This window comes from Brachionichthys hirsutus, chromosome 14, assembly GCF_040956055.1.
Source record: "Brachionichthys hirsutus isolate HB-005 chromosome 14, CSIRO-AGI_Bhir_v1, whole genome shotgun sequence".
Lineage (NCBI taxonomy): Eukaryota > Metazoa > Chordata > Actinopteri > Lophiiformes > Brachionichthyidae > Brachionichthys > Brachionichthys hirsutus.
The window spans coordinates 4594179-4666267 of NC_090910.1; the positions used below are offsets into that span (position 1 = coordinate 4594179).

At 44.0% G+C, this 72089-nt stretch overlaps 1 protein-coding gene across 1 annotated transcript; it reads left to right on the forward strand.

The window, feature by feature from the left end:
• Positions 1-2217: 2217 nt before the first annotated feature.
• Positions 2218-51874, forward strand: LOC137904152 (matrix metalloproteinase-16-like). Its single transcript, XM_068748315.1, has 11 exons — positions 2218-2343; positions 13424-13572; positions 14794-14808; positions 15065-15187; positions 19597-19901; positions 35512-35673; positions 38728-38945; positions 45092-45230; positions 48967-49117; positions 49321-49436; positions 51540-51874. Exons 1-11 carry the CDS (start codon positions 2218-2220, stop codon positions 51872-51874), a joined length of 1839 nt encoding a protein of 612 aa, XP_068604416.1.
• Positions 51875-72089: the final 20215 nt, after the last annotated feature.

Genomic DNA, 72089 nt, shown 5'->3' on the forward strand with positions numbered 1-72089 from the left:
GCAACACAGAGACAGACAACCAGCCACACACACACTCACACTCACACCTATGGACAATTTAGTGTCACCAATCAGCCTAGGCTGCATGTCTTTGGAGGTGGGAGGAAGCCGGAGAACCCGGAGAGAACCCACGCAGACGCGGGGAGAACATGCAAACTCCTCACAGAATGGCCACAAGCCGGGAACGAACCCGCGACCATCTTGCTGTGAGGCAACAGTCCTTACCACTGCGCCACCGCGCCGCCATTTTGTGCATTTTGTCTGAGCTATTGATAGTGCTAACTTTCTTAGCTACGGAGTTGCACAGCGGTGGCTATCAATCGCTGCCAGATCAATCTGTACGAAGGAAAGATTTCAGGAAGAGTAAGTTGGTGCTGAATTTATTATAGATTTACGAAAAGCTTCTGATAATTATTCACAATGTTCCCTTATTTAAATGCTGCATATTTTATTTTTTCCTACATCACTGACCGGGATGCCAGCACATATTTATTTATGCAACAGGTTGCACATTTTAATGTAAATGCTTTGTGGTCTTGCAACATGATAGCAGTTTAGCCTGTATGTTAATGACATTGTTGCATACACACATGCAGTAACAGCTGTTAGCAGCTGAGATGCTAACTAGCTGCTGTGGAAAGTGGAAAGACTCCTGTCTTATAAAATCAGTAAGCAAAGAGGAAGTCTTTATCCAAAGTCATCGCACATTTTCTTAATATAGTGTCAAGAGTGAAACACATGACCGTCTGTGCATTTAGATTATATTCTAAAAAATAAATATATAAAAAAATGTAGTCCATGACTGTAATCAGGCTGATGTTTCTCAGTAAAAAACTTTAAATTGAGTTTTTTTCCTGAGTGTGATCTGTGAGAATTCCATAGAGGAGGGCGATGAGGTGTGTGTGCAAATTGAAACATCATCAATGAGTTAATGGCGTGGCTCAAACACACACACACATACACACACACACACACACACACACACATCTCTTGGAGTTATTCTAAATCATCACTCCGCCTCATTAGATCACAGTCTCTATCATCTGGAGAGATTAGAGGAAGGGTTCTGCATTGGGTATAGTTTTATTATGGGAGTGAAATACTTCACTTGTAATGTATGAGGCACAAAATCACAAGAGTATATGCTTTACACATGAAAGATTGGCTGATGAAAGGCTTTTGAAAGCGTGACTTTGAAACCTTCAGTACAATAATGACTCTCCATGGCAACCGGAATGACAGATGATGGCATCATCACTGACTGGAAACAATGCTGAGCGTCAGGAGACATCTTTGTGCCTTGGACTTACACTGGGAATATGAACTACCCTGTGAGCCTATCATCGCCCTCTAGTGGCCTTGGAAATGTTATGAAATGAATAGAGCAGATCCTGTGACACCTCCACACACAGATATAACTATGGTACACCATGTAATTGTAATGTAATAGGTATAGTAAATATCAGATATCAGTATATGTACTGTCATTGTACTCATTTTATACAAATAACCTTTATAGTGAATCCATATTTCATTCAAAGTTAATTCTAACATCTGCCCCAAAATAAGATTTAATCATTCTACTCTACAAGTAGTTCTTTATCTGATGGTATATGAGCTACACACGCACTATTTATTCATTCATTATTATTATTATTTTTTACCAGAATTAGTTTAGTTGAATCTAAACCTGGTATTTTTATTTTATTTTATTATTATTAACGCATTAAAGGAGGTTAAGATTGCCTCATATGAGAACTGTCGGGACGATAATTTGAATCCGGTGTGGGGGACGGAGGATGGGGGGAACGGGGGGAACGGGGGGGGCGCGCTCGGCCCGTGCCAGTCTGCGCACGCGCACTCGGTGGGAACCGCGATTGAAAACGGGCAGCTATGCCGCGCGGTGCTGAAAACGAGCCGGACCTCCTCTCGGAACAACCGCGGGCGCGCCGGAGGACTCGACCGGGGACCGCGACGCCGGGACGCTGCTGACAGGTGCAGACAGCGAGTCTGTCCCCGGGGACAACGACGGTCCTGCTCCCGGAGCCGCGGTGAAAGCGGCGGCGCGGGCGTTCCGGAGACATCGCCGCTCCTCTTCGTCCGCGCAGAGACCCCGACGCATCAGCAGCGATGTTGCTGCTCCACGTCTAGTCCCCCCCCGCGTTGTCCCGACTGTAAACACAAAGTGTCCCCAGACGCCCCGCAGCGAGCTCCACTATGGTTCTACTGGCCGCCCGCAGCAGGACGTGTCTGAGCAGCTGCTTCGCGGGGACGCTGTGCGCGCAGTTGTTGCTCTGGATTTTATGCGCCGTGAGCGGAGAGGATCAACCTTTCAGCGTCGAGGTAAGAAGTGGAACCAGCAACCGGGCCTTCCCTTCCCTTCCCTTCCAGGGTCTCTGCGCGTCTGTGGCGCGTCTATGGCGCGTCTATGGCGCGTCTGTGGTGCGTCTGCGTCGGTGCGTCAGGAACAACAGAGCCTTTGTGAGGCGTCCAGCTGGGGTCACAGTTACATCCTCTATATTCTGTGTTAGACATCTTAATCCGATTTCTGGACTGCATTCTGATCTGGAATAATTAAAACGGGAATGCTTTTATGATTTAAGAGTAAATGGGACTAGTTGGATCAGAGTAATGCTGCTGTACATAAACATGCAATAAATACCAAGTCAGCAGAAATGCTCATTCAGTGGCTTCTCTTGAGTTTAGGAATCCCTCTTCTTTTTTGGGGGGGGGGGGGGACAAAGGAGCATTTATTCTAATCCGATATCTCGACTTAATGGTTTGTCAAAAGCGTTCAAGCTGCAAGCCCCGTGGAAATAAACCGTACCACTCAATCAGCCTCTAAAAAATATTTATACTTTTCTCGTTTCCTTTGAAGATTCGGTACGACTCACACGAGTCTTCCTCCCATGGGAGTGACATATCTTATTTTACGAAGGCCACATCTGTCTTTTTTACATCCTCTTTTATTTCCAGAGCAAATCACTCGTCTGCCAAAGTTGAAAGCGCAAAGTGTTACATCGCAAACCTCTTGCTTTCTCTCACACTTGACTGCAAACACACACACACACACACACACACACACACACACACCCTGGCATATCCGCTAACAATCATATTAATATCCTACATCCACACGGTGCCTGAGCTTGGCACCGTCGCACGGTTCTCCCTGGAAGGGCTGCGAGGCGGGGAGCACATTCGGTCCAGATGTTGCAGGTTATTCAGTTAGCGCGTCCCGGCTCACGTGACGCGACGAGGATTGTAAAAACGTTTGTTCCCTGTGCTCGGGTGACACCGGTTCCCTCCGTAGAGTCCGAGACAAAAACTGCACCTCCGCTGTCAAATCTCTTGCGTGTCACTAAACCGTGTTCGGCGGTTGTAAACACCAGCGAATGTAGATTAAGACTTTTCATCCTCACGCTTGTCGTCCATCCTCTCGTCTGAATACACTTCTTGTACTTAAAGTCTTGCTCTCAGTCAGTCTTGGAGTGGGAGCAGAACGAACGTAACGACTGGTGTTTGCTGTTCCTCCGGGGAAGGTGCTGAGATGCTGCTCGTTATTGTTATTGAACCCTCTTCACTTTTGGTTCCTCCCTCCCGAACAAGCGTTTGATCCGCTTCGCGAACATGGAATCGGCTATTTCTATCACTGGCTGCGTTTACATGGACAAAATGTCTTTAATCCGATCAGAGTTCGGAGTGTAATTGTGATCGGATGCACTGTGTTCATGGACCCTAAAAATATTGATCCCATTAGGACTTGCGTGTTCATGCTCCGCACTTTCGGAAATAGTCGAAGAAGAAGCCGCAGCGACTTCCGTTTGTAAACAAAACATGGCTCCGCCCTTTTCTGCTTGAAATGTTCCCGTTATTTTGCACCTTTTCCCCGTTTGCGGTGTTAGTTTCCTCCTTTAACGTCTCCGGTAACGTGTTTGTCTCAGATATAGACCAGTACTAGCTTCCGGGAATAGCAGCAGCGCGTTTACCTGACGTCACAGACATGCGCAGTAAGGACGGCTTGTTCCGAAACATCGGAATAAGTGTTTTCATGCGCCCTGATCGGATCATCAATCAGCGTAAACCACCCCTCTCTATCGGGATAGAATCTTGATCGGATTGAGCTTGATTGGGTCGGACTAATCCGATTTGGGTGTGCACACGGAGCATTTTTATTCCGATCAGGCTTTTAATCCGATTAAACGTGTCCATGTAGACGCAGCTAGTGTTAAAATGCATGCTGGATCTAAACGCCACGCCGCATTGTCCTGTAGATCAGCGGTGAGGAATGAGAACCGTGAAACGGAACGATTTCATCAGCCTTACATCTCATTTGCACGCCTTGCAGTGTGAGCGTGTTGCGTTTTTGTGTGTGATCTTTGCACTGAGACGGTATCTAGTGCAGTTTACTGTATATATATATATATATATATATAAGCTGTTTGTGTGTGCTACGTCGCTAGATCAGCTGTAGATGTGATGTGATCTCTGCGACTCATGGATACCATCAAGACCTTTATAATCATCAGATGCCCCCCCCCCCCCCCCCCCCCTTTAAGTGCCGTGTCACGCTTCACACGCTGATTCCAGTTAGGCGCCATTAGACAGCTGGCAGCAGGGTGACTGATGCCGCTCTTTGTGTTTCATGTTATAAACGCTTCATGTTTTGGAAGGAATGTGTTAAACTGGTTCCAGCGGAGCCGCTTATTGGGTTTGTTCTGGCTGTGTGTACCAACGGGCCACAGAGGGCAGTGATGATGATGAGGAAGGAGGAGAGGGCATTGCTTCTACGGTAACAGGTGTGATTTGAGGCAAGCTGAATTGTTTTCTGGAAACTTCCTCCTGTTGGATTGCATCTTTCCTGGCTTTGATTTCGCAGCCGCGGCTGCTGTGTTGCCAGTTTCCTCCTTTGTTGCAGTTCCTTTGTCCCGACGACTCTCGCAGGAAGGTGACGAAGCAAATAGTCCCGACTTTCTCACGTCTCTCGGGTCTCGCGTCCAGCGTGTGGTTGTTCTTCCAAAAAGCGCCTCGGCTTCTTGTTTATCCAATTGTCTTGCCTGACGAAGCAATTTCCCCTGCAGATTAGAAGATGCATTAACAACGGCCCAGCCGCCAGCTAATCGAATTTCATTTTCTGTTTCAACCCATTTTGATTTTAAAATGAAAAAAGCAGCCAGTGAAGTCATTTTGACTCGCCCGTTTGCTTTTGATTGGATTGGCTCATTCCTAAAATCCAGGCACATTTTATGTCCCCTTAAAAATAGCAAATATTGCAGTGATGCATGAAGAATCAATGTTTTTTAGAACCGTCTCTGTCCCACAATTATCAGCTGTCATAAATCCACAGCTTTTTGTCTCCCTTCTTTCATACTGTGGCGATTTGGGATATTTCTGAGCTGCTTTTTCTTTCCTGGAACACGATAACAACCACCGCGGGACGGCCGGAACCTCTGGAGCGTCCCGTTACTTTGGCGACTCGGCATTTCACAAGGAGACATCAGCTGTATCACGTCCCTCTGAGCTAAATGCTTTAGTCGCCATCCTCACCCGAGACAAACCAACGGCACGTTCTCAGAGGGCTAGACCCTCCCTGTGTTCCTCGTCAGAGCGCATCTTGTCTCTGACGGATGGAGCTGCCAGGGAACGGGACTCACGCAGTGAGGGAGGACATGAGAGTGGCTGGTGTCGGGGAGGACGATGCAAAGGACAGGGTGAAGTGGAGAGCATTTGCTGTGGCGACCCCTCACGGGACAAGCCAGAAGAGGAAGAAGAAGCAATCATGTGAAGGAAACATATTTATTCCCTTTATTGATAGCTGATTATGCTAAATATGAAACTACAATGAATTGGTTTCGACCCAGGAAGCCGTTGTTCCTGTTGCTCCATTGAAAGCTTAGAAATATATTGACACCAACTTAAGTCCGATTTATTAACAATTTATATGATTCATGTGATCAGTGACGAGTTGTGACCTGCGCTCTATATTTACTACCATGCTGCTTATTCTTCCTCTTGCTCTTTCTCTCTCTCTCTCTCTCTCTCTGTGATCTAACCAAACCACACTCTGTCCACTTACACACATCACACGTTGCCTTATGCCTAAAGAACACTTGGCCCATGATGCACAGCGTAGCGACGTAGCGGGCTAATAAGCTACAGTTGTTTCCCCCGGCCTTGTTGCTGCAAACTACCCAGTGCTGCTGCAGAGACCGTCCTGTCCAACGTAAACTACCCAGTGCTGCTGCAGAGACCGTCCTGTCCGACGTAAACTACCCAGTGCTGCTGCAGAAACCGTCCTGTCCTACGGAAACTACCCAGTGCTGCTGCAGAGACCGTCCTGTCCTACGGAAACTACCCAGTGCTGCTGCAGAGACCGTCCTGTCCTACGCAAACTACCCAGTGCTGCTGCAGAGACCGTCCTGTCCTACGGAAACTACCCAGTGCTGCTGCAGAGACCGTCCTGTCCTACGCAAACTACCCAGTGCTGCTGCAGAGACCGTCCTGTCTGACGTAAACTACCCAGTGCTGCTGCAGAGACCGTCCTGTCCTACGGAAACTACCCAGTGCTGCTGCAGAGACCGTCCTGTCCTACGCAAACTACCCAGTGCTGCTGCAGAGACCGTCCTGTCTGACGTAAACTACCCAGTGCTGCTGCAGAAACCGGCCTGTCCGACGCAAACTACCCAGTGCTGCTGCAGAGACCGTCCTGTCCGACGCAAACTACCCAGTGCTGCTGCAGAGGCCGTCCTGTCCGACGCAAACTACCCAGTGCTGCTGCAGAAACCTTCCTGTCCGAAGTAAACTACCCAGTGCTGTCCTGGCGACGAAGTAAGAAAAGCAGATTTCGTTTGGCTTCTCGGTTTAAGTGGACCTGAATACAACCAGAAGCAATGTCACGTTGCTCTTTTATGTGATAAGCATTTGCTGGCGTCGGCGGTCTACTCTGCCTTTCTCAGATTCACCTGGCAGTGCACTTTGTACTTTGTTGTGCCAATGAGCTTATTTTCACTTCTCATATCATCTACTTAACTGCATAATTGTCCCTATTTCAATTTGACAAGTTCCTACTTTACTGTGTTTAACATCCACGAGTTGTATCCTTGTTTTTTAAATAATTTCTTTTAGGCTCAATATTGTAAAAAACTTTATTCTTTATTCATGCCCTCGGCTCCAATATACAGTGTTTTATGCATGCATGAGCTCACCCTCTGTATCCGAGTGCTTGCAGGTCATATTCACTGTATGAGTGTATTTATATTTGTGCACGTTGCCCTCATTTCCCACTGAGCAATCTCATGCAATTGCAAGTACACGGTCACGTAGTCACACGCAGCTTCCTTGACGTCATTTGGCTTTTAGTGGGACAGCAGCTATCGGCCACTGGGGTGTCTGTGTCAGCCTGTTCACCCAATCCTGGAGGGAGTACACAATGCCTCCGCTGACCTAAATGATTCATAATCACACACACACACACACACTCATGATGTGCCCGCACGGCCACTCGTTATGCTTTTGATCCAGGTCTTTGTTTCTCTAAACTTTGGTCACAGTTGACTGAGCGGTTCAATCTTTTTAACGTGACTTGGACGTTGTCAGCAGGGCATCACATGTAAGGCTGCCATTTACGCTGTTGACAGAAACGTTTGTGTGTGTTTAGTTTCATCCCACAAACTGTCGCAGTTGGTTTTTGTGCGTGGCGTAATCGGCATCAAAGTGTCGGAATCCGTGGTTCCCGTTTGCCCTCAAATTAACATCGGTAGAACTCTTCATATGATCATGAGTCAGATCGTTCTGCAACGATTCAGCTCTGACACGTCGTAATCCAGACGTATTCATGTGACCTTTTGTCCCAAAAGGGCCACCGTCTTGCAGAACGTGGCACATGTTTTGAGCGTGTGTGTGTGGAGGGGCGAGCGGCTTGATGAGAAGCAATGCTGTGCTATAATCGCACGGCTTTGGGGTCATGAGGGGGAATTGATACGCTCTCTCTATCTTGTTCAGATTCTAGCAGGGCAGTTTAATTCTGTTTGTGTGTGTGGAATTGCGGTTACTATAGTGTGGGCAGGAAGGCTGGAGTTGCCTTGGCAACCCCGGCACAAATTGCCAAAGGTTCACTGTGAATAATTCAGGGCGGTCAAAGATGGCCGGATCATGTTCAAGCACAAATATTAGGTATGGCGAGATTGCGTCTTCAGCTACGGTCTCGGTGCGACTTGGTTGGCCTGATTATTGAGGCGACGAACCTTCGGCCTTTCCTTCCGATCTATTTATTTATTTGTTTTATCTTAGCAGGGAGCTAATTGTATTTCCCTCAGGATCTTTGGGTGTGAACCCGTCTCTGATTAGATGTGTGGATTGAAAACGACGAGGGCTGTGAGCCAAATAGGAAGGCGCCGGCAGCAGAGGGAACTTGTTGCCGTCTCTAGCATAGTATTTTACATTTTTCAGAAGTCGCTTGTCATTTGTAGAAATTGTGCCAAGTGGCATATTTCTCATTTTTTGACATGGGTCCTCTAAATGATGGACAAATATCTGGACACGATGCAGAAAGTTATTGTTTGACACAGGAAATGTGATTTATTAGACTTCAGTGAATCAAATCAAAGTGAATCAAAGGATGAATAGTATTTTTTTTTAATGAGAACAATAACTTTATAATACTGACCTTTGACCCCAACAAAGTTCTCCTACTGTCATGAAATTATTAGCATTTCCTTCAATGTAAAAAAAACAACCTCCTTCAGCATCTAACTAAAGCTAAACGTCCACGCTAACAGCTTGCTATGAGCAGAGAGCGCACGTTGTCTGCCGCTGTACACGCATGGGAATAAACTCCTGTCGGCTGATTGGTCGGCACCGCAGCTGACCAGGCAGCCATAGCGGAGCGATTCCGTCACAGTAAAGGTTGGCCTTTTAAACGGCGCCCGTCGGCTAATTGGCGCTACTTCAGCAGGTGGCGGGCCGAGCCGGCTCGCTGAGAGCTGGTCTGGGGATGTCGGTGCTTCGGGTTCACCTCGGGTTCACCTTGGGTCAGTACTTGTGTGAAGCAGCTGGAAGGCGACGGGCCGCCTGACACATCTCGATCAGTCGCCGTTGGTAGCCTGAGCTGTACCTTCGGTCTACATCTTTTTTTTTAAGTCAGGGAGGCCGGATTGTTGCATCAGAAACATGAGCGAAATCTGCTTCACAGCGGAGCGCAATAAAATAAATCTGCAATGATGTATTCCAGGCGTTTCATCAGGTGGACTTCTTATCGTTACACTTTAAATCAACCTGCCTCCGGATTCCTGTTGCCCTCATCATAGCTCTCGACTCTTTCATCCTTTTCCTACAAGCACATGAGACAACTTTCTTTCCCCCCCATAATGCGTTCACATTTGCTTTGATCTACATAGCGATCTGGATCCATGTTCAGATGAATGCGCGGATAGCTCAGGAATGCTAATCTGACTGCTACGGCAGCGTTGTCTCGTGTCTCTGTACGTTGTGGGTCTTTGTGTTCACGTATCTATGTGTGTGCTTTTTCTTTCCCAACTGTCTGGAAGCTACGCTGACACTGTTTGTGCTCACTGCATCCGTATTGCTTTGCAATAAGCAATTTGAATTTTAAAGGAGGTCTGCGCCTGCTGGTTGTTTCCGACGCTACGCTAAATGTCCTGGCGACGGCTTCATGTTTAGTTAACACTACAGAGTCAACCTTTTCTTGCTTATAATCGCTGTAATAACCAGTTTCTCCCTCTGGTTTCCCACCCAATCGTTTATTCTGTAGCTTTAATGGGCGGAACAAAGGTTCCCAGTCATCTGACGTGTAATGTGTTTGTGTCTTGGTCCCGGCGCCGTGTAACTCTATATTTATGAGTGTGATTGCTCTAATGTATCATTTCCTGCTTTGATCTGGAGAACTGCACATTCACCTAAATTTCTCCTCATTAACAATTCATGGGGGCGGGGTTAATATCAGGTTACAATCTGACGTTCTTGTCAAAATAAAAAGGGTGCCCAGATCAAATCGATGCTGCCTGCATTCATGGCCGCTGATATTCAACCTCTGGCTTCGCAGCGCTGCTGTTTACGAGCTCTGGTTAGATGAAAGCACACTTTACCATTCATTGTCCAATTCATTCCAACAACGGAGTCCGGAATGGCAGCTCTACTGAACAACACCCCCACGTCTGCTCGCAAGCGGCTTGTTATCCCTTTACAGGGAGGAATAAAGGAGGCCGTTGAGCCAGGGCCTCCCGCTCGAAGGACTGGCCGAACACCGCGAGCCATAGATCACAAAGAGAAGGCTTGAATCAATTAGAGGAGGAGGGGGAAGTAAAAACAGATGAGGACAGATAGCGGAGGGACAGAAAGAAGTCAAAGGGTTTGATGCCGAGTCAGCAGTACATGTTTAGGGTCTTCTCTCCTCTCTAGGATGGGCTCCTGCACCCAGCTGTGTGTTGTATCGTAGGCAGTAATATATATATATATATACTATGCTGTTATAGGTAGTCCTGTGTTTTATTACTACATCCAGTCGTCTAGCATTTAAGTAAGGCCTCGACATACGAGTGATTTGTGTTACGAGCTCGGTCCAGGAACGAAGTACGTCAATGTTCACGTTGGCTCATCAGCAGCAGCATCTCAAAGAGGCTTTGAACTGATTTATTAGCTGACTTCAAAGTGCTAATAAGATGATGTGAACGGTTGATGAAGTCGTTTTTGTTCATTTTGCCGAGTGTTAATAGCGCTGAATATAATCTGTTACAAAAAGAGAAGAGACGATTACATTAATTCTAGTGCAGGAGAGACTTACTCCTAAAAGTGTCTGGAATCAGCCAAAATGAAAAGTAAAACTGTGAATTATCCCGTTTCAGCGATATCCTCATGAGTATCTCAGCTTGTGATTGGACAATACAAATACAAACAGACTCCATTGGAAACTTTGAGTTAAAAGATGAACACAGGTGAGGCGTCTGGTTGTATAATGTAGGACGTTTTCGTACATTCTACCAGGCAGGTTTAAAAAGTCTCCTATTAATGTAGCATAATACAAAGTTGCAGTACTCTTACCATCATGTCCAGTAAAATTGACTCGGAATATTCTAGAGCTCACAGTGTTCAGACTGTTGGTCTAAATATGAAGTGGTACACAGCTAAGCTCTATACTTTTTTAGTGCAGTGTGTGTGTGTGTGTGTTTTCTTCCCCGTTCTTATGCCCATAAATCAACAGGGTATTCATTCAGCCAGCGGCTGCAGGACAGCGCCAGGCCCCGAGAGGAGAAGCGAGGGAGTTGATTACAGGACAAGAAAAGGGAAAGTAGACATTAGGATGAAAAGGGACAGCCGTCACATGTCGGAGGAGATGTGGGAAAGGGAAGAAGGGAGCGGGCTCTTTGTATGGTGGGTGCTGTAAAGATGCGTTTTATGCAGTCTTCCTTAAAACTCGCACTTGAAAGTCTCTCTCGCCTGCTGCGGGATTTTAATGCGCGCTGTGTTACAAAGATTTTATTGAAGTTTTGCCTCTCCTTTGAGGTTCAGACAGTTCTCCAGCAAGGCTCGTCTTAAGATCGAGAGGAAATGAAAGAACCGGGGACCAAATCAGTCATGCTTTCAGAATCTGTCGTGTTTCAGAGCCGCGTGATTTAAAGATGAGAAATCCTGATTGTGTGTTTGTGTTTGCATGCGTGGCTGTGCTGTAGTACCTTGACTTTTCTGCTCATGGCTGAGCGCTCTGTCAGTGTCATCATCATCATGGGGCAAGTCTGCGTGCATTGCTTCTTATGGGCATCCCTTTCATAAATCTGTATGTTTACGTGACGGCGTGTCAGATTTCAGCGCTGTAGTTGTAGATTTGAGACGCTGAATGGAAATGTCACTCATGCACCTCCCTCCCCAGAGGTGAGTGTGAGCCTGACGCACAGCAAGATATTGTCACTGACCCACTGAGTAAGAAAGAGGATAGGTAGAAATAATAGAGCAGGAAAGAGATCTATCCGGCCAGAGTGCTCTTGCATATATATATTAGAACTAAAATAAATACAAATACAATGAAATTGTGATATTATTTCTATGGTGACTTCGTTGGATAGGACATTGAAAAAAAGGAGTGTGTCAACTTAAGATGGAGTAACAAAAAATGAGGAAGAAAGTTCATGCAAAAAAGTATAGAATTGTGAGAATAAGTAAATCTCTTTGAAAAAAAAAAACCTGTCTGTTACAAAACATAGGAAATTAATGGAAGTTATGTTTTTTTTTTTAATGGGTTCCCCCAATTTAACTGTGTTATCTGAATAATTGTGCGAAAATAAGTACTCACTCATCCAAGTCAAATCATTACCGTTTAAATATCTGAAACTGCAACAGTTAGAACTCTCCTCGCTGTTTAATGAGTTTAATTCTTGGTCTGTTTCTTTATCCTCAGAAGCAGGCTGCTATATAAATAAAGCAACTTTGCAAAAAAAAAAAAAAGTGCAAAAGTGCAGAATGTAAAATGGCTTGAGGCACAGGTGCAGCCTGAGAGGTCACTGTGTTTCTCTACACTTCAAACAATACAGTCAATCTCTTTTGGCTTTCTTGGTTGCTTGACTTTGCTCAGCCAACTGTAACATTTCTATGATGGGACTGAGAATGAAGAGCGGGGCTAGGGCCCTCCAAAAATCCCCCTGGAAGCCGAGCCAACCCTCCTCCCCGCCTGCAGCCGGCGGTCCAAAGGTCCGAGCTGCGATTTCCCTCCGGCAGGTTCAGGAACGCCGACAGCTCCGTGACTCCGAAGCCTTTCCCTGACACGCCAGACGACACGATAGTGGATGACGTCCTGTTCTTATGGCCTCTGTGCTATTGGACAAACTGTTTTTGGCACTTCACAGGCAGGTCTGTTGACCTAAGTATAGGTCAACAGATTGGTAGAAATATCTGTTTGTGTCTTTTCTGGGCTTAGAGAATAGTAAAAGTGACTCTCTTTGTCAAAAAAAAGGCTAACAAGATAACTCAAAAGGTTCTGAACAGATCTGGATGACATTTTTAGGATATGTTTGGAATGTTAACGGGAACAGATGATTACATTTTGGTGGCGATCCAGAAGAGAACCTGGATTATGGATCAGTTTGGATGTTTTCGGTAACATTGCAGTCAATTGCGCTTCAAAATCTGTTCCTCAATATCTCGGTTGATCATTGACCGATGTTTATGAAATTTGACACGGTGATGTAGGGCTGGGTCCTCGACCTTACCACCGAATTTCATCTGGATCTGATCCAGACAGACCTTAGGGAAAAAACTATAACATTTTAACATTGAAAACCCCGTTTACGGATTCAATCTGTTACAAATACACAGAAACTCCGATTCACCTTTAGGTCTGCGCTCTCTGAGAATGACATATTGTCCCCCCCCCTCTCTCTCTCTCTCTTTCTTTCTCTTTGCACGCTCTTGTTCACAGGCATGGCTCCAACGGTATGGATACCTCCCTTCTGCAGACCCCAGAATGTCAGTCCTACGTTCCGCTCGGGTAATGCAGTCGGCTATCGCTGCCATGCAGCGCCGCTACGGCATCAATGTCACCGGGACCCTGGACAGCAGCACCATAGAGTGAGTCACACACACACACACACACGTTACAATACGTTGAGACCTGAGCCTTGTTAACGATGAAAGTCATGTGACAACAAAGAAGCATGAATGCTAAATTCAGAAGGGTAACCTTTATGCCATTATTCTGCATGGCTAAATCAGCATGTTAACGCTAATATTAATGAAAGCTGTAGAAGTGTCGTTCGCAGCTCCTTTGCCAAATGACCGATTGCTGGATTTCATTAGCGTGAACAATTATTGCTTTTCCAGAACCAATCTCCTGCCATGTCTCCTCCTAGATTAATGCTATTTCAACCTGAAGGCAGAGACGGAGCTTTTAAAATCTAATTCGTTCCCTGTTTTGCTTTTAGAAGGCAAAGAAAGTAATTTTGACTGACACTCACTTACCCTGACGAGGATTAAGTGGGGCATTTGATCAAAGAGCTTTTTACAGAGAGTACACCTCAGTTGTCAAATGAAAGGCTTGCAAGCATGCCAAAGTCTAAATCCTCAGTGGAAGAGGAGGAAGAAAGGGGATGGGGAGTTGCTCGTGCCTTCAGCGGGGAAAGAGCTAGTATTCTGTCTGATTGCTGACACACCGAAGGCTGACAAAACCTTTTAAGAGGTACATTCACATTATATTTTTAGGCTTGTAGCACTGCATTATTGAATAACGGCGCATTTTGTAACAAAATTCTTGAACGCAATATGCAATAAAGTTTGCCGCATTTTGTAATAAGTTGTTACATATTGCACCGGTTATTACAAAATGCAGATGTTGAACTTTTTTTTTTTATGAAGAAAATGTAATAATTTGGTGCATTATGTAATAAACCACCAAAATGACATTGATGCTGCAATAACACAAATGGATGTGAAATAAAGTTTTTTCTATTTTAGAAACCAAACACAAAAATATAAGATTGTTCTCACAACAGTATGCTGCTAAGATTTTACCCAGTTTTAACCTTTGAGCCTTAACCAGCCATCTTTAAAACTACATAACACCAAAAGCCGTGCTCACTGACATTTGCCCGCTCCGACACTGAAATACCATCCATGCTAGAAATGGCAATGCGCTCAAATCGACCACTGAACTGTAACGTGGCGACGTGGATGCCGGCGCTGTGAATGCGCTTTCAGCGCCTCAGCCACTGGGTGAAGTGAGTGAAATGTGATCAGCTAACAGTGTGCCTTTTTTTTTCTCCTCTCCACCGCTGCTTCTCGTTGTCGATGTAGCGATAACACGATAAGGTGAGGCGTCTTTTGTGTGTAATGTGAACATGAAGCCCTGTGGCACTGTGGCGACGATGCGGAGTTGCATGAGCTGTGTTTTGATTTTGAACAAAATTAACGATGACAAAGTGCGTCTAGTTCTCATCTCGTTGTCTCCGGCGATGCTTCTTTCTGCTAAAATGTCATTAGCCTACTTGGGGAAGTCTTTCCTGCTGAGCTACAATAGTCAGTGAACTCTGAACGTTGATGGCGGCCTCCGCTGCTCTTCCTCCAGGTGGATGAAGAAGCCCAGGTGTGGAGTTCCTGATCAAATTGGAGGTGCAACCAAATTCAATGTCAGGAAACGGCGGTACGCTCTTACGGGACAGAAGTGGCAACACAAGCATATCACATACAGGTAGGTGGTTTTAAATGGACATATCCTTGCTAAATTTAATATAAAGGCAGTGGTGCTTCAAAATAAATCCCACCTCCCCGTAACCACCCCGACAAAAACAGAAAATCCTGCCGCCAACATGCCCATGTTCTGTTCAAGAAGGCTTCTGTCACGTTGTGAAGACATCCAATCAGCAGGATTCAAACAGTGGGGGGAGCCTGCAGCCATGGATTAATAGCTGCCGCCTGCATATACGCACACGGACAGAGGCCCGTTCTCACCAACGCGGCTTTAGGACTTCAACATTGTCCTCAGTCGCTTCATTAAGATGCAGAAACGGGAAAGGAAACGGGCTGCATCACCACTCTAAACTTTTGCTCATTTACACTTGAATGAATGAATGAATGAATGAATGGGCAGTGACGTAACATAATTGGTCAGAACACTTCAAAAACAAAGCGCAGACCAGTGTCCAATTTTAAGACAAACTACTGAATATAGTGCAGTCGGTCAGTAACCTACAGCTGAAGGAGGACCTGTGTTTCATTGATGGCAGTGCAGACCAGATCTATGCCTGTGCACCTTTCTTCCAAAAAAAAGACACTGAAATTGAGTTTGATGTTAGTTTTTCTCAGCACTTTGTTCATCTTTGAAGGCGCAGCTATGAAGAGGAAACTAGCTGACTCGATGAAGAGTGGAGGAGTGGATGGAATGCATTGAGAAGGAGGGGAAATGAAGGGTGGAGGGAGAGTGGACAGTGTTGGAGGAGAAGCAGCTGCAGAGAGAAAGAAGAGAGCAGGAAACCCCCCAGTGGAAAGCAGAAGGTGCTCTCTGACAGATTAGGGTTATGTAATAGGATGGGAGCATTTTGAGATTTGTGTGTGTGTGTGTGTGTGTGTGCTGTATATGGATGTCTGCCTGCCCTCCAGTCAGTCCTCCGATGTGCCTGTAGAGAATTTAACACATTTTATATTATTAAAATACACAATGTCCTCAAACATGCAGCACAGTGTCACAGCAATCTGTTCAATACTATGAAAATGTAGTTAACATGACTGACACTGACGCCCATATCAATGAAGCATTATCATTTTTAGATATCAGTCTCAAATGTACACAAAAATACAATGTTTTAACTCTTTAAATGCAGCACACATAAGATCCCTCGTATTTAATGTGCCACGGAACAACTCCATGGAAAGCAACGATGCGGGAGTCCATGGCTTCCAACGAGACAGAAGAACATCCGAGACTGGAAAGAGTCTTTGGCCTCCGAGAACGCCAAATTGTTGTGCTCTACTGCGAGGGGATCTCCTGGTATGCAGAGGGAGTGCTACTGGTGGAAAATATGCTATTGTGGAGGTCTGCCGCTGATCTCCCGAGACAGCTACAGGAAAACATTAAGATGATTCAGCATGGGAAACTGACAATAGAAGCCCTCTTCCACAAGGAAAGAGGCCTAACCAGCCCATATGTATGTGCTCCATAGGGGAGATGGAACATAAGCATGTGTGATGGGACCCAAAAGATGCCGAACATGTGCTCGGTCGGGGGGGGGGGAGTCGGACAAGACGCCCTGCAGTACTGTAGAGGCAAAAGACTAATGGAACCACCAATGAGCTGACTGCCTCGGAGGCTTCCATCAGGATAGATGCCGCTCCGTGTTTTATCTGATAAAGCTCATGATCAGTGTTCTCGGGGGGGTGGGGGCTCGAAATAATGCTAATAACTACTACTCAAACTTCAAATGGCTAAGACACCAACTGGCTTCAAAATAAATATGCAAACCGCAGTATGTTCAATTTTGTATTTAAATAATGAGTGCCATGCTTCCATCACTGAATCTGAATTTTTCCTGCCATTGACAAGGTTAGAATCATGCAAAGTGCGTGTTTTTTTTTTGTTTAAATCTAATTTAAATCTTTTCACTGTTTGTGCTTTTCACCTTTTTTCTATTCCGTGCGGCTGTAAGATGCACGGTTCAAAAACACTAATGATTAAACAGGACGGAGGCCTTTGGAAAGCATACCAAATACAGTGCTGCCTTAGCATGGGCGGTAGCAGCCACCTATCACATGCAGCGCTAGCTCTGGGGAGGCACTAATTAGCTTTGGCATCCCTGCTGTTCTCGCTGCATGCAGGTACCGTTGCAGCACAAGTTGCTTCCGGAGTCATCATCACCTCACAACATGACTTTTAATATTTAATATGTAATATGGCTTCTGAGCTGGTTGAGATTCTCTTATTTGCCTTTCTTCCCCCCTCCTTCCCCCATCTTATATTTTCTCACTTACCGGTAATACAGGGCTCATAATGTGTGATGGATAATAACATCTTTAAAAATGTTTTTTTTTATCCCTATATGCCTGTACGCAGCAGGAGAATGTATCAGTGGCCAGTCCCTCAGGCGCTTACCCCTTTTTCCATTTTAATCTCGGTGAAAACACTTGTTCCTTTTCGACTGCTGCTCAGCTGGCATTGATATTTCCTCGTGCTCATTGCCTTTGTGGTTTGAATAAATCTATTTGCTCTACATAAGCACTTTAAAACCCTAAATGACCATTGTGTCTATCGGTGCCCTATTTCACACAGAAATTGTTTGCCCACTCGACAACAGTGAGACATTGCACACTTACTGTAACTTGGTGTTTAAGAGCGTTTCAATTATTCAAGAGATAAACACATATTACTCGAGCTTGTTGTCGGGCATCAATGATACACAAGTTAGTTTTCATTTCAAGCCATTATCCGTCACAGTTACTACATTTTTGACAAATTCGATCCCGGTTATAAACATGGCATCAAAGGAAGGCTGCTGCTTTCAGCTCATGGCAGTGTTGATGCAAGAGTTACTATTACTGTCATAATGATCAGTTATTTATTTAAAATGAAATCACACACCAGTTTCATCATTTGAATTTAATGTAGCAGACTGTAACAACGTTGTCTCCTACTATATCCAATATCGGTCACGTCAAGGGTGATGAAATCTGAAATACTCAGTTTTTGTGCAATAATATTGGATAAAATCACCATGTTTTCAGGAGAAAGTCTTGATCAGAGTGTTTCTACTTGTTGTTTTTCCAACCATTTCTTTTCCATTTTGGCTTTCTTTTTCTTTTGTGCTAAAGCTGGGAGCTGTTGTTCAGCACCAATGACAAACAGATTTAAGAAGAATAAAGATTTTTATTTGTTATTGAGATGTTTACCACACACTTCAAACCCTACAACGAGATTTTGTTTACACCCTATACAAGGGACTCCTCAAACAATCACACAATCCCCGTAGCATGCGGAGAGGGGCATAGGGTGAAGGCACCGCCATGATTGACGCATCTGGACTAGTTGTATGCTCAAGGGCACCTCGGCACTGAGGGCCCTCTCCAGCACATTCTGGGCTGGGACGTGGCCCAACCAACTGAGCCACTGCCGCCCCAGTGATTAGTGACTGGTTAGTTAAAAGTTTGCACCTTAGAACTTTACAGCTAAGCTTTAAAGTACGACAGTGCTTTCTTCCTGTCTTGTGAGGGGTCACCACAGCAAATCAGCTTTCTCCACTTCACCCTGTCCTTTGCATCGTCCTCCCCGACACCAGCCACTCTCATGTACTCCCTCTCCACGTCACCCGTTTTCCTCCTCCTCTTCGTCTCTGTCTTCGACCCTCAATAATCCAATTTCCAGCAGCGTCCCGTGGGTTAACAACGCTGCTGGTGGTCGTTGTTAACCCGGGCCTCGACTGATCCGGTGTGACTTTCTTATTTACGTTGATTTGCATGCTCAATTTGGCACATTTTTACGCCGGCTGCCATTCCTGACGCAACTCTCTGACTGGTTTACATTACGTTTTGTGAAAACAAAACCGTTTGCTGAACATGAAACTCTGTCAGCAAGTGGGTCTTTAGAGTGGCTACAGAAAACTAGGTCCTGTTTGGTCGAAGAAATTACAACATTTAAAATGAAAATTGCAGAATATTCGATAGCGCTCTGTATTTCATTACCAGCCTTTATGATTCCTTGAGAAGTCTCTGAAACAGAAACTGGCACAGAACTGTTTTGCGATGCATTTTATTTCCACGTTGAACTTATTGACCCTCAAGTCAAGTCGTCCATCTTTTCATTCACCGCTGAGATGGTGTTAGCTATCTATTGAACCCCGAAAGAGCATCCACATTGTAATCCACCATGACAGTTACTTTGGAAGGAAATAACTGGTGAGAGGTTTTTTTTCTGAATCACAACCATACCGGGGCTGTTAGCAGGCAGTGGGCTGTTGATAATCCTTAATTAGAAAGTGAATTCTAATCAATAAATGTTCCTCCACAAAGCTGGCAAGGAATAGGTCGGCTTGTTTTCTGTGCCTTTGTGTGGACTATCCGCAAAATCGCCGACTCTAAACTACAACTTTTCTGTCTTATGACTCATCTCTGCAGCATAAAGAACGTGACGCCCAAAGTGGGTGCGGAGGAGACCCACGATGCCATTCGGCGAGCCTTTGACGTTTGGCAAAACGTGACGCCGCTTCGCTTTGAGGCTGTTCCCTACAGTGAGCTGGAGAGGACCAAAAAAGATGTAGACATCACCATCATCTTTGCTTCGGGTTTCCACGGCGATAGTTCTCCCTTTGATGGAGAAGGGGGCTTCCTGGCACACGCCTACTTTCCAGGGCCGGGAATCGGCGGTGACACGCACTTCGACTCGGATGAGCCGTGGACGCTGGGCAACCCCAACCATGACGGTAACCGTTCTTTGCTGTCCGTCTTGTACAAAACACAAATTGAAATATTCTCCATTTTTGGAATTGGTTAAATCACTTTGAATGTAGTCTCAAATGAAGTTTCAGTTTCTATATATTGTAATCATTTCATTTCTGTAGATCCACAGACCTTTTTTAGACCGGTTTCTGTATTTTCTGAGGATGAGTGTAGCATCTGCTTCCTTTTCGTTTCCAGAGCACTTCACGTGAGTGCTGGTCCTTTTAGCTTTTACTGAACACTGTATTAGCATCGTGGTTGTGTGTTCTCTGAAAATGACCATTATAATGATGGTAGTTTGCAATGTGTTGGTGAGCTTGTGTTTAGTTTGGTGCCAAAAGCTTCTATCGGAATCATGAAAGCATGGTTTAGAGCGTGATTTAAGATTTCTGGCATACGCTGGCACAGTTTAAGTCCCATCTGTTGTCTGAAACCATTCAAGCCTGCTAGGAAATATCTCCTTTGGTCACATCACTCCTGACTCCCCAATGCAACCTCACCAGGTCTTGATTCGGCTGACTACTTGCCCCCCGGACCCTCGCATGCAAGCCTTTAGAAGGGCCTGTCGTGCTATGGTGTCGGTTTCATGTCAAACAGCTGTTGCTTATCTTAGCTGAGCTTCTTGTGAAAGGAAATAGAGCAAGGGCAAACCGAGCAAGTAGTGACAGATAAATGTGGGCCGGGTTAACATCCTTAACTGGACTCTTGTCACATCCGGGCAACGTCTGTCAATTTTTTTTTTTTTTTTGCTTTTGAATCCCTCATTAAATCCAAGAGGCAGTCCTGCCCCGATGTCCACTGAGACAACTCGATAGGGACTCATGACTGACACCGGACACCATGAGTCCAAATGATGGCAGAGACGACTTGGGAGGGTGGAAAGTAGAACATCTTCAGTAAAACACCTTTGAGAAGGGAAATGTCAGAGTTACGAGGAGGAAGGCAGCAAAGACATAAAAAGAGAAGATGAGAGAGAATTGCGGCGCAAATCTAGATAAATATTAGAAGTTCAAGAACTCACGAGAGACAGATGCAGAGGGAGAGGAGGAAGAGGAAGCAGCGTAGCGAGAAGGAAAGACAACATTTGTAAATGAGAGTCGAGATGAGTGGGAGCTGTTGAGCGCTAAGTGTCTAAAATAGAAGTGAAGAACTCGCGGTAGAAGACTGCATTTGAAATGGGAGCAAAGGGGCTTTTAGCAGACTTACATAATATGTTGCTGAAGGCTATTCTTGATGTTTCTGAGGATGTGCGGTGTGAACTGACAAGAATCGCTCCTGCAGAATAACACAACTGAAAGATTACAGTTAGCTCAACGACTATATCGAACGGTACGTTTCAACGTGCATATTAGCACATGCAGGTTCTCCTCTCATCCTTGATTAAGACAATGGGAAGCAGTTGTCATTGAAGGTCATCTTTTTAATCTCTTCCAATAGACATCAATCTCTTTCCACCTCTCAGTGCTGCTGCTGCCCACACTTCTGTGAAAGCATCCCATAATGCATGCAGTTCTATTATGTACTTTCGAGTTGGCTTTCCTGCTAGATCTGAACGTCCGCTGGCTGCTGACCATGGCGATGGTTTCTCTTAAGTCTTGCATGATGAGGTGAGATGAATTTCTGATGAGTGGTGTTGCTGGACCCAGCTTGTTTTTTTTTTTTTTTGCTGTGGTCTTGAATATATTTAGGTTGTGCAATTCTTTTGCCAAGAAGTACTACACATATCTTTGACTCTGTATTCCAGTCAGTTTTATTGTCTCATCTTGGATTGTTCTTAACACCTCAGGCAAATATGTTTAAATATTGAAAGCTTGAAAACTGCAAGAGAAGTGTAATTATTACTAATGTTACTACAAATAATTAAACGGCATCACTTGAATCGGCGTACTCAGCTTCGCAATATTGTATGACACAATACTTCCTGATATCATATTGATGCTCTGGCTGCTTTTTTTGCTAGATACTTTTAAGATCTTTTTGGTACACATTGCCTTTATCTCTGTAAAACTGAAATGTTGTTGTAATGCTGCTTATTAAATAATTTATCAAATAAAGATGCTAAGCATCTTTTCTTACTGAGCTCTGTAGTGAACACATTTCTGTTATTTTAACAAACAATAACTCTTTTCTCGAACTCCTCCTTTTCGCTGTGTGGCCCTACGAGGGAGCAGGCGGCTTGTCCAGGGTGTAGTACCCCCGCCTCTCGCCCCGTAGACTCCTGGGAAAGGCTGCCGTCATTTAACATCAGAATAACATTCTTTATTTATCATACAGTTTATGAACTGTAAATACACAATGGGTTCTGACCCACTGTGTCCAGTGGTGTTCTATTCATTTACAGTAATAAGGTGTACGTTTATTTATTTATTGTAATTCCAAAGTACAGTAAAACACTGTAAAAATTACAGTACTTAGCATTTGAAGCTACTGAAAATGTACTATTTATATTATACATATTTTTCCATGTATTTATCTCTCAAATGATCCTAATGAAAGGGCGCATGCACGTGTGTAGATGAATGGATGATGCCTTTAATTTAATTTTGAATTCTTAGATGATTCCATATATTTCTAATGTAGTTCGTTTCAAGGGTTTGTAGTCCATCTGTCATCATTCTCCTTTGGCCTCCTGTATCAACAGCTGCCATTGATATACAGATATAATCTAAACTGGCTGGTTTGTATTTAGTCTTTCCTCATCTCTTTCCTTTAGTGCACCTCTTTTCATTGTGCTGAAAACCCCCCGACACGCACTCCTGAAGATGCACGCCTGTCTTGTGCCTCTCATCTTTTAATCCCCTTCACAACGTTGCCAAGAAGGATCAGTTGTCATGTGGGCTGTTACCAGCACCACGCAGTGCATGTTGTTGTTTTGGACGATGATGTCACCGATGCCCACTGGAGGATTAATCCTGTCTGCGTCGAGATAAACACTCACATCCACGTGTGGCACGGGCAGCTTTTATGCTGTTTGAAAAGGATGATCAAGTGAGTCTTTTTCTTTTTAAATCACTAAATGTAGTGTTTTAAGTCGGTCCGTGTGCCGAGCTCTGTCTCACACGCTTGCATTTACAGTGTCGTTGGCGCTTTTGTCTCACACTGCAAGTCAGGCATTTGAGGATGGAGGAAACTTTAGCTCACAGCAGAAAGAGGTTCTTGTTAGGATTGGGTAATGGTATTTTAGAAGAGATTCGGACATACAATGTACAGCATTTGTTTTCTATATGGCGCTTTTAGCATGCAGAGAGACAATAGTGAAGAAAGCAGATACTTGCACCAGCAATCCATTTTTTGTACTTTTAATTACAGATATTTGTTTCCACGTATTTCAAATTCATCTTCTTGCACTAACTCAGTCCACTTTTTTGGACAAGATGTTGTGAAGGGGTGGATCTCGGGCCAAGGAAGAGAGATGTTTTGGGTAGATCTTAGTGTGGATGTAGCTTTAGGGTAGCTGGAGCAGGTGATTCATGTGCCTTATATGTGCGACGTACCAGTACAAAACATGACCTTTCTAATACATAAATATTTGTTTCTAATATTTTAAAGACAGCAATTAATGGAACACATTATTGCTTCGTCTCCTGGCAATCACGTACGAGACAATTAGTTGCCACGGTAGCCACACTGTGGCCGTCGTACTCCATTTATTGTCTTAGCTGCTTATCTTCAGATAGCAACGTCATTTGAGGATCATTTCCCATGAGATGCAGTTCTTGCTCCAAATGGTCATCGTGCTTAGTTGAGATCTGTCTAGTACAACCACATCGTGGTGAATCAAAATGTGTTGCAGGTGCATGTGTGTAAATAAGCGTAACACAGTGAGACGGACTCTGTTCTGCTGTGCAGCTGCAGATATGTTTGTGTCATGACTACAAGATATGAGGAAAGCGTATGAAGCGAACCTCTCGGGCATTCGTGCTCAGTCAGGCCTGCGTTACTCCCCGTGCAACACGGCTGCCTTTGTGGTCACAGTGCTGCTGTGATACAGCAGTAGTGGAGGGGGGAATAATGCACATGCCAAATTGCAGCACCAGAAGCTTTAATGTTTTATGTACATCATGCCCACAAAAAACGTTACAAACACCAGACAGCGATTAGGGATTGGTCCAGAGGTTATGATGAATGCTTTTAAATGAAGACTAGCTGACATCTCTTTCCATGGCCACATGATTCCCTTCCTCTGTTCTGTTCTCTCCCCGAGTGTCACCCATTGGTGCTGCTTTAAAACAATGGGAGTGTCACTCGGGGGAGAGGATTTATTTAAGTGGTGTTTAAATGAGCAATGGCACCGCTTTTCACGTGAGCAAACAGGTGATTCTTGTTCCATCGTAATACGAACTCTGTTTGCGTCAGACGGGTCTGGTTAGTTAACTAGAACACATCTTTAAACTCGCAGTGGGGGGGGGGGGGGGGGGGGGGGGGATAAGTTGTAGTGAGCAAGTACATAGCTGGTGTATGGTGGTAGTTAACAGTGTTACCACCCCCCCCCCAGTAAAGACTGGTTTCACCAAGAGAAGGACCCACATGACATGAGTCAGGTTGGCAGCCAAAGGGTTTATTTAGCAAAGCATTCATTAGTTAAATCACCGACCCATCAAAACCAACTCAGATAACAGAACAAAATAGCTGATGAGCTGCCACCTGGAACATCCCACCACAGGGCACCAACTCTGTACCCAGTTAAACCATTAACAATCTGAACCTTTTCAAAATCAACCCATGAATAACGGACTACCTTACCGATCTGGGGGAGAAAAAAAGCATGACAAAACTAGAAAAGCACTCAGACCTCCAACGAGCAGCTCATTCCCCTCATAATTATATTTACACCGTCCACATGGTGATCTGGATCATCACCAAAAGGTTCTAAAATGTTTTTGGTATCTTTATACATCAAACATGAAAAGTAAAAGTGAATCAGGGCTGATTTCTGAATCTGTAAATTTAGTTTTCAATGTTAACATGTAATGTTTTTTCCCAACATCATTCTGGATCTAATCAGGATGTAATTCGGTGGTGAGATAGAGACCGACGGCTGGAGGAGGGGAGGGAGTTTGGCTCGGCTTCGAGGAGGAGACCTCAGGGATTTGGAGAGGCCTAGCCTCTCTTCATTCTCAGTCCCATAATAGAAATGGAGCACAGATTCCTTCTGTTTCAAACTGATCCACAATCCTAGATCTCTCCTGGATCATCACCAAAAGTTAATTATCTGTTCCTGGTAACATTTCCAACATTTCCTGAACATTTCATCAAGATCAGTTTTTGAGTTACTCTACGAACAGACGGACAGACAGACAAACAAACTCCACATGCAGCTGTAGAGAGAACACGGGACAACGTGTCATCGCAACGAAGGCACCACCTGACCAGGGTTGTTGTTTTATATGAAGCCTTTTGGCTCTCAACGCTGATCAGGCCTTTTCTTTTTGTTTTCCCCTTGGCGCTGTGTAGGACAGTTTATGTATGTCCGTCTTCCTAAGTGTTCCTCGTCTTGTCTTTCCCTGCGGGAAATCACATGTATTGTGTGTGTGTGTGTGTGTGTTTGTGTGTGTGTGGGGGGGGGGGGGGGGGGGGGGGTTAGGATTGCACAGTGATTGCTGCTCGCTTACTCTAACCAGGATGATGCACATTGAGAGACAACAGGGAGGGATTGCCCGGAGATGGGCAATACATGCAACGTGATTCCAACGTCCCCAGGGGAGAAAGCAGAGACAAGTGGACCTGGAGTTCCTAGCAGCTGCCCTACATTCCTAGAGTGCAACGCATTAGATACTGATGGATGAATAGCTGAAATGCGATCAATACGCAGAGGAATAGATCTATGCATGAGAGGACAACCTATAGGTTGTGACGGGAAGCGGCAGAAGTTGAATAGAGACGCAGGGAGGGTAAGACGACGAAATGTCCTTAAATGTTTCAACAAATGTAAGACAGAGACAAAGTACTGGAGGACAGAAAGGAGAGAAGTGTAGAGGGATTTAGTGTGCACACAGGATAAGGCCGAAAAGACAAACACTGGAACTGGAGATCAAGATAAGATTGTCTTTTTTATCAGAGCTCAATGTTCTGAACGGAAGAGCATTCGGGGAATATGTTGTCCCATTTTGACGGTTTTCAATTTTCATTCATCAAAAGTCAAATAAGCAGATGCTCATCAGTTCTTTATTACAAGGTCATCTCTGTGGGGGGAGGGCGCTTTGTTATTCCTCGTAAAAAAAAATGCAAGGCACTCCACACAGGAAAACAATTAAAAAAACAGTCCCCATTTGACATTTACTAACACAGAGAATGATAGAATGGTTCAAACATAAGGACTTAAAACACAAATAGACCCACTCTAGACTTTGGGAGACTTTTAGAGACTGCTGGACCTTCAAGAATCTGCATCCTGTTGTGATGGAAGTGAAGACTATGTAGCATGACCTTAACAGTCAGACTTGCACACAGGAGACTCCAGAGCTTTTTTAGAGCCTTGCCCTTAAAATTAGGGTTTAGAAAAACACACACTCACCATGAAAATAGTGCAAGACTTTATGTTTCCAGGTATTGGGATTTGAATCGGTGGGGCACTCAATAACTTAATTTTGATTGGCTTTGGCATGACATCTTAAGATGGGCTTCACATTGAATAGCTAATTAGTTGGTGTCGATTGGAAGAACGGTTTATCATTGATGTCCGATCATGTATCCCGATAAGCATCTTTCATTTTGGGTGTTCTGACAGGAGGCAATGAAAGGAGCTCCACATTTAGCTTCTGAGATGTGGAAGTTGCAGGAATCGTTCCATGAAGCCACTCCTTTCGAGTCAGGGCATTGTAAAGAAAACCGAAGAGTAGCGGAGAAAATAGGACGTTTTATGACGAGTGGTGCATAAGAGAGGAAAATTGAAGTGATATTATATATATATATATATATATATATATATAGTGAAGTGATATTATATATATATATATATATATATATATAGTGAAGTGATATTATATATATATATATAATATCACTTCACTGTTTATTTTTCTTTTTTGCTCCTCCTGTTTCACACTCGCCAGTTCAGTCCGTTTAGTTGACATGGTCCTTTTTGAACTTTTCAGAACTTGAAAAAACAACAACTGGTAAACCAAAGAAAATCAATCTTGATTGAATTTTTGAGCAACTTTTTATCGACTAAAGTAAGAGAAAGAAATGGTAAAACAGCAAGCTGGAAATCTGATTTCCACAGAGCAATCAACTAAATTGCTCTTTCGTTCTTTTTGTTTTCCAGCTAGGATGCCATGCATCCTATGAGTCCATGAGTTTTGCTTTACCCCAGAAGGTCCAGGCCCCATTAAATCATTTTTTTCACTGAAAAGAAGCATGTCATCTGCATAAAAGATGAATTTCTGACCTAATGTAACACGATTTTCAAATCACAAAGCCATTGAATGAGATATTTTTAATTCAATAATAATTGTCCTCTGTTTCAATTAAGTTTAGCTTCTCAGAAAACCTTCCTTGCTTATTTGGAGATTACTTCTATTTTCTTTGTGTCCTTCTCTCTCTATCTTTGCCCTTATATCTCTCCAACCTTGCCGCTGCCCCCCTTTATCTCTTGGCAAAAAATAAATGGGAAGACAGAAATGCTTTTTCTCACCAAAGGAGCAGATCTTTATCTTTCACTGGAAGCATGCATGTCCTGAGGTGATCCTGCATGGTTACATTTAGGAGGGCAGTAGCAACAATACTAAAGCTTCAGATACTTTAGATACTTTAGACTTTGTGGAAGAATAGAGACAGTAGATTGTCACAAAATGCTGCAAACACACTTAGACATAGATTTCATTCATGCTGGACGACATCAGTATTCTGAGGACATTTTATCTCAATGGGGACAGTAGAAATGTCACAATGCAACAATATGATATATTAAATGTCTTCAAATGTTCCTACTTTCATGGAACATACACAGTATAACCACTACTATCCTCATCTCACTATAAATGTGTTGTTTTTCAATGGCAAGATTCTCTTCGTGTATTTCACGTCACTGATGGCCACCTCAGTTTTCTCAAAATAGTGATGCATTCGAAAGCCAGTAATGCAGATAATGGTAAAACGACAGACCGCATCCAGAGGTTGAAGAGTGGATGCATATAAATTACATCGTCATATCTCCGAATGGATGACTAGATACCGAGTGAATAGTCTTGTAAAATTATGACAGGATTTATTTTATGGGGTGTACTCACGTTGTTAGATTTATATCCTCATTTGAAAATCCCAAAGTTCCAAAATACATAAGGTAATTAGAGAACTTCTTTTTTTTTTTTAGTTCTTTCAATCCCTGATTATCACTAAAAAAAAAATAGATTATTTCAAACCTTGCTTTCACAAAGAAACAAAGCAAATGCGATCAAGAGAACAAAAGCAAAGACCCCACCATGCGATTATACCCACCAGGCTGCCACCAGAAATAGATGGCGGCCTACTGAGAGCAGCAATCGCTTCCGCATGGGTGCTGGTGCACTCTTCTGTCCCCACACAAATACATAAATGCGCTCACGTACACTCTCAAAAGCACACGAACACAAATCATGCACCTGGGAAGACTTGCCTTCCCACTTGTCTGTCAGATGCTTTCCAACCAACAACAACATCCTTTAGTTACACATGGATAAGCTCGGCCAATACACTAAGGCAAGCAAAGTTAATTGAGCTTACATTGGCATCAACAGTATTTTTGTCAGCTCGGTGGCTATATTTCATTTTCAATACAGTCACAGTATCTTATAGCGTCATCCTAACTGCTACTACTAAAATTGGGCAAATGAGACAGCCTCAATGTGTAATGGTACTTTGTGTGGTGTAAATGTGCCACATTTCATCCTGGTAGGTTTTATTAACACATTTGGCCAGCAGCATTTTTTTCCCACTCCAATCTGGACATGGACACTCCGGGAAAAGTTGATTTGATGAAATACACCAAAATAATACACTGTGTGTTTCTGTTTTGAGTGCAAGTTGGAAGCTCAGAGTGAGATGCAAGCAGAATGCACCCCTTGCATTGGTCGCTCTGTCTAGTCGGGCACACTGCTCTGGCTTGACGGCCAGCAGAGCTCCATGAGACCAGGACCGTCTGAGCCAAGCACTGAATCACTGGGACGAGGTCCTCTGGCAGCTCGTCGGTCCCGCCCGGCCCCTCCCGGTCATCCAGTGCTCTCATTAGCTCAGTTTACACAGCCTGTTCAGACTAGAGCTGTTATTGATCTTTACCGTCCTATGTTAATGTTCAGTGTTTGTAACGGGAGCTTGTTGTTGTTTGGCCTCTAAGCCGTAAACACGGGTGGGGGGCGGCGAATTGTCTGTATGAACTGGCGATTTGGCGAGGCGGTAGAACAGGACGGAGATGTGATGCTGCGATGGGGAATTGTGTTTGAACTTCAACTAGAACGTTTATTTACAACTAGTTAGTTAGCAGCTATACTCAAAAAATAAGAAGAGTGAAAACCAATCAGAAGTGTCATCACATTGGTCAAAGGTCAAGGTCAAAACCATCTAACAGAGCTGGCAAATAATTGTTGCTGTTTCATTGTCGCTGTTGCTCAACACGTATATTAAATGTCACATTGGATATAGATTGTCCCGCGTTCTATGAGAGCCCCCTCCTTCTTATGTAACGTCAGCGTTCTAATTAAAAATCACACACTGGAGCCGCCCTTCCACCCGTCAGTGTGAGGTCAAACATTTCACCTTTGGATTCAATCTGTTCCGGGGCCATCTGCGCTTTCGACCGAACGGATCTGAGGCTCTGCAATGACAGTATTTTGTTAAGAGTCATTATTAGCGACTGCTAATTAAACTTTTGCCATTTGTCATTGTCAGAGGTTGTGTAAAAGCTGAACTGATTTGGCATGAATTAGTACAATTGTAATTATTATGAAGAAAATAATAGCTAATGGTCATTTCAGGCAGCTTTAACCACTCGAACCAGCAGTTGAGAGATCATGAAATGCATTTAACAGGCAAGACAAACCTCCGCCAAGCAGCTCACTCATTTCATTTCATTTTTCATTTTATTCATATGCACAATAATAAACATAAACAAAAACATTACAAAGGCAAATAATAGTGCAGGAGAGGAAAAGAAGCCGAAAGGGCTTATATAAAAATCCTCCCCTCAATTTCAAATTAACTAAACAAAATCAATCAATATTGATTGGATGTACGCCATCCAATACTTTTGTACAAGATATGATTTTTTTTTATATAGCTTCAGCTATAAGTGAATGTGATTATGTTTTGTTTTGTTTTTGAGCCAACTACATCTGAGGCTACGGCAGCAGTGACGTGATAATGTCAGCGATCATTCAATTTATCTGCGTTCGGTCCATATGTCAAACTAACATTCTATCTAATAAATATATTCATCATCATCATCACATTTTATATATATATATATATATATAATAATTTCCTTAATGGCTTGCCATAATATGTATATATATATATATACCTGCTCAAATAGTTTAAAAATCTGGCTTCTGCCCGGTAACTGAAAGTTCAAGTTCAATAAATCTCATATTGTTAACCACCATTAAGTTTTAAATAAATCCATATTAACGCCAAACTGGATGGATGCCATTTTGGCTCAAAAGTTGTTGATTGTATTTTCAGGCATGCTCCTTTATCTTTACATTGTTGTGTCGTCTCAGCCTGCTGTTAGGGTCCAAAGACAGTCCGGAAAGTGCCTCGTCAGCCACTCAGTGGGTTGTAAGACGTGAACAATGGGGAATATTTGAGCTCCTCTGGGATAAAAGGAGCGCTTACTCTTGCTGAGACATGCACAGCCAGCCACACAAATGTCTTGGCAGACACGAAGAGTTGGAAATTGTCCCACTCGCCTGCACAATTGGAGGTGTGAGGGTTGTTCTATCTTTGTTTGGTTGTTGTGTTTTCCAAAACCAGACTCGGGAGAACAAATTGGTCCCTGGGTAGTGCTAATAATTTATCTACCCTGGACATAATAAAAAGACAGGAAATATAAGGAACCTTTCAAAGCATGGGGAAAAATAAAAGAAAACAGAAAGTCCAAAAAGTGGACAGCGTGGATGCCGGATCTCACGTTAAGTGCAACAGTTAAGAGGCAGAGAGGGATGCATTCCCCCAGAGACTGCCATCGACATCCAGAGCTACTGCTGCGTCGGGCCTTGTCTGATTTGTGGACCAGTGTGTGCTTGTGTCACGTGTTCCCCGAGCCAAGCGATGGGCTGCAGCGGTGGCGGCCTCTGCAGAGAGCCGGTAAATTATCAACAGCCAGGTAGCGGTTTCTGGTTTCTAATCACGGCCCCTGTTTATTTTACTGCAGCCCTGTGGGGAAAGACGGAATGAGATCGGTCGGATCATGAATCTCCCGTGACTCTCTTGCAGTGTGTCTTCTCTGCTTTAATGGGTTTTTTTTTTTTTAAACCTTCGAGGCAGCGGCATCTCATTAGCAGCCTTGACCTATCGCTAGGTGAATGTCAGCCAGAGATCACTGTCCACTTGACATGGTAAAAGAATTATGTAGCTCTGGAATCTTTCTGCTCTGTCAGTTGAAATGTGGCTTTTATGCTTTAAATCCTTGATGGGGTGAGTTATTTTTATGCCCAAGTCTCGGCCAAACCGGCGGATGGCACGGATGAGGGCGATGAATCACGGTGTGGTAAAAACACTGGCCTCGCTGCCTCTGCCCCCCCCCCCCCCCCCCCCCCCCCCAGCCCCCCTTCTCTGTGGATTATCACACGACACAAGCCCTGCAGATGCTTTTTAACACATTCCATCTCCTACTTGATTTCTTCCACTGTGTCCTGCTGTTGAAGCGCTCTCGCTGTATTCTCGCTGTATTCTCGCTGTCTGCTTGCCGTGTGGGGACGAGGCACGACCCGTGGCAGGAGGGCGATGTTACAAATGCCGCCGTCGTGTAATTCATCATCATCATCTTTTGTGATTGCTGGAACTTTACAAGATAACAAACAGTACTCGAGTTTTCCTCGCCTCCGTTTCCCCCCGCTCTTCATCATTGTGTTGTTGTTTTTCCTTATGCAGCTATCACTCCAGATGCCCTTCCTCCCCGGTTTGCCTCACCCCTTTTATTTATCTGTCCTCAGATACACTTAAAAACCGTATTCCCACTCATCTTTTCGTCCCTCATAACATTGTCTTCGCTCATTTATTTTCTCCTTCTTGTGCAGTATCCCCTCATTTGATCTATCTCAATTCCATCCTTTGTCTTCTGCCTCATGTCCCCCCCCCCACCTCTTTCCCAACCCCACCGTCCCTTGTGCAGTCGCTGTCTACCTGCCTTCCATCCAGTTATAATTAACCAGCCAGTAAAAAACAGCCTGGGACCTACGGAACGTCCCCATCTGCCTTAGTGTGACTTACTAAAGCAACAGACACTGAATGACATCACTGACCTCTAATACCCCCCCCCCCCCCCCCCCTGGGAGACAGGAAGACAGACTAAAGACTGAGTGACTGAACATGCAGGAAATGAAAAGAGACAGACAGTCCTTTTGTCCACTCAAGCAGCTGATGTGACCAGATAATCTGGAGCTTCAGGATTTGCCCTGCGTTTGTGTAGAAATGAAGGATTTAACAGTGTGGGATTAGCATTAGATATATTACATTTTGCTTTGCATAATTAGATCATTTTAATAAATACTTTTCATACAAGTGATGTTTGGGCTTACTTTTGGCACTGCTGGAATGTGAATAAGATCATCCGGATGAAATGGATGCTTATTTTTACATTTTCACTGACATTTGAACTTTACTTTTGTACCAGCTTGGTCATATGATATATTCTGTACACACACACACACACACACACACACACACACACACAAACACACGAGTACACACGTACAGTTTTTTTCGTGCATCATGAGCCTCTTTGTCCTTGGACATACATTTTCCAGTACAGTAATACCTCGACATACGAGGGTTCCCGAGACACGAGCAAACCTGCCAGCAACATTTTTCTTTGAGACATAAGCATAAATCTGAGACACGAGTAACTTCCAGATGGTGACGCTAAATGGCCGAGCGCTCCGAGTACTTCACTCGTTCAGTTCAGGTATTCACTACCTTTAGTACTCGTCTCCTGCGCGTCGCCCGTGTTGTGTTGCCATTATTATGCGTGATTGTGGGTGAAGTTTTGGGTTCAAAGAAAGCGACATATTAAGGATGGAAACAATGCTGTCAAGAGCACAAAGCCTTCCAAAGGCATAACTATCTAAGTGTACGTGTAAGGTACAATTACTGTATAAAGCCTCCACGTACCGTCCAACCCCCCCCCCCCCCCTCCTCCTCCTGCACACTGTTCACAGCTACCGTCTCTCGAAGGTAAAACTCATACAGTAGAAAGAAATGCCTTTAATTGTCATTATATGTTACACACTTTGTACACTGCAAACACACAACGAAATTGGATTTACACCCCAGTACAACGGGCCCCTCGGAACAACCACACACATGAATAGGGTGAAGGCGCCGCCATGGAGCAGTGAGGGGGGGGCGGTGCCTTGCTCAAGGGCACCTCAGCAGTGCTCTGGAGGCAGGCTGGCTCCTCTCCAGCCACCAGCCCACACTCCACATTCCGTCTGGGCTGGGGCTTCTTCCCAGCCCAATGCCCAACCCACTGAGCCACTGCCAGATATATGATGTACTGTATATCATTTATTATGTCTGTGTGTGTGTGTGTCTACATAAAAACGTGTTTTCCATTGTTATTCACATTGATTTGAGTGTTTTCAGACGGCCTTAAACGGATTAAAAAAAAAAATTCAGTTATTTTATATGGGAAAAATTGATTTGACATCCGAGTGATTTGAGTTACGAGCTCGGTCCTGGAACGAATTATACTCATATGTCAAGGTATTACTGCGCTTCTCTTCCCAGGCTTTCATCAAAAGAAGCGGCCGACAGAAGGATCTCCTGCTGAGGAGAAGCGTAACCTCGTTTTTTTCCGCACGTGATTCCTTTACCACTCAGCCATGTCTCCTTTTTCCTCCCGTCTTTCGTGCTGGCTTTATTTGATACCGTATACCTTAAATCCAGACACTCCAATATTTCAGGCTTGCAAAAATGTTGACACTTCCTGTACTTCTTTTACAGGCCATTTACTTTCACTGGAGGAGTTTAGCTAATCAGTGGAGCTTGTTCAGCAAAACTGCATCGTCATGTTGTCTGTTGGACCTAAAACAGTCCGACAGTGAAAGGATTTACATCAACCCTGTAAAGAGTCCAGGACAAAGTCCAATATTGTTCTACAGTAATTAAGCCACCTCTCTGTTGTCCTTTATACAATGCTTAAACATTGTACTTTACCTGCTATAAAGTTATTTGAATCGCAGTCTCATTCATGTGACACATTACCAACACAAGGAAGTGAACTTTTTTTTTTTTAATTCCTATTACGTCTTTGAAACCAGTCGGAGCATCTTGGGTGTTCAAGCCAAGAAATAAATGCTTTAGTTACCAGTTAAAACATTTATTGCATTAAGATTTAAAGTTTTAATACCAGATCAGCTCATCGCTAGTGATGAAGAAGCATATCCTCATTATGGATAACCGAAAAACTTGCAACGTTGACGATGCAATAATCAGGAAACGTCCCAATTATTTCTCGAGCAATGAAACGCTGACCGATCAGACAGGCCCCTGGTTACATTGGTCATGCAACCCCCACCCACACAGAACCGTGATGTTAGATTCTCTCCAATCCCGTCAATATTGCATGCAGTGTTGAGACCTGAATGCACATTGCAGATTGTCCTCATACCTCGCAGGCCTGCTTTCATGACGTTGCATTTACGATAGCATGTAAGAGGCTTTCCTTTGAAGTACTGTAATGCCATTTATTTTCAGGCATTAGATGGAATGAGGTTAATAGCTTCCCAGACGGCCACATCATTATATTGAGTTGTACATAAGGACAGGAGCAGCCTGGAAATGTGCGAGCGTCTCAACAATGACCGCGTTCTTTATGTGTCAGATTTAACGTCTGGGAAGGTTGCTGAGGAGTCGGAGGAGGAGGAGGAGGCGTCTTTGTGTTGCTGGTTGGCCGTGACGTAGGCTTAGGATGCTGAATTGGACACGGAGGGGGGGCTAAAGCCCACGTATGGGATTTGGTTGGGGCTTGGCTATCGGCCACAGAGGGAGTCTCAGTCAGAAGGTCAGCCCGGTGGATTCATCAGCTTACCCTAGCTCCAGACTAATTACAGTGTAGACTGGTTTTTATGTGCTTTGTGAAGGCCATGTGTGTGAGTGTGTGTGTGTTGGTGTGTGACCTTTGTTGTATGTCCCATTATTGGCTTTCACTACATGATCCATTCATCAGTGGATTATCAGTCCAACACTTTTACAGGTGTTGGACCATAAATTATTACCAGGAGATAAATTCATCATTTCATTGTTTAACAGCAACTCTTAACTTTCTGCATTGAATTAAGTGCATTTTTTTTGTATTGTTTTATTGCAACTGACCAACTTGAATAGATGTAAGTTCTAATATGTGCTGCAGATACACATTTGTTGTTGACACCATGCTCCCCCCTCTCTTTGGATCTGAAGGTAACGACTTGTTCCTGGTGGCGGTCCATGAGCTCGGTCATGCTTTGGGTCTGGAACACTCCAACGACCCCACGGCCATCATGGCTCCCTTCTACCAGTACATGGACACGGACAACTTCAGACTACCCATGGACGACCTGCTGGGCATCCAGAAGATTTATGGTAAGGCCTCCTGGCTTCGATTGGGCGGAGCTACCGGTCTCAGGAACTTATATATAGCATATAGCACCGTAGGTTTGTAGATTTTTAATCATCAGTGAAACTTTGACTAAGATTAATTTATTTCACCAAACCCTGATGTAACTGAGTCAGAAGTCCTGCAGCGGCGTCTTCTCTCTGAAACGGCGCCCGACTCGCTGCACAGGTTTGGCCACCAATCTTAGTTTATGATACGGAGAGGAGGGCTTCACCGTCAGCGCCTGCCTGCCTGCTTCCTCCCTGAGACACGCTTTGAGTGAATAAATGCTGACTGCAGTGCTTTTGCCTACTCAGAAAGCCAATGCTGTTCAGGGACACGTGCATCAAAAGTGTGAAATTCAATTTAATAGTAAGGTATTTATGTAGGCGTCCGACTGGTTAGACATCAGGGTAGAGCTGGCCTCGATCTTAAAATATGTTTTGTTCCTTTCAGGTTGATGTGATCGTTAAATTCCTTAATTTATTTTTTGAATGTTAACTTCGGCGTCTCAAGCCGGGTTTTAATTTTTAAAGGAAGAAACAGAAGTTTTGTGGGAACTGACAGTGTTGTCCTCAACAGCTGTCAAGCCACACACACACACACACACACACACACGCACACAGGAGAACCTGCCATCTGCTTACATGGACTGGGCGCATCCATTTGAGAGTGACGGGCCTGGGCAGCCCATCCTCCTCCTCCTCCTCTTCTTCCTCGCTGTTGTACCAGGAGATGAAGGACAGGACTCTTAGTGGCAGCTCGTTTCTCAGGCTCATTTTATTTTCCTACTTTTCTTCCTCACAGCAATGCCGATGCTAAATGAGGAGGCTAAACTGGGACAAAGGGGAGGGGCTGCACGATTTGAAAGCGGCGACATCAAAGTTGAATCGTTTACACGCGTGCAGAGAGATATAGTGAGTAAAGAGAACAATGGTGGGAGTGGAAAAGGAGAACTCAATTCAAGTGGTGTGGAGTCTGATTTGCAGTCCGTGGGAGTCCGGCTGGATCACACTGCGTTGTGGGCAGAGAGTCCTGATTCACTCTCACATGTTTGAGCCATCATGTGTTTCTACATGAGCCTAAATCAGAGCTTAGCAGAGATGAATTCCAGCCGGTTACACGTACTTCTCCGATGATTTCTATTCCTGTTCACCAACATGTTCCTATTGAATAATTAAAAGTTTAACCTCAATGAATATTTATTGGTTTAGGAAATGATGAAAGATCTTATAAGGCTTTCTGAGAGTTAGTATAAATAATAAAGAAAGATCACCGGCTACAATTTAAATATCGGATTACTGTCTTTTTTTTTTAATCCTTTGCGGATCCATTGTTTCCTGTCTGAACTTTAAACGTAATGATTTCCCACTCCTCTGAAGAGACCAGCTGACTTCCTGTTTACACATGGGGCAGTAAAGGAAGCCCTCACACGATAATGGAGTTAAGCAGTCCTGGGATCACTGATCATAGCATTGACCTTCCCAGCTGCACCTTTCAGTAGTTTTACTAATAAAACATATAATTCATGTAATCTTGACATATACGAAAGAAAATTTAAAAAAGAGTTGTCTGAGAAGTGCAAAACGGTGCAACAAAGATTGAGGAGAATAACAGCATTTAGGATGTTTTGGGATCTTGACCCATATAAGGGACGTAAGGTTAAAGGTGAGGATTGCAGTCTCAGTTGAATTTCTTTTTTTCATGACCTTTCTAACTTTTGGGTGCCCTCTACTAAATTGCTGCATTACTACCTCCAGATGCTTCAGACACACCTTTGCTCTACTTCCGTATACGCTCCTGCAAAAAAGACCAGAGACACAGATGTGTGCAGCAACAGAGCTAATAATGCTAGGACTGTTGCCTCAGGTCTGAGGTTCTGTTTGCTGTGATGGCAGGTATCGTATGTAAGAGGGCGCAGTAACCCATTTATCCTGCTTAGAAATCCCCTTCAGTAAAATGTCTTTGTTGTGATTGAATTTGCATGTTTGTCGACACGCCCATTGTTGAGTCGTCACAGTGCTTACATAACTGCAGAGTGCTGTGGGCTCCGCTAATCTGGGGGGTATTTCAGGGGATCGAATTCAGTCAGTGAATGGAAGCTCTCTTGCAGACTGCAGGAGAAGTGTTGCCTGTTAATCCTCTGATCAGCTTGTGTGTGTGTGTGTGTGTGTGTCAGCTAGTTTTACGGTTTAACTCTCTACGTTTCTTTAATTGCTTACTATAGAGCGACTTCGGTTAAATGATTGATTGCTCATTCACGCCTTTAATCCTCCTTTTCTCTTACTGACTTTTAAGCTATTTATTGAGTCACTGAATCGTTACTTATAACTCCTGAGTGTCTGCAAACACTTTGGAGATCATTATTTATATATATGCCACCACCACACATTAATACTTGATATGCATGGGGGGGCAGCAAGGGCGTTTGCTTGTTCCACTTGCATCTTTCATATCGCCGTCATCTATTCCTACGCCTGTTGGCCCCGATCAACACATGACAACTGGCAGCCGTGTCATCGCAGTCACAAAGTGTTATTCCTGCATCGTCATGTGTTCAATTATTCACGCAACCAGCCCACATGTTTGCCTTCGCTCTGCCTCGCTCCTCTCAGCCTCTGATGCAAGTGGTGAATGTGAACGGACACAGATCTCTGCCTGGTAGAATTCACTCATCTCTATTAAACACTAAGCCTTATTAACCGAAGCCTGAATCTAAAACCCGAGCCACCATGGAGTCGCCTTTCCTTCGGAGTCTTTACCCCGTCATCTGATCGTGACCATTTCAGCTAAACACCATTGTTTGGAAGTAAATATTTTGGCTTGTGGCCATGTTTCGAGAGGCGATCAGATTTAACAACAGCCCAGTCATTTATTCGTCGTTGATTTCTTGGGATTATAATTTGAGAGTTGTACTATTAAGTGTCTATGGACACAGATGGATCAGCCTTTGTCCGAAGGTTTTGCTATCATGGGTTTATTTTTTTGGAGTTCTTTTAATGTTTTTTCTAATCCATCGCTCTCTCTCTGTTCTCCTACAGGGCCTCCTGATAAGATTCCCTATCCCACCAAGCCTTTGCCAACAGTGCCCCCTCCCCGCTCCCATCCCCCTTCAGACCCCCGCAAACCAGACAGGCAGACACGACCTCCGAGGCTGCCCCCAGGAGATAGACCGTCCCACCCCAACACGAAGCCCAACATCTGCGACGGAGGCTACAACACACTCGCCATACTGAGGAGAGAGATGTTTGTCTTCAAGGTAAATGAAGAGTCTAATATCAAAACACATTCGGGTCATTTAGCCTTTGCGCTTGTTTTGAGTAGGTGTCTTAAAACCTTGAGCTGTGTTTTGTGATGCAAGTAGGCTTGCACGATCATTTAAAACAGGGGTGGGCAAACGTTTTGACTCGTGGGACACAATGGGTTCTAAAATGTGACGGATGGGCCAGGCCAGGAAACAGATGGATGGAGTGTTTGTGAGAACTAATATAAATGACATGTAAAAGACATTACATGAAAGGATTTGGTCTTTTACAGGTAGCATTACAGGGAAAAGGCAAAATGAACGAGGTTTAACTATAATAAAATGTAATTTAATGATATAACTTGAGCAAGTTCGGTCGGCCGGATTAAAAAGCCCAAGGGGCCGTATATGGCCCCCGGGCCGTAGTTTGCCCATACCTGATTTAAACCAAGATCTTAGAAACCACCACTTAAGAGTCCAGTAGAATTGGAGTGTGCGCTCAGCTGAATCACCGTTAACTCTCTTCAAATAGTGTAAAATGTTCACAATCAGCAACAGGTTTAGGTTTAGGTTTCTCCTACGTTCCTTGAACATTCTATTATAATGGCACATCTCAAAATCATCACCAAAGACCAGGTGTGTTTATATTTATAGGAAATTATGTCACGATTATTAGGGGGGAAATGTTTTTGCACTTTAGATATTGTGTGTCAAAATGAAAGACACTGGTCACACATCTTTAAAAATCCTGGGCTGTTGTGTCTTAAAAATGTATATTCTACTCAGAGAAAACGGTATATGTGTCCCCTAATGCGGTTCTATCCTTGTGAGCACAACACACACACACACACACACACACCAAGGAATAGAGGAAAACATTGGGACAGCACAAAACCACCCTGTGTTCTAAACAGAAAGAAGAAAGCGTGCCTCTGATTCGCTTCGTATTTTTCTAGGGCTATAAATAGACAGTATGGTTAAATGAGAAGCGTTTGGAGCTCAGATAAGAACTCCTTCCTGTCCTCTCTGCCACCCTCTGTTACCTTAAACACCAACAAAGGAAGTTTGGACCAGAGGGGTGCTGCCTGTGAAAGTGTTTGACCTAAAATCTGACTCAAAGGTTGCACTGGCTCAATATGATCAGTGATATGTGTGTTTGATGCATTTTGTATCCACCTCTATCGTTCTGCTACCCATCATCATTGCACATTGGACAGCAGCCTGGTCCAGTGGAGTGATGAGCAGGATATTTCTGCAGGGAGACGAGGAGGATGTGCAGAAAGTGAAGAATAAATGGCTCTCTGAGCTCAACTATCACCTCTAGGGTTCAAAATGGAATGTCGGTTCGACAGATACTCTCGAAAGCTTTTCTCTCTGATAGAAATAATCAAATATCACTTTGGTATTTTTTCCCTTCTCGTCTGGCTTCAGAAGCTACAACCAACCAGTTTTTTTTCTTGTCCTTCTTTCACGCAGATGGGACCAGCGGACTGTCCCTCAGCGAGGTTATTGTCCATACATCCATGCCTATGGGCTTCAACGCATTTCCATTTTGCACTCATTCATCTATGATCGAGTTAATAGTCCATCCATCGGGGGGGGGGGGGGGGGGGGGTGGTTCCCTGTAGCTGTAGCATTTACGTCCTTGGTCACACATTTCCTCTGTTGTACGACCCCCCCCCGTTCTCCATCTCCTTTTTCTGCTGCTTCTCATCAAGGCTGACTAAACAGTGTTTTAATGAAAGCCAACAGGCAGCAAAATGTTGTGTGTCTGTGCGTGAGTGTGGCTGGTTGGTTGTCGTACAATGAGTCTGTCCACTGTGTGAGAACTGCCGGTGGGATTCCTGCAGTCACAGAAATATACTTCATGTCCGGGAAAGTTGAGTTAGAATAATTTAACGTTCAAACCAACCTGAAGGGATTAAACAGATTCAATTCAAGCGACCTCAGTCCACTTATTAGCTTTCCAGTTCAGTAATGTGGCATCAGCACTGATGGCTGTGATGAATGTTTCTCCACGTTGGCCTTGGGAAGCAAGAAGCAGCAGCTCACCGTGTTTTCCGATGGATCAGAGGAGAGGAGAGGAAAGACCGACCGAGCTAGTGATTTGTTGCAGTTGTAAATCCACAGTGTTCACGCCATTAGTGCCACAGTAGCTTTATGAGTCACGGCGATCCGCATCTCAGCCAGTGGAATCAAACGTTTAGTCAAGTGTACTTCAATAACGGATCACAGGCTTGGACTTGAAATCACTTTCTAAGTTTGTTTCACACAAGGATCAGGTGGTCTAAATATTTCTTCTGTGTCGTTCCAAGTTTATCTCTGAAAGACGGAGGAATTGTTTTAAAGCTCTTTCCCTGGTACATCTGTAAAAAAAAAAAGAAAAAAAAAGTTGATCTGGAATAACAATTACAGATCTACTCCAGCTTTTCATATATTCCACTTAGAGAATGCCAAGTCTACATTCTAAAGAGGAGGGCTGTGTTTCAGAATGAATGATTTACAGCTTACTACTTACTTACTAAATTCTTGTTCCTTGTGTTTTCATTACCCAAGTGATTTTCCCGCTCCGTTTCTTCGTGCCATTCATCCATTCATCCATTCATCCTGTGTGGCTCGGCTTTTTCTCACCTTCCCAACTCTTTGGAGTGAGAGTTCAGTTGATGCCAAATCATTTAGTCAGAGGTATAAGTTTCTGACAGCCTCCGAGGTCCACAGATGGTCCAGTAATGAAGAGTAAAGGGCTTTAGGAAAAAGACACACTTGTGTATATTTACAATGACGCCCCAATTCACGCCGCATCTGTTGAATCTTTGGATATAACTCGTCCTGATTCCAGCCCCTGGAAGTATTGTAAATTCCACAGATTCATTGCTGGCCTCCACAACGATTCTGTCTTCTGTCTCTGCTGATATTTGCCGCGGATAGAATGTTCTCGGTTTACAGACGTGCATTTGGGGACATGTTCTCAACATCCATAAGGCTTCAGCTAATCAATAACTGGCGTCAGACATCCAGGACTATTCCCAAATCGGACCACGTTCCATAACCTTCATTTAAATCTCCTTATCGGTTTCTAAATAGGCCTCACTCAAGTTCAAGTTAAATTTTGATTTCACTGGTGGTAGCAACCAGTTACCAGAGTTTCCATCTCACTGCCTGGAGGGTTCCTTTGAGCCAGGCATCGCCTTGGACCCAACGTATCTCACATATGGAGGACACTGATCAAACATAGCACCGTTCAACAGAGCCAGAAGTTCTCCATGTAGACTGGATCCAATAGTGCCTTTGCACTGAAGTAAAACACTTCGGTCTGAATCAATATTTTTTTTAGATAGCATTGACTATAATCGAGGACGATGTACATAAACAGATGATATGTGGTAGGGGAGGTATTCTTCCCATCATTGCTGAGAAACTGCCAGATATGTTCAAAGCCTTTAAATCTACAAAGGCAGGTTAGGAGTCATGCTTGTTAGGGTGGAATATGCTTGATCCTTTCTCTCTTTCATTTCTGGGCCGACAGAGGGTTGTGTAAAGTTCACAGGTGACCGGATGCCCTGCATGTACATCCATTAGCCCTCGTAAGAGTCTCACTGAAAGGACACGGGTTCCAGTTTTATGATGTTGGGTTTTCCATAAACCTTCAAACGTCGGTGTCCCTTTTCGCTGCACGTGGAGCCCAGTGCTTCTCAGAGCCGTTTTCCCTGTTGTTTTTCTGTTGTAAAAGGTGAGTGACCCCCACGTTTTAAACTGTCAGACCTCATTTCAAGTTTGTCGAGAGAGAGAGAGATTGTGAGAGTCCGCTTATTTCCCACCGTGGTCGGCGTGCAGGAAAACATTTACATAGAACCTCAGACATCGCCCAACAGATGTTTAAAGGGCTGGAGTTCAGTTTGCGGCTCACTGCCCTCGAGCATCGTCCAAAACATCCATAGATTTCAGCCCTTTATAGCCCGTTAAAGTGATTTAAAGGCCCATTGTTCATTGAGACTTATTTAATAAGGTCAGTGGTTGAACGCTTCAGTCTTGAGTTTACCTCTAATCTCATTTAATAATGCCTGTTTGTGATGCAGCATTTCCCTGCTCCGACGGCCGCTACCTAAACCCAGATATAATAGAGAAAGCAGAGTGTCCTCATCCGTCCATTAATCAGCTCTAATCCTAAAACAGTCTGCTCTAAATAAATGAAGATGCCAACGTGTCCTCTTCCTTCTTCACTGGGAGACATTCTTTCCTTCCTTGATGGGACAGATTGAGATCAGGTGATTTTGAATGCCAGCAGGTTCCTTGAAGTTCAGGATTTGGCTAACCGGTACTTGCCTGCTGATGTTGTAGCCATGCTGCGATTCCAATATCCGAGTAGGCAGTTAGCTCGCCCCACTTCTTGCTTGCATAATGAGCAGGAAAGAGATGGATAGACCTGCAAGGGCGTTTGAGGGGTGCCGCCCTTTTGGACCAGTTCAGGACTCTGAAAAAAGTCAAATGCAGTAAAAAGCTTCCGTCTAACATCGACACGGGAGAATGGCGACTAATTTACTACATTACGCAAAGTCTTGATATTTTAAAATATATTCTAGATTATTTTTACCTTGAAATGTGTCCACGTTGAAGTTAAAAAAAATTCTACTTCTGCTGAGACCAACTTGTGATTATTCTTGATGTTCCTGTAATTAATGACACCTGAAATGCTCTGGTAGAACATTTTCTCTCTGAAAAAAAGGTCAAATGGACTCGAACCGAATGGATTTCACAGTTTGACCTGTTTTCAATTACCAGCCGGTGCTGTGCACAGAAGGAAGCGGTGAAGAACGAGAGTAAGAACCGGAATGAGAGACAAGGGGAAATGAAAAGAAAGAGCAGGACGAGTCCAGAGAGGGAGAAGAGTCCCAGCGAAACAATTGGATTAGACAGAGAAACAGAGAAAGGGAGCAGTGTGATAAATAGCCTGTTTATATAGCTTTCACTGAGAATGAAGCCGGGGCTGATGATGTGTCGCCTTCTTTCTATCTGCCGCCGCACCTATGAGCTCAAGCTTTTTGGCGGCATTCAGGAGACGCAATTGCCCATTTATTGCCAAAGGGTGGGGCATCTGACTGAGTTCTAATGGCTTCCACAGCTGGGTCTCTCCCCAGCCCCCCTGTGTCATCAAGTTTCATCCAACATCAAAAAGACACACCTTCCAGTTGGCCGCCCTCACTTCTCCCCTCCCGCCGGAAATCGGAGACTCTTGGTTTCTCATAAAGCTCCTGGCTATCGCTTTGCTCCAGTTACATGATGGTTTTCCCCAGTATATTCCTCAAGTTCGTCGCGACAGTCTCATGAGCTTTCCAGGCAATCCGAGGAAGTACATGCAGATCTGAAACGCATCAGGGCTATCAGGAGCAGCCGCCGGAGCGGATCAGCGCCGGGCAGGGAAGCAAGGAGCTGTCGGGAATTCTCTGCTATCAGATGTTTTTATCTGCTGGCAAATGCGTTTCAATATGCAGAATTCATTACGTGGGATTTCCTGGCCGTGTGTCGTGCTGAAACGTTTTTTTTTTTAAGCTACTGTATGAAGTTGTTTCTTTCAGATTCATGCAGGTTTTTTTGTAAGTTGTCATGAATTGATTTTATACATCAAGATGCGCCCCGTACAGGTCGGACTTGTCGGAGTAAACGTATTACATGCCGGCCCCGTTCGGCCTGTCTGACTGAAACATGGCAACGTCACTGAAAGACGATACACACACATCCCGTCGTTCAAGTAGTCTTCGTCTCTGTCCTAAAAGGAACTACAGAAATCTGAATTCTTCCAGTGGCATCATCATCTCACAGCGAACAAGAGATCGAGGTGAAGCACATGATGCACTTGAAAATGATCTGGAGGCATTTAATCGATAAATAATCAATTCAAATTCAGCATCCAAAGTGCATGCAATGAAGAAAAACTCATCTAAATTTACATTTTCAATATAGACATGACTGAATCAAACTTATCGAAGTTATTTGTCGATGACTTTAGTCTCTGGGTGAAAGGATTTGCACCGGCAGTTCCAGAGCTTCACCTTTGGTAAAGTGAATTCACAGGAGACAAAAACCAAGCGGATCAAAACTGAAGCAGCGAAGGTCGTGTCTGGTTCTCTGTTTCCTGACCGTGGCCTCTCCTGTCTCTTTGTTAGGACCACTGGTTTTGGCGGGTGAGAGATAATTCTGTGATGCCAGGATACCCCATGCTCATCAGTGTCTTCTGGAGGGGTCTTCCTCCCAAGATAGACGCCGCGTACGAGAACAGCGAGGGCAAGTTTGTCTTCTTCAAAGGTGAGTCCAAAGTGCATTTGATTTATCTGAGCATTGGGTCTGCATGTTCCTTGTTTGTACCTTATTCCTGCATATGTTTCTTGTGCACGGCTGACGTCTTGTCTTTCAGTGTGAACTCTGTGCTCAGGTCTGCTTAGTGGTTCACGTGTTTTCGATGCACGGGTTATTTAGCGTTTGCAGGTTCACACTGACGCCGTTTTGTCAAATCCGCCGAATGGTTTTGCGTTTCTGGTCAGAACATTGTTATTTAAATCTTAAATTGTAGTTCAACACAATAAGTATGCATAGCTCATCAATACTTCCTATCAATGATTCATCATTTTGATTTACTACCATTTTGAGGTGGCGGTCTTCATATTCAGATCTTTGACCTGAGACAAATTCTAAAGCTTGTTATGGCCACAGCTGAAAATCCACTACAAAGAAACCACAAACTAACCAAGCAATCCTGTAAACTCCTGTTTGAATGCACTCCAGAGGGGGAATCCCAGAGGGGGGTGAGGTGGGGGGGTTGTTAAGCAATGAAAATCAGCTGAGATGAAAAACCACAGATTTGAATTTAAATCTATTTCTATTTTCAACGTCAAATAATTGTTTTTGCAAAATGCGAAGCGCTGGTCCCGGGATGAGCCGTAAGCTCTGGGAAGTTTGATTTGGGCACCATCCGCCCTTTCCTGTTACTGAAATGGGTCGCTGCAGCAGGATCGCACACAGAGACAGAGTCAGAGACGTGGAAAACTTCTACAAACACAACGCAGTTTTTCATTTGAACAGGCACTACTGATTTCCCCGGAGGCTTTATTATGTCTCTCCCTATTTGGAATAAAGAATTAGGAAGAAAATCATTCTGAAAACAAAATGAGGCGCCCTGGATTTTTGTTTAAATTTTTATTATCCGACAGTACCTTCGATATATTCACAGACGGAGGCTTTTGAGTCACATCTGAACTGAAGTCGTAGCTGAGGCGCCGATTAGCTGATTAGCCTAATGCTGTAATCATGTATCACAGAACTGGTCAGGAAGCAGACGCCACTGACTTGTAATAGAAATAGGTCCAGTGTGTGTTTTTCAATCAGACAGTGCAGCTTTGTGCCAGATTTCAAGTCAGTGCTTCCCTGTTTCCATCCTGCAGTCAGTTTACGATGTGAAAATGACACACACCAGTATTCAAGCCCTGTGTCACCTTCCTAAATTCCACTCCATGTGCTCTGCAGAGCATTCACAGCAGGCAGATTGTTTGAAGTTAAAAGCTGCATGCATGGCATATACTAAATGGAAGCTGAGAGCATGCTTTATAGATCATGGCTACATAAAGCCTCCTCATGCATGCAGCAAGATCTCCACGTTTTGGAGGTAAGATCTAATCAGTGCTGGTGCAAGTCTGTGTAGCGTGTTTGGAGGCCAGCTAAAGTTAATTGGCATTGTGGGACACATGACTTACATGGTCTGGTTCCGAACAGGGTTTCCCCCCCCCCCCTCTTTGCACTATTGCTGAACTTCATTTTGGCTCACAACCTAAGAGAAATGTGACGGTCCTGATAACAAGTAATAATATATTAAGACATAATTCACTGGAATAATTAATTTGATGATTTCTCTTCAAGAATGTTCAATGTGTTCATTGATATTCACGGAGTGATTCAGCGTTCACCGGGGTACTGAATGTTGAACAGGAAAAGAAATAGTCCCTGTGGTTTTCTCATTTAGTTGTACAGTACGTGTTAGCGTTTGGGCTTTGTGTTGGGGGGGACCTTTCTGAAAACAGCATTCATCCTATATAAACGCTGTGGAGGCACACAGTGGCTTATTGGTTACAGCACAGCAGATGAAGCCGCCACCACATGAAAGCAGCCCTCGGTGCTCTGAAGATGAAGCCAGAGTTTTATGAGAGAGATGCAAGTCAACTCAAAAAAGAAACATTTTTTTTTGGTGCATCAAATAGAATTTATTATATTTCCAGCTTCTCTGCACTCTTTTATCAAAATGCAGATTCAAAACCTTACATCTGCGTGCAGTCATCTTTAAATGAGCTTTCTGCTGTACCGATATTAAAGCAGCACAAAAACAACAATGTGTCCATTCTTTAACTATTTTAAATTCCAGAAAAGTCAACAATAAATGCAGTAGAATTACTTCAAAGCGGCCAAAATCATGGCACGGAGACCGTGACATGGTTTTGTGTAGCTCATTCATGTAACCCCAAAGTCAGCTGGGACAGGCTCCAAGCTTGCAGGGAGGAAATTATCATTCCCCCCCCCCCCCCCTCAGGTAGCCCCAGTATGCTTCATTTACACCTCGGATTTCAAAAGGTCAGCATCACCACCCCCACCCCCCCACTATTAATCTCAGCTTGTGCAGTGCTTGTGTGTGACAGGGCCACGGGAAGTGTGACCCAGAGTAAGAGGAGCGCTCTAAGAGGGAGAGGAGAAATGACAGGGATTTCCTTTTCCGGAAGAGGCCACTGCATTCCCACTTAGGTCCAGCCAGCACTTTGTCCTACTGTTCCTTCCTCACGCACCGTGCGGTAGAAATAATCCTTTCATCGTCGATGCACGGCCATTAAAGGAGCCAAAGAACAATCGGAAATGCTGCTGGAAACTCATTTGTTTTATTTCAAGCCCTTTTGTTTTTTACTCTCCCAAAACAAATAACACTTCTTGTCACTGCGAGGATTTAGCTGCAGTTTAAGTGGAGAAAGGCTCTGTGGCTTAAGTACGTCGTGTATTATACATGTTTAGTCTATTTATGTTTATTAGGCAGATCAGGCTGCAGAGTCATGAAACAGATGGATGAGTATTTCATCTCTGTGCATGTGTGGATGTGATTCCTGATGTATATATGCAGCACTTTTAGAAGTCTGACAGTCTCGGCTGCTCAGTTTCCTTTCCTTGTGAGCCATTTCTGTGAGGAGAACTGTCTCTCACGTATGGAATTACAGCCTCCAGCCTGAGGGATTAACTCAAGTGACAATTACCTGAAAGGATGTGATGAGAGTCCAGAAGAAAATGTGGCATGAGTCTTTAGGAAGATCCAAATGATTTGATTTCCTTTCCTTTTCCGCTTTCTTTTTCTCCATCTGTCCACCCCTCACTTCCTCCTGGTCCGCCCTCCACCTCCGTCATTGAAGAAGGAAAATAAAAAGCACTTCCTGGGGTCAATGTGTCAGAAACCTGCTGTTTAACCTAATTACTCAGAGGAAGTGGGGAGCGACGCATGATAAATAATAATCAATAAAACAAATAGTTTGATTTGATGAATGAAACAGTGTTTGTTTTTTGTTGTTTTGTTCTTTTAAATACAAATGCAAGTTCTTTTTAAAATAGTGATACTAATATTTTATATTTAGCCATTTTCTTGCAGCATTGTGACCTGGAAACGTAAAAAAAAAAGAATATTTCCATCTGACTTTTTTTGCTCGCTTATCTTGTCACAAAGGTTGTTCCTGTTTCGTATTATCTCAGCTCAGTGTTAGCTGTAAAAAAGGTTCCCAGAATACCTCCAAGCAAGGTCAAGGAGAGCCTGTCGCCATGTCTGAGTCCCATTTTAAATGAGGGGAACATCAACATCAGATCCAGTAATACGAGGCAGCGGGTTCTTGCCTGCCATTTGTTAAGAGGCTTGTATCTGTCGTTTCCAATCTTGCTTTTTCCTTGTGTTTTTCCTGGAGGGTAAATCCCAGCTGTTTACTGGCGCTCTCCTGCTAATTTATTTTTCTGTCTCTTTCTCAATGTGCAGGGAAAGAGTTCTGGGTGTTTAAGGACACCGTGCTGCAGTCTGGATACCCGAAGGACATCAGTCAGTTTGGCCATGGAATGCCGGCCCAGAGTATCGAGACGGCGGTGTGGTGGGAGGATGTGGCTAAAACCTACTTCTTTAAAGGGGACAGGTTGGTACAAGCGATATGGACACCCCCCAAAATGTATTGTTACAGTAACATGTTCCTTTTTCAACCAAACTCACTGACATTTTATGTGTTCAGTAGAGGCGTGGCATTATGATGAACACGAGTTACCATTTGTTGTTATATCATCAAAGATTTAGCCAGTGTGTGCTTCATCTTCCTGTGGCTGATCATGTGTTGCCCTTCAGGTACTGGCGCTACAATGAAGACATGAGAACCATGGACCCCGGCTATCCCAAGCCCATCACAGTATGGAGAGGCGTGCCTGATTCACCACAGGGGGCCTTCGTCGACAAAGCCAATGGTACCACATTGTCCTGGCCGCTGCTGTGATTTTGCAATGACATGAAGGTTCTCATGCCAGGCAGCATTGATTTTTTTTTTAATCTGATCACTGGTGCATTCTGTGTAGGAGGTAAACCAGAGTCGTATTGATTGAGATTTGTCCTTGTAATTACACCGAGTCTCAGGGAATGACACGCGTCCATAGAGGCAGCACGAAGGGAAATTCATAGTCTTTGTGTGTAGCACATGAAAAACGATGAGCACTGGTGCACAAAACGTGCCTGGCACTGCAGCTATAGTTTCTGAAGTTGTTGTTTTTTATTTATTATTGTTGTTATGTCTTTTAACATTTTTATTATGCTGGGAAATTAACGAACTTTGGCTAAATTGTTTCGTTTCTGAAGCAGAAGCAGAATGTTTCATATTCGGTCCGTGCTCTTTAGGGCGCCGTAAGACCCAGATGGATTAAGATTGTGATCAGACCACTGCTCAGGTGCACATCAAGGTTTAAGTCAGTTGGCTCTTACCGTGGATGGAGAGGCGGGACTTAGAAGCACGAAAGCAAACCCATTGGCCTGTGAAAGGGTGTACAATGGCAAAGTGCCTCTTTCATTGGTCGTGTCGTGCCAGGTGGGTTCGGGCCCGTTCTTGGCATCGCCTGGGTTGGAAAAAGAGGGGGGGCCAGCTGGTCTTGAATGCTCAGACCATCTGTTCTGCAGATCTGCTGCCAGATCTGTAGCCTGGCGTGTCTGCCGGTGAGGCCAGGTGCAGCGGGCATCGATCGAGGCGTGAAGGGTAGCTTGGAAGCTAAGGTGGAGGATCGGTGTTTGTGTGGATCAGATGCTTCAGCTTGTACAGTATTTATTTGGCTGGCTTGCTCGGTGTGTCAAGGGGCGCTTTCATAACATTGACCCAGATACCCAGCCATATTTCAGCACTACTGCCAATGGTAGCGTGCAGGGGGCAACGCGTTTCAGCTCAGATGAACCCGAAACGAAATGTTTGTATTTCCGAGCCCGTCGCTCAGACGTAGAACTCTCAACTTGTTTTCCATTTATTACTTTCATTAGCGTTAATCAACCTGGATTTGTTTCGGTGGCGCACCTGTGCAACGTTTAAACGTTTTCTAGCAAGGAGATTTTGAACATCTACTGTCTCTGTAAAGACTCAGTAATGACTTTGGACTTGGCTAAACATATTTCATAATTATTTTTTTCATTTTTGGCCTTACAAGTGATTTAAGAAGCGCTGGCTTCTCCAACAGCCGTCTGACCTTCGGGCCGGAAATTTAGAGCGTTTCAATCTTTACTTTCGGAGTTACGACGAAAATATATATATATATAGTAAAATATGGGACTGGATGCATCTGTGTTTGATCTGTGGTTGGAGTAAAGAGAATATTCCACAGCTTCCGACACCAGTTTTGTTGCTCTTGAACAGAAGATCCAAGTCAAATCAACTCTTTTCCACGGTGACTTTTGGAAAGCACCACCGCCGCTCAGCTCTCCTATGTGCCGCTGTGTGATATTAGCTGCGGTGCGACTCCCGGCTGGGCGTTTTCTCCCTCATGACCAGGATAGAGTCAGTCCCCGGGGGGGGGGGGGGCTGAAGCGACCACACAGCTTTTGGGAGGCGGCCTTGTGTTGTCATCGGCTCTTCGATTTGATCTCATCTGTTGTTTTCTGAAGAGAGAAAGGCAGAGTTTGTTCAATATTTTGATTAGAAGGAAATCTCTCCCTGAATTCAAAGCGAGCCGAGCCCCGCCCTGCTTTGGCAGACGCGTGAACCACGTTAAACACAGACACGCTGCTCGCCAGAAAAAGCCAAACAAGCGATGGCAGTACAAATCATTGAAATGTGTTCTGGCAGCCAGAAGTACTAAGTACCCAACACTCTGTTCAGAATATAACAGTACATTTATTCAACATTTATATTTATTTCTTATAGAGGGGCTACATCTCACAGACCCACATGTAGTATTTGATGCAGTTTTTTTTTTACATAGTTACTAGTTCCAACACTTTACAGATCAAGGTTTTACACCCAGCATGAGATATGGATATGGATAAGGAAACCTAACAGTTACTTCTGCACCCCCCCCCCCCCCCCACCCCCCTCTTAGGCTTCACCTACTTCTACAAGGGAAAAGAATACTGGAAGTTTAACAACCAGTTCCTCCGAGTGGATCCGGGCTACCCACGCTCCATCCTCAAGGACTTCATGGGCTGTGAGCTGAGGCCGATCGACCCCGCGCGGCCCCCAGCCGACGACGGCACCTCGGACGTGGTGATCGAGCTGGACAACGAGGCCAACACGGTGAAGGCCGTCGCCATCGTCATCCCCTGCGTCCTGGCGCTCTGCCTGCTGGTGCTGATTTATACTGTGGTGCAGTTCAAGAGGAAGGGGACGCCACGCCACATACTGTACTGCAAACGCTCCATGCAGGAATGGGTCTGAACCTTGTGAGAGAGGCGAGAAGGTGGGGCGGAAAGAGAGAGAGAACAGGTTGACCCCCCCCACCTTCACAAAGGAGGACAGTGGACATCTTGAGTGGAACCACACGGCCATGCCTCCTCCTGTTGGGTGCTCTGACGCCTTTGCGTCAGCCAGACAGCTCGTCAGTGACCCCCCCCCCCCCCCCCAGGCCTTTACAGGTGACTCTGCTAAACCCCCAGCCTTTTTAACTAACGGGGAGCCAAGGGACAGTTCGTGGGGAAGTTCACCTGAAATGACCAGAACGATCCGCATCACTTTGTATCTCAGCACCGTGACTTCTTAGCCGCATCACTCTTTCATTTCTTTGTCTAACTGCTCTTCATCAAGAGGAGGGCTTTCAGGGGCACGAACACGCTTCCCACAGGGCACGTCATCTCCGGTCCGTCGCATCAGGTCTGCTGATCGAGCAGCGGTTTTATATTTCCTGATCTCGGTGCCTGTCCTCCTCCACAGTGCAAACTGTTCGTCAGAGATGAACAATGTCAGATAAACTCAAATTAATCACATTTACCGACCTTCAATCGCTTTCCTGGTTTTGTCTTTCAATATTTGATATTTCTAAGAAGGTCCTCTCTGTTCCCTTTAACATGCTCCTGAGGAAGAAACCTAATTATACCAAATGAAATCCATTTCTCTCTGAAGAGGACTTTTTTGTCTTTGGCTTTCTTTTTTCTTTTTATTTTCATTTTAATCTCTAATCTCAGTTCATCCTTGCTCCTCTGCATCCATGTGACGATACAGAGTCGGGGAAGCGCTGACTGTTTTGGCAGTCTGTTCGTGACACAGGGGCCAAATTATATTGCAATATTTTAATTCGCCTTAATTATAGATCATACTACTCATGCTTGGTTTTGCTGTTCTTGGAGTTGTTGTTTTTTAATTTTATTTGCGTATTGTTTTTGTTTGTTTTCAAACAGAAGCTAATTGTGGGCTTCCTTTTTCTGGATTTGATTACATTGTCCGGAACTGTCAGCACTGGCTTGCTGAGCCGTTCTGGACAGAATCCTACCTATAGGGTCAGCCTGTATTGAGCGTAATGTATTGTATCGTGAAAAGATGTCTGAAGGTCCTGGAGTTAAGCCACTATTTTTGTGTGTTATCTTTGTTACTGTTACTTTCTGTTATTGCCATACATGAAGCTAATTATGAGCTTGTGGTTCTAGTTGTTTTGATTTTTTTTGTCCTCGGCCCATATTCCTTTTAATTTGAAGAAGTGGGCACACTTGTCATTCTCTATGGCTCATTGTAAATTGATTTTTTTTTTTTACATACAGTCCTTTTGGCTGCCTTGTTTGACAGATCTGACAGTTCCAAGAATGCTCTCCTGACCGAGCACCTTCAAAGCGAGCGACCAAGTCGAGACCAGTGCCTGCATCAACATGCATGCGAGAATTCACAAGCTGTAAATCCAACCGGTTCGGCTCAATGTGGCTTCGAAAGCCGAGGTGGAAGTTCGCTGTCATACTGAATCACTTGATTTGTTGCAAGTCGTCCCAACCGGCCTGTCCTTTCCTGAAGGCACAATTAAATCCCCAAAGAACTTCAGATGGTAGAAATCTATAAAGGTCATTGGCAAATCAGATCGTTTTAAACCGACCAACCCAAAAAATCCGTAAACATTAAGCGTCCTCGCTCTTTCTCGAGCATCTTTGAATGTGCGTCTGTTTTCATAATTGCATACTGATTTTTTTTCCTTTCTTTCCTGTTTTCTGGTCAAAACAAATGGGACGCCATGTCGCCATGACTTCTTTGTGTAATGCTTTGAGACAACAAGGAAACGTGTTCGACGGAATGAATAAATTGATCGATATAAGATTAAGATCTGCTGGACTCTGTGCTCATCTTTCAAATTGAACTTATGGTATTTTCATCTGCTTGTACTGAGTCTCTGATTGTCTTTGTGAGCCTGTAGTTGATGTGCAATTTGTAGGCTTGAAAGGAAACATGAAATTTGAACCCCAATCATTGCAACGAAACACAAAGGACTTGGACAACTTTGCACGACGATGCCCCAGAGTGGCGAGGTTCCCTGCTGTTTGTCGTTTCTTTTGTAGATGTTAAGTTTTAAATGCACGTCTTTATATCCGTGAAGCATCCTGTGTTGTTTCGGCTGCTCCGACAAGCAGCAGAGAAGGGAGACTTCTAGCCGGTCAGACTGGGCTTCACCCCCCCCCCCCCATGCAAGATGTTGACACACAAATATTAATACTTTCCACATAAAGTAATATCTTCCAATATCTCAAACCATGAAGGAAATAAAAAGAGATTAAATGCAGCTGGGCTTAGCGATGGCTGATGAATAGATTCTAATCTCACAAGTCTATTTTTAGGAATAGAGAAAGTCTACTTCCTCTGAATACAAAGTGCTTCCATTTTCATCGCCTCCCCCTTTAATTTAGCTTGAAATTGTAAGGATAATATTGGATGTAGATTATGACCTTATCTAAAAGCAACCATTTAGCATTAATGTCTGAACTCTTATCATGTCTCCCTGAGCCGGACGGCGGCTGCAGTGGTTTTAGGTTCAACTCTGTTGCTGCAGCAAAGAAACATTTGCCCGGGAAAGCTCACACCTGATGTCACTTTGCAGCTAATATGCTGCTCAGCTGCATCGCACATGTAAGAAACTGCAAAGGCCACTTGGGTCCGATTGGAATACTGAGTCCTCTGCAAGATGTTGGCTCCAGCTTGCTCGCCTGGCGGGGCCTCAGCTGCAGCCGCTGTCCATGAAGTGTCGGCCACACCCCGCACAGCTCGCCAGGATGAAGGAGCATTCCTCATATTTATTGATTGACTAAATAAGATTTCAATCAGACAAGCAATTTGAAACTTTGATTGAACCAGTGCGTCCTGCAGTCCAGAGCAAAGCTGCCGTACAGTAAATAAAGACACTGGCTCGGACTGGAGGGAAGCCTGGACCCCAGAGACGGCAGGTAAGGACAAGAAAAGCATTTTTGATTTAGAGAAAATTGTATATGTGTTGATCTGGGCTTGAGCTCGGGTCCTCTGCTATTGTGTTGTGTTTTGTTTGTGTGTGTGTGTGTGTGTGTCTTGATACAAATCAATGCTTTAGATGTACAGTCCCAGCAGCGCAGTGTTGGCATTTATTGTGCCCTGAACGTGAAGCCCAAGCTGGCTATGGTCTGCTAGTGTTTATTCTAGCCTTACAGGGATCCATTTGATATACAGTCGCTGACAACAAGGAACTTGTGAGTCAAAGTTTGCACCGGCTGCAGTCGCAGAGTGTCCGTGTGTTTGTGATGCTCAGCGGTTCTCCTGATGGGATTCAAACTGCCGCTGTGCTTCTGGGCATATCGGTTGGTGCTCTGTCCCAATGTCAAACTCACTGCGGGTTCTCGCTTCGCCCCCATAAACACAGACTTGAGTTTAAAAAAAAAAGTTGGTCCACAAACCGTCCTGTAGCCGTCTCTGGCTTAGAATAGGCGGATCTCATTCTGAGTCTTGGTCAAATCCACACTGGGCAGCGTGTGTGTGCGTGTGTGTGTGTGTGTGTGTGTGTGTGTGTGTGTGTGTCCGCGCGCGTTTCTGGCCAACATACCAACCTGTCGCCTGGAGCTCGAGCGATCTCCTCCAGGCTCAACCGCCAGCTGCCATGTTGAAATGCTGCTGCTAAACTGACCTAAACTGGTCAGGCTCTTTTCCTCTGCTGCTATTTTTGTCCATTCCTCCTCCCGCTGCTGTGTTTGGCTCGGATCATGAGTGATTACATCAGGAACTGAAGTAATGCATTCTCATTTAACCCAAGTCCTTTCCGTGCACTGCTTAATGGCCCTCTTGGGTTGAGGGCCGTATATCCTAGTGGTGGTTGTTAGTACGGCACAGTGGAAAGCATTGGATAGGAGTCCGTTGAAGGATGGCAGCGGTCAAGCCGTTGCTATGGGATGGAGGGAAGGTTAAAACACGTGCAGGGATGCACAAAAAAAGGATGTTGTGTTTGAAATTCCATGAGTAAAAGTACAGGCAATGAAAATTATCAGCTCTTTGCTCCAAATGAAGCTGCAATCATGATCACTGTCAGGCCAGGCAGCTTACTGTACTGTAGTAGCAATTGAGCATTACAAGGTCCAGAACATAATTAACAAGTCATTGAATTAGTAAAATTGCATAAAAGAAAATTGCCTATATAACCAGCACTTACCTCCACCTTGTAATAAATCTTGGATGCACATTTCTGTGGTGCTCTTTATTGGACTGGGCGATAGTTACAGTGAAGTAACCCCAAATAAACTCAGTTTCTGACAAAGCAGCACATTTAGCAAACGCTTGGGTTCGTCCTCCCCCTCAGCCTGCAAACAATAAAGCATGCATCCGACCTCTATATCAGTAAGTTACGGCTTAGCAGCCAAACAGGGTTTTGTTTGATTAAAAGTGGTGTCAACTTGCATTTCTATTCATGTCTTCTTCATTCGTGTACGGTGATCCTTTTGGTCCCGTTTTCTGAGTCATTCCTCTGACTTTGGTCTTTTACATGATTTGTTGGAACAAAGCTGCAAAGGGAATTTGTTGCACAGTATGTGTTTTTAAAGAACATACTGGAACCATTGGCACGGAAGTCCGAGCCATCAGTAAATAGTTTTCTCACGTTGGAGCCCTTTTTTGGGAATTGAATCTCTTCTTGCATATTCGGCAATAAAACATTTAGAATCATAAATCCTTATGCAACATTTTCTAAGGAGATCAATAAAAACATTTGAAGATGCTCCCATGATTTTTTTAAAAATATGCATGCAGTATCGTAAACCTTCAGGAGGGCAGTCAAGCTTGCTGAGTTGTAACATGAGAGTTGGTCAAGGAAAAAGAAGCAGCATTAAGGAACGCTTGTGGCGGCTTCACGTTCCATTTTTTGTCTGTCTGTTAGAAAGATAACTCGAAACGTTACGGATGTTCTGCAAATGCTGCAAATCTTACCAGGAACAGATGATTACATTTTGTTGATGATCCAGAAGAGATCCTGGATTAATTTATTTTTGTAACATTGCCAGTCAATGGAGCTTCAAAATGTGTTCCTCACTATCTCGGTTGATTGTTGACAGATGTTTATGAAATATGACAAAGTTGTGTAGGGTGGGGGTCTCTATCTCACCTCCCAATTTCATCTGGATCTGACCCAGAATGAGGTCAGGGAAATAAATTACATTTGAACATTTAAACTCCATTTACAGATTCAGAAATACACGTAAACTCTGATTCACTTTTACTTTTCATGGTTGTTCTTGGTGTAAAGACACCAAGAACAATTTAGAACCTTTTGGTGGTGATCCAGATCACCATGTGGACGGTGTAAATCTAATTATGATGTGACTGAGCTGCTTGGCGGAGGTCTGTGCTCTCTGAGTGCTTTTCACAATGTGATCATCGGCTTGCGTGTAATTCTTCCCACATTCATTCAGAGGGTCTCTATCATCCCATAATTTTTGAATAGGTCCATGTCTTGGCTTTTCCTTTCTTACAGAGAAATAGAAAAGCGCTAGTTCCTGTCTCTACATGCTACGTGACTGATGAAAGCCATCTTCTAATCTCCCTCCAGTCCATTCAGAGGCTGAAAACATTTCTCTTTTACACCACAGAGTATTTCTGTAGGGAGCGTCCTGTCGGGATGGAAGGGAGAATTCAGATGGAAGATGAAACGCTGAAGTTTCCGACACTGCACCGTATATAATGACTCTCTCTGCTGCAGAACACTGGCTCTACATTGACAAAAAAATTAAATACCCATTTCTGTGTCTGCTGGCTTTCAACGAGCAGCTCGGACCAGACAAGGCTCATAATCGGTTTCCAATTTCTATCATTTCCATCATTCCAAATGGATTTTTCCAACGGTGCACTTTCTTGCTGAGATCTGACGGTACTTAGAAAAACACCTACATGCATACGAAAACAGACCCCAGGCATATTGCACATTCCAGACACTCAAAAGAGAAGCATTACACGTTAGCTGAAACTATTTCTGCACTGTTTTAACACTTTTCTTTTTAAATTGCTGACACTTTGTTTGGATTCCCTACCACGATGTGACTCTTCTACATTTTAATTGCATTGTTATGCTCGCTATATTCACGTCATTAACAAAAGTGATGAGGCCGGTGAATTGAGACGTGAGGAGAAAGAAACTCAACAAACTTCAGCAAAGTAAAGTAACGGCTCTTTTTGCGTGCTCTCAGCTGCTCCCTGTCGCGTCCATTTGGTATCCCTCCCACCAAGATGGCGCATCCTGCAATTAGGCTGATGAGGCTGGAGCTGCAGGCATTTTCTTACTATGTAGATTAAAGTAATGTAGTCCATAGGCTAAGGAACATTAGAGCCATCTGCTCATCCATTAAATACCGTTACTAAATGCACTTTAAAAAGCCCCATTATTACCCAAACTTCAGGAAGTATATGCGCTGTCAACACCAATGAAAATGCTCTTTATGCTGGATCTGTCTTGAGTTTCTGTAGGTTACAAGAAGCTAGCAGGTTCACCTTTGTCCTACTTCGCTTTTAAGTGAGGCAGTTGTATTTTCCCTTAAAAGAAAAATCTTGTGAAAGTTCAGTCGGTAAGACGTCTGCACACTAAGGCTCTACTTTAGTTCTGCTGCTCTCCGTCTTCACAGATTCACCAGCCTCATATTTCATCATCTTAAACGGGTTCATCGGCCGTCACCACCAGCATTAGGACTCAAATGGGGGGGGGGGTATACTGTGTATCTCGTTGTTACGCAAGACTGATGCCTTTCGATCTCCATCTCACCGATGAGTCAAAGCGCCGTAGCTTTTCTGATATGCTAATGACCACATATCATATTATGCAATTATATTTTTCTTATTCCAACGTCTAGAGTCTCCTTGTTGAAATAGACTCAAAAGACTCAAAAGAGTTTACACGTCAAACATCTTTATCATTGAGGGCAACTTTACAGTTTCTATAACCATGTGCATTTTCCAGATTTTGATACGACTATTTGGTGTAACCACATTTTATCAAGATTCTACAGCCCCAATAGTGACTCCTTGAAATCTAAGTTTAAATGCTAATATCAATCAATAAATAAAAACTCACATCTGACATTTGTAGTTTAAAAATTTACATAGTTACTAATAAATATGTACCGTACATATTTCATGGGACACAATCGCTACGTCCAGTAGATGATTTAATAATGCAGCTGAGCCTATTTGTGTTGTCAGCATCACACATCTTTCATACAAGCCACTCTTTTCTTAATTTCATGTCACGTTTTGCAGCCATGCATCCGAAACCAGAAAAAAAAAAGGTCAACAGAATGCTTTACTTTATGCCGCAGCTCCAATAAATTGTCTGAAATGTCAACGTTGCAAGGACTCGGGAACATGACCGAATGTTGACCGGATCTTAACCACAATGCATTTCTTGTTTTGAAAGGGCTTCACAAACCCAGAGGCTCTAGAGATTTCCTCATTCCACAGACAGACATGGAATACTTCAAGTACAATAACAAAAACACCAAGTGTCAAGTTTTTATTTTATTTGCACAAAACTGAGGTTGAACCTTGGAATGTCTGCGGTGTGTTATTTGTTTTGCAGTCTAAGCATAATTACAAAGCTGATTGAGCTTTTGCTAAAATAAATTGCAATTGATTTTTTTTTTTAGATAAAACAAGTTGTAGCTTAGTAAGCATATCTAAACTGTCGGGTTTGAGTGGTTCTGTAGTTTTTATTGGGTTATAGCAACCAAAGACCCATATTAATCTACATTGTAATAACTTCATTCTTATATTCTCTACATTTTAACAGTTTCCTTCGTTTGAACCGTCTTCTAGCCACAATCCCAAATCCTCCCACAATCATGCCCACCAATCCGATGCTGATCAGTCACAACCAACTAAACATTGGATGCAACTTCCTTCTTCTCCCCTCTCTCCTGATTCCACTTCCCCTCCTCACATTTTTTTAACGAGCCCAGTCCCGCTGACAGACAGCCAGTTCATCCCAGTTGCTTTGCTTGTTCTGTCTTACCTGTCGACCAGACTGCCTGTCTGTCTTTCTGCCTGGAAATCATCTCTTCAATAAAATCCATAGCATACATGCAGCTCCCTTCTTCCCTGACAACTAACACAATTTATGGCTCCAAAAATTTAAAAGTATTTTTCTAAGAAAAAACAACAACAACAACAAAATACTGAGTGAAAGAACCTAGAATTATTTCTATTGGTCTGCAATTGGTGGATGAACTGCTATTGAAATACAAAGAAGAAAATCATTAATTAATGAAACTGATCACTTGCTTATAGCTTGCCTTAGTATGCTAATTACTGTACCATCCTACCCCCCACACTGTCGACAGCGCTGGGGTTATGATTGGGTTATTGATTGGCAGATGGCTTTCATAAAGATGGCTTCTGCTGATTATTGCATAAGTCTAATCAATAAATCAACCGTGTATCGAGTTTAGGATCAGCAGAGAAAAGACAACAATGAATAGGACCCAGTGATGACTGCCATTAAGTCGTCTTTTATTCACGATTCATATTTAAGGTCTACATATATATTTTCATTTGTTTAATTATTATTATCTTTTGGGGTTGAACTGTTCCTGCAGTTACCTTTTCATCTCCACCGTGACACAAATTAAATTGCGTTAGGAGACGGCACGCTGTCAGCGCGGCGAGGAGGAGGTCACGGCTGTGGAAGCTGCCGCTGCGGCGCCTTTGGCGGCGGCTGCAGATAGCATCTGTGCGTGCCGGGCTGCAGTCCCAGATGACTCGTCGTCCGTGACTTTACCTTCCACCGTCCTCTGCGCCTCTGCAGGGCTCTCATTAGTGAAGCAAACGCGGTATCCGTGCTGACTTCCATATAGACAGGAGGAAGGAGGAGATGGAGAGCAGGAAGTAATGATCCATAGTATTCAGGTAAAATTGGCTCCATTAATCACACCATTGATTGGTCATCCACACAACGCAATGGGCTTTCTCTGTCGTTATGACCTCTGGAGACCGGCACAAGAGTGGATTTTTGGCCATCTGACTGATATGTTTGGAGCATGCTCTTTTGTTTTATACATCTTTGTTCCTCCGGAGCTTCTTCTCTTGGCTTTAGAGGGGCAGTCAATACCAGTGTCTCTGTGAGATTAAGAAGGATTGGGCAGAAAATCCTGCATTCAGCGTTGACTCTAAAATGTGAGCCTCATCAGTGATTTGCCTGAGAACTTTTATATCTCACTGTGCATCATTGCCCCGTCTTCCGCCTTTCAGCCCGCTGATGGATTTTCTGCCAGCGTCTTGACCCAGACTTTATAAGCTGTTTTTATTTTTCAGCAGCCAGATTCCAGATTGTTGAGCGAGCGTTTCCTTTGATTGATATCCACCTTTCAGAAAGATGTATGAGATTTGAAAGTGGGGAATCTAGTGGTTTCATTACTATGCGTCAACCATCGAGCCCCTAATACCTGAAGCTCTGTTTTCCATTAGGATGATATATTTCTGAAAACATACTGCACAAATTCAAAGGCAGAAATGTAGATGTGTTGTATTTTTGCACTGTATGTTTTGGTGTTGTGCTTTGTAAGGCCTAATGAAGACCTATTCGTGTTATATCAAACCGTGCCAAAATTCAGGCCTGATAATGCGTTACATATTTCTAGAGGGAGAGAAAGATCTCTGCATTTCTTTTTTTTACAATGCATAGATCTCACTAGCAACAGTAATGCTATGCTCGCTGGCTATCTATCTCTCACGTGAGAGACCTGTGTGTGTGTGTGTGTGTTGGGGGGGGGGGGGGGGTTGTAATTTATGTAATGAGATTGTTTTCCATTATCCCTTCAATCAGCATAATTTGTATAGTTTAAGTAGTTGTGACCCTGAGAACAGACATCGGTGCAATAAACTGGCACGTCCCTGTAGTGCTGCTGTGCAGAAGTGAGTAGACGAGCCTGAGAGCGCCAGAGGAGCAAAAATATCAGTTTATTTTTCACAGCTTCATCTGGCGGTGCTAACATTTTATCAGCAGGAGACATAGAATACAATCTCTTTATGTTCAACACCACCATTTGTGAGAACCCTGGACACCGATCGGCTAAATCAACACACCCCAGACAGTTTTTTTTTTCTCCTCCCTTTGGTGATTATTTTCACTGAGTGGAAACTCGGGGCTCAGGAAGTGTTATGCATTTCAATCAGTCCAGAGAGACTGGATTCAGGGTAACACGCTGGCAGTCGGTCTTTCTGCTGCTCGGCCTCCAGCCTGGGCGTGAAGGCGATGCTCGGCGCCGGCTGAGGACATCATGCTGTAGCTTTGTGTCTTTCCGAAGACCATTGTTTCCAGTGCTTCCGTGCATTCAGCAGAATTTCACTTAAATCTTTACTTCATGAGCTTAAGACTTTTTTTGTAAAATATCTGGTGGCAGAACAGGGCAATTTTAGAAGTCAATGTGGAAAAAGCCGGTCTTCCAGTGGAATCATTAGATGGTATGTGAATAATTATTTGCATATTCCAGTCGACGCTTTCGGGTAAAGCCGCATACGTGATGTGTATCAACGGTAAAAAACCTGATTATATTCCCACCCACAGCTCTGACAAGATTTAATCTGATGACGGTGTGACTGTAGCCCACAGGGAGGAGGGCCGATCACAAGCTTATTATTGTATGTAAAAATAGCCAAAGCCTAACGCGCAGACAAAAAAATATAACTGAATGTGTAGCAGACTCTGTAAATGTGAATCTGTGTGTGTGTGTGTCCTTGTATTTGTTAAGTTCCAAAAACAGTCCATGCTTTTGATTTGAGGACTGTAAACACGTCAATAAACAGACAGGGGCGATGCAGCAGGAGCTTTCTCAGTGACTGTGCTTGCCGTCCACACTGCAGCTTCCTTCCTGCTGTTGACTGTCAACCGGTGGACCGGACACGGTGGCTCCGTTAAAATCCACCTCCTTCCTCTGGATGAAACGGAACAGGACTCTAGTTAATGAGCGGCTTCACTTTAATGTGAAGGCCTCATTACCTGCACTTGATCGCGCTTATTAATGCAACGCCGTCCACAGTAATGCGACCGCTGTGAGAATGAGCCCTTCTGCCTTGTCAGACTCGACTTGTGCGCCACTTGGCATGTTATGAATTGATTCAAGACTTCATAATGGAATTTTAATTATTGATGATCCAGTGGCAGGCTTGATGAAAACCGGGACTGTTCCATTATTCTGTGCGTCGTAGGGGACGGATGGAAGTCTCTCGTTAACATTCATTCATTCAGTGTTGTCGCCTGCGTACACAGAAACGCGTCTATTTACAGTGTGAGCCCGAGCCGTGGCGATGTGCTGCTCAGAAGATGGCGAGTATTTACACTCGGCACCTGTATTAATAATGCGGCTGTCTGACAGAGTTACTGCTCAAACCCCGGTGGGCTCAGACTATCTGTCCCTTTTTAAAGGAAAGTCATTATATTAGCGGATTATACGCAACAGCAGCATCTCATTTCCAACGCTCAGGGATGCAGCCAGAATTGTTTGGATTATATACTTCCTGCCCCAAATTCATTCCAAACATACATTTGCGCTCAATCTAAAATGCTCATGCATTCGTGCATTTATCGATGGAGCTGCATTTCCGTTGGATGCGCTCTGCTACAGAATGTTTAATTCGCCCGGGACTGAAAGTTGAAGTCTCCAGTCTTAGATCTCATTTGATAACTGAAGGCGTTCTGATCTGATTTAATCTCTCCTCTAATCCCACTGCACACCGGCACTGAGTAAAGAGGAAAATGTTTAAACTGGAGTTGTGAGAGTCTTTGCATAGGAGAGAGAAAATAACCTGAGAGAACAGGTTAGGTGAGCCAAGAACTATGGGCTTCAAATCATAATTATTCTCATTGCATGATTGATTTTGATGATCAATTACGCTTTATAAAATTTACTTTTTATAAAGCGACCTGAATTCCCGGTAAGGCCCTCCTTGGTGGATGAAGTTGCCCTGTTACCATGGAGATAGTTTTGAAAAATGACATGATGTAATTGTGATATTTCGGTCACCTGATGTCAGGCAGTTGTACAAAGAGGACAGATGTCAATCGCCGTTTCAGGTGGTGTCTATTATCAGATGTGAATAACATTCAATCTGATCTTTTGTTGACTCCTGGTTGGTGACCTTTGACCTCCCCGACAATGCTGTGGCTGTTATTTAACTACAGCTGAGTTTACTGTCCCATTCTTTATGGAGACGTCATTTCAGAAGTTAATCAAATGCAGCAAAGAAAGCGAGTTTGAGAGTCATTTGATGACCTGCTTCAGGGTCATTTATCCTGCTAAAGGATTGATGCGTAGAATAATGTTACATCTGTTGGCTTTAGCCTCACCTCACAAATCCCTGCCACACTGCTGCTTTATTTCTCTCGGTGGTCATACAAAGTCCTCGTCTCTATTATTACCTAAATGAAAATTACTTTGATGACAAAGGCTAATTAAGAATTGCATTAATCCTAATGGCGGTGGTGGATCTTATCTTTGACGATCTGTGCATTGCGTCGAAAGCAATTAAGGAAACTTGAAGGGGTTAATTTGGCTTTTGTTCCCGAGTCGGTTTAATTAGGGTGATGAATAGTGAAAGAAGAATCCAATTCAGTGCGGGATTCCTTGGAAGAAGGCAGTTTTCTTTTTTCTTTCTCTTTTTTTTTTGGTGGGGGGGGGGGGGGGGCAGTGATGCTTTGTCCTTTTTATTTCAAACGTTTTTATGCTCGTGCTTTACTGCGCTGCTGCAGTGGAAGACTTACTGCAGGACTGGAGGCAAATATTAAACATATTCATCACTTGCATGTTGTGACTGAATGTGGCCAGACGTCAAATAAGCACATGACGTGTAGCCCTCCCCTTGGATCTACGTTAATGATTCCGGTCAGGTCCCTGCTTTGACGGCTACATGAAAGAAATAAAAGTATAAAAAACCAAGCCTCAAAGAAAATAGGAGATTGGTTAGATATGGAAAATATAGACCAAATCTCCTTTCCCATATTTAATGTTAAAGACTGGATTTATTCTGTCTCTTCTCACTGAGCAGCGTGTTCGCTCCTGCAGCCCCCTCTGAATTATTCAGGCTCAGTGATTCCTGAGGTCACTGCGGCCCTGGAGTGGACTCAGAACAGCCATTAGTCATGCTGTTGTATCATGGCTTTCATAGCGTCTGGTACAATGGGTTTGAGTCCAGAATGCATGTGTGTGTGTGTGTGTGTGGACATGTTAGAGCATCAGACTCCTTATTTGCTAATTTCTCCAGAAATATTGATCCAACCCAACAACCACTGTCGTTGTGTAATGGGCCCCGTTCTGAGGTTATTGGCCGCTTCCCCTCAGGAATATGCAGATAACGGCCTGAAAAGTTAAAAACGGTGTTCCCCATGAGTGATGCCGTATTGGAGAGTAATGGGACTGCGCGTCGGCCATGTGGGCCTTTACATTTTACAATGGGGCCTTAATTGGCTGAATTGATTGCGAGCCGTTTTTGCCCAGTGCACTCAAAGTCATCCTGCACTTAAATATCACTTTGGGTGGAGTGAAGTACACGTTATGAAACTAGTGGCTACATTCTGAATCAGCTTATATTAGTATGTGCATACATAAGTAGTCGAATTACCCCCCCCCCCCCCCCACACTTGTCGTGTTTTGACATTTCCATTCATCGATCGGCCTTTGGGTGGTGGGCTTGACAAGGTTACCCAAGTGGGGGCGCGTCAGAAGGCGTGATCCTCTTTATTTCTCTGGCCTTGAACCGTCATTCTGAATCACTGCTTGCGCGTTGCCCCGTTCCTTGTTCAGCTGCTGCTGGAGGATGATCCAACCAGCGATTAAATCCTACCGATTGAATTTCTTTTATTGGCCATCTCCAATGGCAACGTGTCTGAGGTGTACCCCACATCTTGCTCAAAGTCATCTCCAGCAACGCCCGTGACCCGCAAGGCGGATAAAGGAGCTGTAGACAAGAAGATGGATGGATCGATGGATATCTACAACATTCTTTATTTGAACTCCTGCTGACAGTCAGACAGTCGTGGCTGAAAGCAGCATTTCATAAACGTTGCTGGGATGGATTTGTTTATGAGAAACCCATTTCTTGCTTTCTACATCTTGATGGCGCCTCAAACAGCTCATAGCTCCTAACGTGTGTTTCAGTCATTGAAGCGTGTGCTTTGATAACTGACTTGAAATCCGTAAGCTGCTTAAACCGACGGCCAGTTGTCGTTTTATTCCTCTATTTCCACGGGCGTTTTTTTCCTTCCCATTCTTTGGTGATGCTGACAGAACAGAGACGGAGGCTAAATATGAAAATGGAGCCAGATGCGGTTTAATCGCACTGAACTGGCGTTGGCTCATGCAGTCCAGCAGCAGCTGTCCCACAGGGCCTGTTAAGCAACAGAAGAACAGCACGAACAAACAAACACTGTCTGGCGTCCTGATGTGGGACGGTCTCAAATGAGTCAAACATTATCGCCGGTTATGTCATTGCAGCCCTCATGCATATGCAATTAAATCTAGGCGCACACACACCTCGATCAATCGCTGGCGTTCTCTGGCCAAACCCACCCCATTAGAATTGCGCGCTATCCTCCCGCTCCTCTGCTCGGCCCGCCGAACCGCACCCCAAGGGGTCAACAACAATCTGAATCTCAATTAAAGCAGAAAATGCAGCCGAAAGAGGCCGCATGGAAGTTGATGCTGTTTTGTCGGAGGGTGTGGTTTCAGCGGCGAGTGAGAGAGAGAAGCATTTGGGGCAATTATTTCATTATCTCCAATCCGCTCACACAGACCGGGGGTCAAAGCCCCGACTGAGATTAGGAGGAAACACAATTATTATTACAATTAGAAAGCAGACAGCAACCGGCAGAATTGTTTGGCCCAGGGAAATACTAAATGTCAACCGTTAGACGGTTATTAGAAAGCGGAAGTTAAAGAGGAAATTGAGAGACTGAGCAACAAAGTTTGGGAGGGTTTGAATTCTGGACAAAATACATTGTCGGCACTCAACAGACCTGGGATTAGATTTAGTTCAGTTTAACTAAGCTTCTGAACACTTTTGCTTACATGCATCGTTGTGGTTTATCACCTGCATAAACTAACCCAGGTTCTATAGTCCGGGACACGGGACACGGGAACGCCTCGTGAGTCACACGCATCTTCTATAAAAGACAGAGTCAAGAGCTGATTGGTCAGGACTTCAGATCTTTATATGTAATGAATATCTCTGGAGCAGGTTAGGTGTTCAAGTAAAGGCGTGCCGTAGCACAACCTAACCTTAACCCTGATGTTACCTCACTAAGCAGGAGTCATGTCAGAAGCACCTCAGATGTCAGGTTGACTAATAGTTGATTGATAACAATATTCTTATTGCATTGACTTTTCTGTATTTGGCAATCTGGGATGAAACCAAGAAAAAAAAAAAAATTGTCACAGATTTAATAAATTAAAGTAAAAAAAAAAAAACTGGGTAAGAAAAAATGAAGAACTAGAGAACTGTGGCATTAAACATTGATCCTGTCGGGTTTATACACTGTTGAACTTTAGCTCGCTGAACTATTTTGCCCTTTAAAAAAAAAAATCCCACTAAAGTTTCTATTAATTGACTATGTGGAAGAAAATAAAAAGAACAACATTGATGGCTTGAGCACCTGCACCTAGTAAAACAAATGTTCCATTTGTATTAATCAAAAAGCTTGTCTAAATGTAAAATATTACACGTTGTTCCTCTCGGAAAAAAATACGGGAACATTCCCAGGCCAGACGAGGCTGTTTCATAATCATCTTGGTAATGATGCATGAGGACAATAGCAATTAGTGTTATTAATTAAGGACTTTTGGTGTTTGTGGTGTAAAATAACAGCTCTCTAGGTACTTGCTGTCTAGCCACTTCATTACCTCTGCCTAGAAGGTTCTGTTATTATGGGAGCTGTTTCGCTTGTTTCTCTGATTGGTAACAGGATCACAAAAAATATCTACTCAGCTGTTTTCAACAGAATGTCCAGGAAAGCACCGAGGAAGAAGCCGACGCCTGCTTAATCTGAGCCAGGCGAAGGGAAATGATCCAAGATATAACATTAAAAAAGACATTTTTCAGCACTTAGTCAAGATCCAAGCATTGTAGAGAACTATCTAGAAGGGCATATCTACTGCAGGTTATTTTATAAATGTGAATAACTCCTTGTTAGCAGCAAAGGTGAGGTTCTGTTAAAGTGGACTAGAATTAAGCAGGGGTTTTATTAAGGAGATTAAAAAAAAACTGCTGATCTGAAGAGGATCTGCTCCACTGACCAACTCTAGTTTAGAGGTTCAGGTCATTTTTATTTCTAGAGCGCCAGATCATAACAAAGTTAGCTCAAGGCACTTTACATGTGGAGCAGGGAAAGGCGGAACCCAACTTGACCCACAAGAGCAAGAAATTTGGTGACAGAAATGAGGAAAAACTTCCATTTAACAGGCAGAAGCCTTGGGGGTTGATGGTTAATCTTGAGGTGAGGTAGCACAAAGGGTTTTCAGAAACGACAGCATAACTATTTTAAATGTGTATTTTTTTGTTCCATAGCAAGAATGAATCTCCAGCACTGGTGTGTGTTTCCGGAACCAAACAGATAATGATTATCATATTTACAACATTAGCACTGAAACGCGCTAATGAGAAGGTAATGAGTGCGTGTCTGGGACCTCGGAGCTTTCAAACAGAACAGATGCAACATGAGAGTTTGACCCCAGGATGCTGTGTGATGTTCCACTCGCTCGTCTTTCTCCCAACAGCAGACACAAGAAGGAGGCTAAAACGGGGGGCTTTATTGATTATGCATAAACTACTTGAAGGATTTATTTATTTTTATTTTGCTCCTTGAAGGAAACTTCTTGGGAGGGTTGGCCATGTTGGGGTAAACACTTTTTGTTTGTTTGTTGTACTGTACTGTACATAAAACAAATGGGGGGAAAAAACATTCAGGAGAGGTCAAGAATCCTCTGGCCTATGTTGCACCTTCTGACGACATAAACAGGAAAACAATAGAAAATGGAAAATAAAACAAAATACAAACAAAAATGGTAAGTTAGCACACGATGCATAGAAAGTTTAACCACTACGTACATGTACGTATTTGTAGAAATTATTTGTCATCATGAATTAAATGTATAAGTATGTATGTTTACCCCCCCTATTATCATAAGTAAAACGGGGATAAAACAAAAGGTTGATTTGCAAGAGACGTTTTTGGAGGTGTGTCCTCGGCTGAGTTCTTTCAAGCTTATCGCATCAATCCAGATTATTCAATGTCGACTCCTTCATCAGTGAAAACCAAATACGTCCTTCTGTTGTATATACAAGTCGCACTGCGTTGATGTTCAGATCCGGCCTGCTCTGCCTTTATTTGTTCCTCACATAGCCCCTCTTTGAAAGAGCTTTGACTACATGAGAAGCCCCTTCCCAGATGATCCTCAGCATTCTGAATTGTATTCAATAGATTGATATGTACAAGGTGTGTGGCCAGACCGTACAAGCCTAGGATGAAACATTGTCATAGGAACAGAAAGGATCATGTGATGTGTCATGATCAGAGGTCACTGGGGATATAATTAAGACCACATCTCGCATATCTATAAACTGTTCTCCATTTATCCTTAGAGGTTTGTGAGCCAATTCATGCCAACAGAAATGTCTCCCTAAATGTCGCGGTACACAGTCAAAGTGGCCTTGGTTTTTCACTTCCATCTTAATTATCAGGCGACGTTCTCAGCTCTGATCTCATGCAGCTCTGCGATACTGCTGCAACTCGGCATCCGTGCGAGGAGGTGATCCGTGCCTTATTAGGAAGCTTCGTGAACAAGCTGACCATCAGTGGAAACCGTCAGTGTCTGACCTTTGTACTTTATTTTCATAGCATAGGGGCTACAGAGGCAGCAGGCTCAACAGGTGGAGGTTGTTACGGTTCCAATTTAATCTGAGTCGGCTAAATGTCTGTACTGACGTGTTGATTTGTCAGTGCGATCGGACGTGACGGATGTGTGTCGGATCACGACGAGGTTTACGCACCGGCCTCCATGCAGTCAAACATTCTCAACTTCTTACAGCTTGTGTCCATTTTTCCTCTTTAACATCAAAAACATAAATGCAACACTTTTATTCTTGCTCTATATATATTTTTTTTTTTTACTGAGTTCATGTAAAAAGCGGAAACATTTCTTCCCGTCAAAGTTTGGTCCCGAATTTGAAATACGTCCAAATTGAAATCAGTCCATCCATCCATGCTGCATAGGGGTCACAAAAGGTCATTCATCGTGACCACCCTGATGTCTAATACTACTGTTGATCAAATGGCTTCTAAGTAAACAACACCTGTCAGGTGGATGGATTATCTCCATCCACCTGATGGCAAATGCTAACTAACATGGAGTTAAACACATTTTTAGGCTAATAAGCTTTTTTATTTTTATGGAGTATTTTATACCCATATTGTTTTTTTTTGCTAAATGTTTGTAAATGGACTGTTTTTATATTGCACTTTAAAATCTAACCGGCCACTCAAAGTGCTTTTACACCACATGGCAGAGGCTGAGTCAGCAGCTCATTAGAACCAATAACCTTTCATACGCCATCGGGGGAAAAGCTGTCATGACCCACTTTAAGTTGCGTCATCAGTGGGTGCATGACTGCCCCGCCCTCCTGAGCCACAGCTGCTGCCTTCATTACACACCTGTATAAACCAATGATGCTGTGAAGTCCCACAGTCACTGGCCATCGGGACGAACCCACAAATCTCTGTTCAGTCATAGTGTTTTAACATTCCGGCCAAGGAACTGCACTAAAGTGGCACTGATCCCGCTTTGCTGGCATTTTGAAATTCCCGTTGGCTCACTGAGCATTTTCAGAAAAGCAGAAGAAGAAAAAAAGAATTAAGTTATCATACGCATGATTTAAAGAAATGCTCCAGAGTTCAACATTTGATCAACTGTGGAGGAAAATATTAGCGGTATAACCGACGCATGTCGACGGAACCGTGTGACGCTTGAGCGATGGCTCCAAATAAATCGCCTCTTTGGTGTTTAACCTCTGACGGCAGCACGCCCGGCACCATACAGTGCCGAGCTAATTATTTATAATTCCCTGCAATGAGAATTGGAGGCACTAATGAGATGGCACCCCCCCCCTGCTTCAACCCCCTCCCATTAATAGCGGTGGCTCAGAGAAGGCTTTCTATAAATGTGCACCCTGGGCTGCCAACGAGGCTCCAGTCATTGATTGAATGTGGCTGTGAAATGGATTCACCCCCCCCCCCCCACCCCACCCCACCCCAGTGCATCATATTACATTTACCAGGGTAATGATAGGTGTCTGAGCAGGCTGTAGTCAGAGGACATGGCTGTTTATCAGTAATGGCCTGCAGTCTGACCACAGGGCTCCGTGTGCACCAATATTACATCTCTCTTCACTATTACGCTCCCAGAAGCATCCTTCGATCTATAGCCCCTCCTTTGGGTAATCCATCCTTCATCTTCTCTTTGCTCCCTCTATCCCTTCATCTTACCTCCTCTCCCCTCCAAATGTGCCATCAGCCCTTATTGAGGCCGTTGCCCAGGCTCATCACACAAAGTGCTGCTGGCTGCAGCTGAATGCTTCCCTGCGGGCCAGCAGTGAGCGCCGGGGGGACAGGCTGGAGGACACATCTGCCATGACAGTAATACACCAACTCAGCGCTCCACTCTGTAGCCTGGACAGCCCTCGAGTGTGCACATGAACACACACAGGAAATCAGACGGATGAGTGTGTGTGTGTGTGTGCATGAACAAGCGCATGGTGAAAGTGCGTCTTGACGTTTGGAGATTCCAAAATGTGGACAAGAATACGCAGATGTTCAGCCGTGCAGTGGGACATCCCCACTCCCTCCCTCCAGTGTCTCCTCTTAAGTTCAGATGACGGCCCATTTTCCAACTAGCATCTGGAATACAAAGGCGTCCATCGAGCCTCTGGCCTCTCATTCTTTCCCAAGAGACAATGTGTGTCCGTCCAACAGTGTCTTCTGGTGTTTTTTGTGAAATATACAGTGTGAGGAGTGACTGTTAGAACCACACACACGCACTAGGCGGGTTCTGTGGGGATACTGGGAGTCCTGCAGCTGTTGTCCTAACAATGGAAAAAGGCAAAGAGACAGGATTCGGTGCTTTTGTCTTTGTTGGCATCGCCAGTTGTCCCC

Bases quoted from the DNA above. Each gene is read 5' to 3' on its own strand.
- LOC137904152 (XM_068748315.1), top strand. From the start codon at position 2,218: ATGGTTCTACTGGCCGCCCGCAGCAGGACGTGTCTGAGCAGCTGCTTC. The intron at 38,946-45,091 runs GTAAATGAAGAG...TCTCTTTGTTAG, and splicing joins GAGAGATGTTTGTCTTCAAG to GACCACTGGTTTTGGCGGGT. The intron at 49,118-49,320 runs GTTGGTACAAGC...GTTGCCCTTCAG, and splicing joins TACTTCTTTAAAGGGGACAG to GTACTGGCGCTACAATGAAG.